The sequence below is a fragment of the Numenius arquata genome, chromosome 11 (genome assembly GCF_964106895.1).
Source record: "Numenius arquata chromosome 11, bNumArq3.hap1.1, whole genome shotgun sequence".
In the NCBI taxonomy this organism is placed as follows: Eukaryota; Metazoa; Chordata; class Aves; order Charadriiformes; family Scolopacidae; genus Numenius; species Numenius arquata.
This window is the reverse complement of record NC_133586.1, coordinates 18176385-18231326: the sequence shown is the minus strand read 5'-3', so window position 1 is coordinate 18231326 and position 54942 is coordinate 18176385. Positions and strand designations below refer to the sequence as shown.

Here is a 54942-nt window from a genome sequence, read left to right as displayed (position 1 = left end):
ATAAAGTAAGGTTTTCCATACTGGATAAGATCACTGATACTAAGTCTGGTTTCTCTGTTCATTGGTGTTTAGTACGAGGTTGAGCTGATAGCTTTGTATCATGCTCAGGCAGTTTGAACTTAGTTTTGGAGGACTAGAGGGGGAATTCTCACCTGGTGTTTGACATTACTGGTTGACATACATGCAAAACCGTGGAACTTTATCAGTACTTTATATTAGCATGAATAACTGCAATGGTTTATAGGCTTCACAACCAGTGAAGCCTAACTTTTCTTCATTTCTGCAGTAATAAGCGTTTTCAAACTTTATTTACACTATGCACGAATTCATCACTTACAAACTGCTTTCATTCCCATATGTGACTGGCTAAACCTTTCCATCTCTCCCCCTTCTCTATTTGACTGCAAAGCCTTTTGGGGATACAATAGGCATTTTCCATGTACAATATGTCGAGAATAGATTTACTATGAGGTTTTTTTTCTGTTTCTTCTAATGTAGCCTGGCAGCTGGAAGCACAGAGAACTGGGACCAAGTGACCAGCCAGCCATTCCTCTGCTGGCAGGTGCGAGCTGCCAACAGCAAGTGACTCTGTCCCAGCCCTGTGCAGTGAAGTTCAGTAGCAGACATTGAGTCATTTGAAGAGGTACTTCTTTTGCTTCTGGTTTGCTTGCCCTGTATTTTAAATAGCAGCCTGTCTCCAAAAGAATGTAAAAATCAGTTCAGATGTGGTCTTTCACAATGTTTAGTGCTGACTGCCATTTCAGCTGCTTTTAGTTCTACTAGTAGAAGGAATTAGAGGATTTTCAGTCTCTCTTCCTGTCTAAGTCCGACTGGATGTGTAACTAGCTCTGAGACGTCACATAACTAAGCTCCTTCTTTCTTAACAAAATGCAGTCTTTGTTAAACGGGTGGGTACAGTACTTCCCAGAAGTACTGTCATTGCTTGATATATTTCTCTGTGCTAAAAGTATGTTTGCTTTTTTTTTACTTGCTGTTCAATTCTGTTTTTCTGCAGAGATTCTTAAATTTTGTTTGCAAGTTCAAATTCCATTACTCTATGCAAAAAATATTACATTCAAATGCTTTCAAAGATACATCGCTGTATTATATATCCCAAATTAAATTTCCTTCTTAATGCCAGAAAACAACTTTAGTGGCCAGGTGACAGTCTATTTAATAAGTACAGAGCATTTGAATTATACCCTACCTAGCTTGTAGGTGGAGGATTATCACTGACAAAAAACTGATCCAAGCCATTCTGAGCCTTATGAAGGTCTTCTGTAGATAATCTCAAGGCTGCTCTTACTGATGGCTCTATCTTGAAGGCAAGTCAGTCCCCATCTGGCTGTAAGACAGAAAAGACACCATTGTCCTGTACCTTGCAGAGGGACTGCTTCGTTGTTATTTTTATGGAACTGCAACAATACACTGCCAATTTCTAAATTGTTTGTAGAATAATTAATGATTATTAAACAGTATCAGTCCTAGCGCAGACTTCAGGGCATTCCTCAGTATCGATACTTACCTCTTCTGTGGGGTAGGATACTTACCAGTGAGCAAAAAAGAAAAAAAAAAAAAAAGATGAGAGCCCCATTCCATTCTTCCACAAGACATCATCATAGTTTTGTATAAAGTGTAACAGTAGAGGTAATACAGAGGAAACAATCTGTCTTTTAATTGTGATTAAAAGATTTCAATAAATTTTAAAAGAACATTGTCACTTTTAATTCAGTATTAGGAAGAAAAATAGTGAATAATAGTAACAGGGGGCAGGGGGGGAGCGGGCTATTACAGAACCCAGTGAAATATTCCCTCATTCTTTGAATGACATATAGCAGCCACGTCATTCTGATTATTCACAGCATGTTTTTACAAGTGTACATTTCCTATTTTTGATTGCCCTATTAGAGGAAAACCGTTTGTTTATTTTTCCAATGGGCAATGTCCTTGTTCAGAAGAGCTAAAAGGAAAAGTATACTAATATTGTTGACCAAAGCTATATAATCCAATCAGCCAAGCCAGCTTCCTTCAGCTTGACAGTGGTAGTTCACATTACAGTTACACAGATATATTTAGAGCAAACTTTTCCAAAAGATGTATGAATACATCTCAGTTTCACTAAAACTCACTCAGAGATACTTAGCTAAACAGTTTTCCACACATGCACAAGATTGCTCTGTTGTAAGGCCGGAATGTGACATTACCTGCCTGTGCCTCAAGAATAAGCGCATGCCCCATCAGTGCCTCTCATTCCTTAGTTGCTGCCAAATGAATACAAGTTGTGAAAAAAGAAAAAGAGCAAGCTCTACCATGCCAGATACTGTTGGAATTTATTTGCACAAAGGTAATGATCCTGACTCTTAAAAATCTAGAGTTTTAAAATAATTGTGAGTTTTAATAAACCTTGACATACTTTAGAGCATGCTTTGAGTATTTCAAGAGTATTTCAAGCCTTTTGATACTCAAAGACATGTGACTTGGATTATATTTTTGAAGTTTTACCTTGAAGTGAGAGCTATAGACTCCCCTTTCATTCTCCACCACTGCTTTTTTCAGGGAATCCTGAATTTTCACATTATTGCAGGCTTTTAGGAACTAATGCCTTCAGAAGAACAGCAAACATGAGACATACCAATAATGTTGTGTAAATGCAGTCAGTCGTTTGCCAGCAATGGCCTGTGTGAGCACCATGAGAATAGTTAGATTTGTATGTGTACATAGAAAAAGAGCTAATGAATTCCTCAACAAAACAACATCAAAGATGATAAAGTGATGCCAAATGAAGACTGATTGTTCCTTATGTATTCCATATGCCCTGAAGGTGTTCCTGGGGAGGTCGCAATGTTGTAACTACCCATCCTCAGCACAAATATAGTCAAAGTTTGGGCATTTCCTTATAAAGATTTTTTTGTGATCTCATTGTAAATTTCCAGAGTATCACAGGTATCTTTCAATGATCAACTGTGAAACATGATCTAGTGCTTTTTCAGACCTGAATCTGAAGTAAAAAGTGGCAAGCTCTGTACATCTGGGCCTAGAATCAGTTGTTGGGAGCAGTTATCCTCAATTAGAGTTTACCTTTCTGTTTCTAGGTTAATTTTCTGACTTGAGGACACATCTGTATACCTGAGAGGTTTTTTTTATACCTGTTTTCCCAAATCCATCTAACAGAAAGTCTTGCTTGTGTCTGTTAATCTTGCCTCCCCTAAGGTTTGCTGCTACCACAGCCACTGCTGTAGTGCATTCATGCCATGGTTTTAAAGGAATGATGCAGCATATCAGGTCTCACTGAGGTACCCTAGCTCTTCTCATGTCAATTCTCCCTTCTCCTATACTTTTAGTGTAGAAAGAAGAACATAAGGATTTTCTGTAAATAAATTTGTAAATACCTGTGTTAATAGTCAGTGTAGCCAAATTCACTCTGAGATCAATGCTTCTAGTGTATTTTTCAGAAACTGTTCCAAAGCATCTATGAATAAAATGAGAATGTTTGTTTAGAACTTCATTTCATCACTGAAAATCGGATTTGGAGTAATGATGCAACCTTGAAAATAATTCAAGTCTGTTCATGGCTCTTACCTTAAACACATTTTGAAGTCTGCATTATCTCATAGTTTAGTGAGCAGCATGAGTGCCACCCTGTGCCAGGCCTGCTGCAGTTGATCTTCCACTACATTCAAAAGCTCCACCTACCAAATTTTTTTGCAAGGGATTGAAAAAATAAAAAACCAGGAAGAATGCAAAAAAATTTCTACCAAAACAAGTCACTCGTCAGTCTGTCTAGTGTGGGCTATACTGCCTGGCAGACAGAGCACTTCAAATATTTTAATAGTCTGGTTAAATTTGAGCTTAAAAAGAGGGGAGGAAGTAGCTGTGAGAACCCCATTGCTTCTTGTCCCCTCTGCTGAGCCTGTCATGTAGCCATGTTAAAAGCTCCCTCAGCAGTCAAAACCCATTTATTTCAGAAGCATGTCGTTAACACACCCAGTGCTGCAGTTGTGCAGTTCTGTTCCCTTGATTGACAGAAGGGTACTAGTCTTGTGCAACTCTCTGGATATTCTTTGTTATTAGCAAGAGTAATAAAATGAAAAGGAGGTATAGTTACTGTATAGCTGCGCGTGCTACTTTGAACAGATTTTGTAGTAATTTCCAAATTAACAAGTGCTCATGTTGCAGTTGACATTCTTTGGCTTCTTTGTGGGTAATTTAAGCAGAATGCACAATAAAATTGATTAGATGAGCTTGTCTAATCCAAAAGCAGCACATTTAGTTTAAGAAACCTGCAGAAAATATTGTACTGACACTGTCATTACCTCTGGAGAAAAAGAAACTTGTGGGTCAATAGACTTGTCACTATAGCCTTTTTTTTCTCTTTTTTTTCCTAAAATACAAGCAGTGAATTTGTATGCAGGTGCATGAATAAATAAGTTTGTTTCCTGCCTTCTCCTGGGAAGATATTTCACATGACATCATATTTATCAAAAGAATGCATTATCTTCCCTTTATAGATTTTCTACCAGCCCAAATAGACAAACTGAGAGATAAAATATTGTACGTGTTTCTTTGGCTTTTACATGTCTGTGGCTTCATGTTACTGAGTGTGTATGCATGTGTGTCGAGGTTTAACTCCAGCTGCCCACTGGGACCATGCAGTCATTCACTCACTCCCCCTGTCGTCCTCCCCCTCAGTAGAGTAGGGAGAAGAGGGAGAAAAAGGAAAAAAATCTCATGAGTTGAGATAAAGGCAGTTTTATGGAACAGTAACGGAAGAGAAAATAATAACAATGGTAAAAGTATACACAAAATAAGTGATGCAGTATAATTGCTCACCACCCGATGATCGATTGCCCAACCCTTCCTGAGCAACAATTGCGGATTCCTGCCCCGTGGCCAAAACCCATTTCTATACTGAGCATGACGTCAATGGTATGGAATATTCCTTTGGCCAGTTTGTCCTGTCTATGCACCCTCTCAGCTTCTATGGGAAGCTGAAAAAGTCCTTGACTTAATATGAGCGTTACTTAATAACTAAAAAAATATGTTTTATCAACATTATTCTCATGCTAAATCCAAAACACAGCAGCTACTAGGAAGAAAATTAACTCTATCCCAGCTGAAAGTAGGACAATGTGTCAGGCTGTGGCTTCAACTTCAAGTTCTAGCCTTCTACACTGGCAAAACCCTCTTCAGGCTTCCTTTGGTACAGCCTCTCTCCACAGGAAGGACAGCAGCTGTCTGTCTCTCCATGTCTGTTCTTGCTCATCAGTCAGCTGTGCTTCCACTCCTTCCCTCTGCTGTTTTGAACTCAGTTATTCTATACATGCTGTGATGGCTGCTCGTTATTGTATTAATGACTTCCTGGATGATAATAGCATTAGAAAAATAAACCTTAGTGTTGAGGACCTGTTTGAAATTATCTGTATTATGCTATCACTAAAACAGCCTTTTTTTTTCATCTCCTTAAAGGTTAGAGAATCTGTTCCTTGTGTGAGCACTAGCTACTAACACACAGGACACCGCAGTGAAAGTTATCCAGCTCAAGTAGAAGTGTTTACTGAAGGCTTATTTGAAAGCAAACATTAATGAAAATGTTAAGAATAGGCTTCTAATATATTTTTCTGATTCGTTAAAGGAAGAGTTCTCCGGTTTTAGAATTCAAATGCGTGCTTCTGACCTGGAAAAACAAGTCTTTGCCTGCCTGGCAGAAACGAATCTCTTCATAACAGCCATTCCCTTTCACTCAATCAACACCTTTTTTGGTGTCAGGTTACTTTGCCTTAAATTTTATCTAAAGCTATAAGATGCCACTTGAAAGAGCAAAAAAAGACATCAGTGTAGACAGTCATATTTAATGAAGTATTTGTGACATTCCTTTGTGTTGCAAGACATCATTTGTTCCCCAGCTAGTACCCCAGCTGAGCCTAATTAGGTAATGAAGTTCAGATCATGTAAGAACTTACTCAAAATCCTAAGTGTTTTATGTTATTTTGTACTAAAACAGGGTTGATATGTTTTAAAACAAACAAAAAACCACAAAAAAACTTTCCTGCTATTTGGCAGAATCATTGATTTTTAATTGAAAATTTTCAGCTATGTTGCAGATTGCTGTAGTTTCATATGCTAATTTCTGTCAGTGAACTTTAATCTGTAAGTGGTTTTTAAATTTATTTTTATGGGCCATTTCAGAGGTGGCATGATGTTAAATAAAAAGGAGAGACTTTTTGCAGTATGCAGTTACCAACCTGCAGATTTGCCATAAGAACCTGTTTAAGGATTTTTAGATTAAGTTTAGGTGGTGCTTAATTAGATTCCTTGAAACTTTCAGAATTATTCCCCAAGACTCTCAGGGACATACTTAAGGTGTGACAGCCTCCCCTGTACTTTGGCAGAGGCCAGAGGATTAATCCAAACCATGGGACTGTTTGCGTTGTGAGTCACTGAAGTGGAAAAAGCACATAACGATGGGAAACAATGAAGCAGAACAGACTTGGGCTTACATGAAACCTTTTAACACTATTCCTAGGAAAAAATCCCTGAGGACTTTTGGCAGCTTCCATCTTTTGTAGCTGTTTCTGTCCTTTGGCAAGTCAGACCAAACTCTGTAGTGATTATTCATGCTGGTCTGTCCAGGATGATGTCAGGGGCTCCTATGTGCACTGGTAATATTTCCTACAACGTTTTCCAGTGTGGTGGCAGTCTGGGGAACATTATGGTAGAGCTGGCAGCTGGGATCGTTTTAAGTACTGTGTCATCTAAATGGGTTCAGTCTCTCTTAATGCTGTAATATATACTGGTAGTCTGTTTGTGCTAGCAGCATTGTGCTGATATTGCTGGGAAAGCTGAACTCGTCATGAGATGTGTCTTTTTGACCTGTTAATGTATAAAGGACCAAAGACAGCATGATATCTGGATTCAGATGGAATTACAACTCTCCAGCTCGAAGTTAATAAAACTGTGCTTGGAGGGATTCATGATAACCTAAGAACAGAAAGTAAAGTTACCTTCTTTAATATCTGACTATGCTTTACAGCCCTTGTTTTATCTCAGATTGCATGATCTTAGGATAAAAAGGCAGCTGGCTGTTAAGCAAGTCATCAGGAAGTCTCCAGTGGATTGAGGAAATTAACTGAAACACAGATACACACGTAGTGATTGTTTGTATATCCTGTGACTATTTCATTCAGTGTGAAGACGCTGAATTTATTCATGTCGCCAATACCAGTAAAAAGAATTTGGCAAGTGTGTTTCACTTCTGTTTATATATGTATCTAGGCAACATCTCCTAGTCCCACACGAGATGATTGCTCCTGTGAGGCATACTGGAAAACCAAAAAGCTAGTGATTCATGTTTTAGTTTGGAAATCGAACTGAACTCCAGACATTTAGTACTTGCGATGAGTGTATGCCAGAGGAGTTACATGTGTACCAAAGAACATAAAAGTTTCTGAATTGCTGGGTTACCATTTCTTCATGATGCCTATTCCTCGCTGAATCTCTGTGTCACTTGAATATATATACCTCTTTGACTTACTCTAATTAGTATGCCAAAGAGAAGGGAAGAAGATGCAATAGCCTGGACTGAGTCATGAGGGAAACAAGCCTGCTGCACCATTGAAATTGCTGACCAGTGTTGTTACCTGTGTCAGCTACATGAAAGTGACAAAGGATCTTGCTTCCTTCTGAGCATCCTGGCAGAGCACAGATGGTTCCATGTTGTTTTCTGTTAACAGTGGACAGCCAGTGCAATGGGATTCCACCACAGTGACTCAAACTTTATGGGTTTTGGCAATTGGTAGTGACTTTAATTATGCTTTATATGTGCCCTGAGACAGCTTTATTTTTTACTAGCTTTTGTGCATAGTCTTAGCTAATATTTTGCTTTGTTGCTCCCTTCTCTTGATTCTGATCCCAAGTCACCCAGGCATCTGGTTCCTTGTGGAGGGAAGCTCTTTGTGCCTATAGGCTTAGAGTGAAAGATCCACTGAGATTGTGAGATAAAAGGATGAGGATGATGGTGTTATTACACTGGTGATGAGGAAAATCTTTGAAAAGAAATTAGAGTTCAAACTAAGGTTATGGTCAGACGTGCATGAAAGTGTCAGAGGAGGGATACTGAACAGCAGACAAATTAATTTGCAAATACAAATACGAGAGCTGAAAACAAATCCAGTGATAAAACAGTATCAGGATATAAGAGGAGACTTCTGGAAGTCACATGCAAGATGCAGCCAACTGGTGGGAGAGAGAAATATTTGCTGCCAGGCTCTATTGTAATGTGTGAAATGCTTCGAGATTCTGCATGGGAAGTAACTGTAGAACATAACACCTGTCACATCTTCGTCACTTAAAATGATTGCTAAAATATATCCTTTAAACAAGGTTACCTCAGTTTTCATGTAACATAGACTCTGTATGAAACAGATGAAGATAAACTGGAAACAATTTGATGAATCTAATTTATACGTGTATGTTGATGAAGTAATTCATATGGTCTAGCATTTTCTTTAGGAGATGCAATACTTAGTCTTTGCCCTGAAGAGTTAACAGTCGAAAGACAGGACCTGATCAGTGAGAAAGCAACAATCTAAGATCACTCAGCAAACTATAGCACTGCAAGGCATACAGTCCAGGTGTCCAGTTTCTAACTGGGATGTCCTATTCATAAGCATACTACCTCTCTGTACCCAGACTGAACTAGCAAATCCCACCTACCTTACCAATTATAATGCATCATTTGGAAAATACACATGTAACAAAATATTGGCGATCTGGCTAACACACAAGATCATTCCAGAGATAAGTCTAGTGCTTTAAAAGGGATTATTTCAAGTAAATGAAATTCCGTGTGGAGAATAACATTTGTGCAGGAATGTGCGTGTTGGGTAGGAACGAGATCGCACAGAATAGAATTGATCTGAGGGCTTAGGTTGTTAGGTGGAGCACCTAACAAGATGTCTGGTTCTCTGGTATTGTATTAAATGAAAGATAGCATTAGTATTCAATCTATTTTTCAAAAACATACATTGGAATTACAGTTCTTTAAGATTTAATCATTATGGATTTTAACGGAAAACATTGCATTTCCACCTCCTCAAGAAAAAAACAAACCCAAACCCAAACCAAACACTTTCCGTGTTTAGATTTTTACTCATGCCGTCTAGGTGTGCTTTCAGGACTCCTTCCTCCTTTCTTCTATAGCCACAAACATAATAACTTGCCAAGTTGTTATCCTGGGAACCCAACTTGCATAACTTTTAAGTTATACTTAACTTTCTCTGTAACCTGGGATTACTCTCTGTGTTAACAACAAATCTATGTGTGTTTGTGTCATGGCAGTTCCCAAATTAGACCAAATAATCAAGGTGCAAAAATAACACCCAGAGGTCTGCCTGATCCGTATGTTAATCAGAATGGAATTTATATTATCCTCTTGCAACATAACAGATTCAGGGAAGCAACACTGTACATAGAGGCTCAGCCACACCTAAACCAGAAAGTCCTTTCTCCTGATCCCTTTTTTTGTTGTTGTTGTAATCAAAAAAAAAGTAGACAACACATAGTGACAGAATTTTGGCCTTCGTGATTCCAGTGTTAATGCGTCTTTGATTCTTTGTAGACAGCATCCTGAAAGAGCGTGAGCAAGATCTGTGTAGCCGAAGGAACCAAACAATCAGGGACAGAAGTGAGAGAAAAACCTATTGAGAGCCAGAGTGACCCCATATGCACTAATGTTACTGCAAAGATAAAATTTGAGTCAGAGGGGAACTTAAATTGAATATTCAAGTTAAGCACATCAAGCCTTTAGTAGTATAACAGAAGAAGAAGATAATGACAAGAAAAATCAAAGGTGTTGGTGAGGTGGAAGACAATGGTATACTGAATTGAAAGAGGGAGGGGGGAAAAAAGATAGAATTAGTGTCAAATATTAAGTGGTAACAAAACAATGGGAGAGTTAGCAATGGTAATGTCACTGAGTCTGAGAGCATGTACATAAAGTATGGGATAAACCACAGTCACAGTGAGCTATCAGAAGGGAAGAATGAGAAGTTAGCACAACTACATTTGTTTTCCCACCCACAGGACTCTGGGGAGCTCCAGTCAACAAAAGTGCTCTCTCTGATTTCTGTGGTCAGCGTGCAGGAAGCCGGAGATCACAAATAGGTAATTGCAGCTGAAGTAGTAGCTGGTTATTTGGAATATGACCCTCTATGCAGATATTTTAAGGGGGTGTGGGGACTAAGTAATGTGAAAACAAATCGAAAACCGTTCTTGGCACTTACTTGGAGGCTTGCTGCAGCGTGTTTCTTCCAGTAAATCATACGTAAGGCAGGCACAGAGAGACACTGGGCTTGTGGTAAGTGCAGTCATTGTCCCAGCATTTTATCCAGCCTAATGCTGGCAGTAGTTACTTTAATGTAGTGCTCAGGAACAGTGGTCATGGACCAGAACCCCTTGTGATAGGTGCTGTACAAACCCTCTAGGCTTTGGGTAACTCCTCAGAAATAAACCATGTGACTTAGAAGCTTATGTCTCATTTTAAGAAGTGATTCAGGCACTTGGCTGCTGTTCTCCCATTGAATTAATTTCCTTTCCCTGTTTGGCAGATAACAGAAGTCTTTCCTATTTGCACAGTCTGACTGCTGCCTTCTTCACTTCACTGGTTTTGCAGAGTTTTTTCTAAAAGGTATGAAGAATATATCATATTTCTATGGGCAGGATCACCAGGCCTTGGTACTGGGGGGTGGTTGGTTGTTCTGCCAAAAGTGTTAATGTGTTTTCTGCTGTTCATACGACTTAGATTCCCCAGCTGGTACAAGTGCCTTTGATGTCAGTTGACCTACATAAGCGGAGAGCAATTGAGGGAATTCGTAATATGTTTGAATTTAATGTTCATATCTTCATGACTCTGAATATGGTTGCTCTTTTTTTTCCCTATTGTCAGTCTTTTTTTCTTTTGAAATCACTTCAACAGTCCCTGAAGCTTGTGTAAGTTCAGAGAGGCTGCTGTCTGTTTTAAACTGAGGTGAATGTGTGATTCTGAGATTGAATAATTGATGATTAAGTTGGATGTTAGAGACAACATCTCTTCCCTTTCTGAAGCTGTTGGAATTGATGGAAAATCATTTTATGCTGCAATTAATGTGGCTATAATGATAATAGTTTGCTTGATATCAAAGCTTTTGCAGACTTCATGCGAAGATCTAGTTAACCAAAATTAATGGTGGTATATGAGCTACTTCAAATTTTAAGAAGTATTAAGTTATTAAAAAGAGAACAATTTTCCAAGGAGATGGGAATAGTAGTGTCATTGCAACAGGCTGCAGTAGAGGACTGAAATGTAAATGGACCTTCAGTTAAGAGAATGAATGAGTTCATCTCTGAATTAATTCATTATTATGTGACTCAGATTTTATACACAAAAGCAACATATATGTTGCATGTTGGCAGTACATTACATCTGTGAAAAGACTTCTTTCAGCTGAGGGCGTTGTGGTTATGCTTTTTTGCTTTTGCTTTAAGAATGTTTGACAAGAGATGGGGGTAAAAAAACCTATCCCTGAGGGACTGTGCATCCATTAGGAGGCAAATTGGCTACCTGGCTTCTGCTGAGCTGCTTAGCCCTATTTAAAGGCTGCAGTACTGTTACTTCTAGGACTGTAGATATTTTTGATCTGTGAATCACCTTCTCAAGTCGCCAGTGATTTTTTTTCTAAGAAACCTGAAAAGCAGGGGGGAATTATCTCTTTAACTGTTAATAACAGACACTGGTGGAAGTGGGATATCCAGGAATTAATTTTTAAAGACAGGTTCATTAATGCACAGAGAAATAACCCCAGTGGCCTTGCCAAAAAGAACGCTAATGTGTCGAACTAATGCAATACTGGCACTGATGTTCTTCTCTGACAAAATGCTGTTCCACGATATGCCTTTTCCTGTGGCTGTCTCCTTCATGTCACTTCTGTTTATTCAGAAAAGGGCTATTAACATTATTTTCACCTTCTGCAATGACCGGTTCACCCATCCACTCTGTTGCCTCCTGTTGTTCGAAGTCGTGTAGTATTTCTTAATATTTCTCCCTTTTTGTATCTCTGATCTTGTTTCATCCCAGCAATTACTATGTCTCTCAGCCCATGTTCTTGTGTCTCTTTTGTGCTTGGCTGCTTTTACCACCACTGTTTTTATGCACCTGGCCAAGCCTAAGACTTTTTTACCCTTTGTCTGCCAGAAGACATCTCTGTCTATGCCTACAAAAAACCTTATACCAGAAGCAAATATCTCTTCGCAGAATCAAAACCACTCTGTGACAACATACTCTTGAAAGGACTACCTAAAGGTATTCAGGTGTAAATCACAGGAATAACTGCATCTGTTGGGAACTGGGGAGTGCTTGCTTTTTTTCTGAGTATTTGAGATTGGTCACCAGTAAATCAGCCACGCTGTTGTGGTGAAACAGTAAGCTAAAGTGATCAACTGAAGATCTTCTTTTGCAAATATTTTTAGCTGTTTCTTGCTTTTGTTACCTGTGTAACATATGAGCTTCAATCATTTATTTTTCACTAGCCAGCCTGGCAGAAGCTTTGATTCCCCCCCTCCGTCTGGGTGTGGTATGCCTGTTGGGGTTATCTGAGCGTGATTCAGCGGGCCTCAGAGCACAGCTCTTCTAGTGCCTCGGTCTTCTAGCATTTATGGCTCATGGCAGACGTCATTTAGACTTCTCACAGCTGAGATACTCCGGGATTTGCACGCTGAACTCTGAGCGCTGATAACGGAGCGCTGTTGGTGGGAAGCAGGCTTGGCTATAGCTGCAAGCCGTAGGGAGCTCGTTTCGCCGTGCGTGAGCCCGGAGCAGGAGGGTGCAGCTCTGTCTCGGTGCCAGCGCCTGCCCAGCTTGGCGGCGTTCGGGGTGCGGCGCGTCCTGTCCGCGTCCCGGAGTGCCTGGGAATGAGCTGCTGTGCCCTGCTCGAGAGCCCCAGCACCATCACAGCCGTACGGCTTTAGGCAACCCAAAGCACAGGCTGCAACGACAACCTGCTGTCCCCGTAACACAGAGGGTCTCGGGGTAGGGCTACAGGGGCCGTGTTCGCCGGGGGGGCCGGGGCAGCGCCGCGGGGGCCGCTTTCCTCGCATCCGAGAGGCGGGCGGCAACCGAGCAGCTTCCGCGGCGCTTCGCGGAGAGTGGGGCTGAGGGAGGAGGGCTGAGCCCGGACCCCTGCACCCCAGGGCCCCCCGGGGACGGGCCCCTGCGGGACACGGACGCGGAGGGAGAGGCCGCTCCTGCCCTACCCGTGCCCACCCCGTCCCTCTCCCCTTCCTGCTGCGGGAGGCGGGCGCGGCCGGGTGAGTCAGCGGCGGGCCGGGGGGGAGCCGGGGCGGGGAGGGCCCGCCTGGCCCTACAAAACCCCGCCCGGGCCGCCGCCGCTCCCAGCCGCTGCCAGAGACATCGCTAGAGGCGCCCTGCCCCGGCCAGGTGAGCCCTCGACGGGCGCCCCGGCCCCGCCAGCGCGGAGGGAAGCGGGGGAAGGCGGCAGCCTCGCGGGGGCGGGTGGGCGTCAGGCCGCGGTAGCCACTTCCCCGGGGGGCGTGGGGCGGGCGCTGCGCGGCCGCGGAGCGGGGCGGTGGTAGGGTGCGGCCGCCGCCCTCCTGCGCCCCGCGCCTTTCTCCGCTTCCTTCGGCGTTACCCGCCCGTTACTTTCCTGTGCCCGGTTGGCGTTGGAGCGGCGGCTCCAGGGGCGAGGCCGCCCCCGGAGAGCTTCGTGCGCCCCGCACCGGCACTGGGTGTGGCGGCGGCGCTCGGGAGCAGGGAACCGGTCGCAAACTTCGTCAAACTTCCCCAAATACTCTTTCCTTCTCCTCGTTAAGGTACACAGGGGCTGAGCTGGGTTAACGATGATACCGTACGTTCACTTTTCATCCCCGGTGCTCGCTCAGCGGCGGCGAGGCTGCCGTGACTCCCGCCGGCGCGGCGGAGCCCTCGGCCGGGGGCTGCGGCCCCTTCCCGGCTCCCCAGGGCGTGGCCGCGGGCGCCGCTGCAGATGCAGGCGCTGGCACGGGCAGAAGAGAAGCCCTTGTGCAGGGAGCGCTGCGGGCAGGCAGTGCTTGCCCGAGGTTTGCCTTGGCTTTCCTCGCCCGCGGCGAGTCAGGGAGCCCTGTGCCGTTCCTTGCTGGCAGAGCCAGGCTTGGGCACGGCTCTCCCACCCTGCTCCAGCCATGAGCAGAGTTGCTGAGCTCTTGCTGCTGCCTTTTTGGATTGTGAGTCAGCTTGGACACCACTTCCTCCTCCTCGAGTGAGGAGGGGAGGTAGGGCAAAGGAACGTTGCCATGTATTTTTAACTGGAAGAGAAGTGAAATGACTTCAGGATAGTCATGCAGAAGCGAGTTGTGTGCTTATGCGTGGCAGCTTTAATTCTGTTTAATGTTAGTTTTTCTTATTTCATATTCAAATGCTGTATCTGCACAGAGATGTGCAGACCCCAACATTTAGGTCAAGAGTGAAAGAATCTTTTGGAACCTCAGTGTCCTTGAGTGATCCATCCCTATGCATGCCTTCTGTTGGTGGAGCTAGTTGTGATCAGCAGTCCTAGTGAGCATAGTTTCCACTAGCTCATGTATGGAATGGTTTGCCTTGATTTTAAAAAAAAAAAAAATAAAATTCCTGTGACAGCTTAGAAGTGAGAATAATTTGAATTCGAAGAAATAATTTTGTATAATATGTTCCTGGAATGGAAAATCTCCTGGGTTATTAGCAGTGTCTGTGGAAGAGAACCCTTAAAGTATATTTGTGGTAGCATGGTTTAATGGGTTTTGAAATCCTTTTCTTTAAAGCTAATTTTTTTTCCAAGTAGCGGCTTTAAATGATTTGCTAAACCTTATCGGGTGATGTGGGGAGATAAAGCCCGGCTCATTTGTACTTGTGGTTAGTACTGTATATAAATGAATGATTTTGAGTCCTTATTTCATTTACAGCAGATGTTGTGGATCTTCTTCGCTCCCTCATCTCCTCTGTTGCCAGGCCTTGCCCTAGTTTTTGGCGACCTGCTACAAATGTGCTCCAAGTGAAAGAGTTTCCATTCTCTCATTCCGGGGATGCCATTTCCTTGGCTCAGATGTCTGGGAACACCCTTTGCTCAATCTCTGTCTACAGGAGTATAATAGGTGTTTCTTAAAATGCTAACTCTGCTTATTGAGCAATGTAGTTGTTTGTGCATACCTGATGCTTTTTTTCCATGGATTACATAGGATTTTTCTCTGTAATGTACATGAGCTGCCCCTGGGAATAGAGATATGGGGCTGCTTTTAGATGCACACTTTTCTGTCACCAAGCAGTTACAGGGTAAGGTACTGAATATAGACTAGACCCAATATAATAACAGATTTTCAAACCAGTGGTTACTGTGGGGGTTGAGGTCAGAACAGGTGCTATCTCTTTTAGTAGACTAACATTATGATTCAGGATTATGTAATGTGGATTTAGGAGGAGAACTGGTTGTAGAGACTTGCCTTAAGGTGTTGAAGTGTTAGTTTACAGCTGGAAGGTAGAAGCTGATTCTTTTCCAGTGGAAGGAAGAACAGGTTAGTGCAAGTATTTTCTATTTACATGTTCAAACTCACCCATTACTTGTCAAAACTACATCAGATAAAATCACTCCATCAGAGAACAGTGGGAGTCTGTTCTCAAATATGAGTGCCTTACAAAGCAGGGTGTGACAAGATATGTGTTTGTTCTCTGAGTAAAGATCTTTCTCTGCAAAGATTCTTGCAAAAACTCCCATTTTTTTTTTTCTTTTGTCAGCTTGCTGCTGATGGGCGGTCTGTTGCTATAGCATTGTTGTGTGCTGATGATACGAACCTCCCAGCTCCAGCTCTATGAGAGGGTGTGTTAGTTCTGTTCCTGGATTCTGTTCAAGTTTTTTTGTTCCAACAAGCCTGATTCAATGTGGTTGTTAATTGATTTAGAAACAGGAGTGTTGAAAAAAGCTGTTCAGTTATTGTTTTATGAAAGATTACACTGCAATTGCTTTGCTTCAGCTTTCACTGGTGTTTTTCAGTTCTTTGTGACAAGCAAGACTTAAGGACTTGGTATTGGTTGTAGTGCTGTCAGAGTACAAAGGTCTTATTGTTAGGTGCTTCATTTTATTGAGAGTAAACATTAAGAATTTCATAACTCGGTAATATATCGTCCCTCTCTAACCAGCATGGTTATTACGGGTGCCAATAGCAGGTAGCAGCTTATTACAACTTCTGTAGCCTGTCTTTAAAGGGCTGGGTTGGATTTTTGCTCTTAAAAGATTTATTTGCAAGTAAGTTGATGCATGACTGACTTTCATTCTCTGTCTTATTTTTCCTCCCCTGGGATCTTAATTTTTCCTTGAAGTAAAGTTGCTTTTGTTACTTATACCTGGGTTGCTTCAGAAGATGAAAGGTTTTCTTTCTGTATTTTGAGCAGAGAAAGTTGTGATTACAGCAGTTACACTACAAAAGCCATGTAATTGTGTTTCTGCATTTTATTCTCGTAACTCTTGCTATATATGCTAAAAGTAAGGATTACCTCTTTTTTCTTGATGTACAGGACGTTTGCAGGAGCTAAAACAAAAAATAAACAGTTTTTCTAGAGTTTTAACCAGATCTCTGTTATTAAGAAACTACCTCATACCTCTTGCTGGTTCTTTGAGCTCTTGGCTTCAGATTGATCACTGAGTGGAGAGGAGTTCGGCCTGTCTGGGAAATTTGCCTGGGCAGCTAATACTGCTTGCCTGAGAAACTCTTCCGATGGTATCGGGGCTGACTGATGGAGGATAAAAAAAAAGAATCTGAAAACCTGTAGAAAGGACGTATCCGGGACTGTCTTGCACAATAGCTGGGAGTTGGCTCGAAGGGCATTGTATCTGGGAGCTGGACTGGGGGAACCAGTGACAGCGTGGAAGTGAATGGCACCCAGTGAGGCTGAAAATAGTGCAGTTTTGGTTCCAGGCTCATAGTGGAATGTCGCTGGTCTTAAGGTGTTGCTTTCCTTTCTTTCCTACCTCTCATCAAGCCAACTCTTTTCCTTGTTTGATAATGCTATCTCTACAGCTTGATTGTAGAATTCCTGAGAAACAAGCTTTAATTTCAACAGGCAAAGTAATGTTTTTTGCAGGTGCCAACCTGGATGACTAGAAGGTAATGTGAGTGGCAATGTTCGTCCTTTCAGTAGAGGAATTTGAGAGCAGAGTTGTGGGAATCCATCAAGCCTCTCAAATATTGCCTCTGGCTTACAGCCTTTGGAAAAAAAATTCCTCCTTAGTTGAGAGACCCTTCCAGTAAAACAGTTACACAGCTCTTGGCAAACTTCCCTGACCAGAAACCAGAGTTGAAAAAAAGGCGGGGTGTTGTAACATAAGCATATCACATCAGTGCTCATTACTGCAATGTGTATAATCTGTCTCAGGGTTGGGTTTTTCCCTGTTTTTCTTTATATATGTTAGCAAGATGTTATGCAGGTTCTAGCAACAGAGCAATGATATTGAATGTCTTGCCTCAATGGCTCTTACTTTTGGAGCTGTCATTTTAAGAGAGTCCTTTAAGAGAGACGATCATGTTACTAACTGGTACTTGTAGCTTGTTCTGTGATTCTTATAACTGGGGAGCCGCTACAAATCTATATTCTATTAGAGGCATTTATGGTCTGCATCCAGGATTAAAGATTGAACAGCATTATGATTTTATGTCTGCGTGAATATAAGTAGTGTCAATGTATTCCATGAGTACTTGAGGAACTGAGTGTCTGATTTAAATGCTACTGCTTGTTGCTGCTTTTTGGCTTTGAGCTGGACCAGGCTCTAATGTTTCTGCACAATTTTTCTGGTACTGAGTTGTAGGGCTTAGTTGATACTGTTTCTAAGGTACAGATTCTCCAGTTCCTAGGTTTAAGTATTTAAAATGCAGAAGAAATGTTATTTTTAAGGACTAAATGCAAATTTTTATTGTACAATAGAATGAAGACCTCTTACTGTTGCAGTGTTAATGGTGGTGTGGCTTGGAAACTCCTCTTAAATCTGGTTTTTTGCTGGGGATTAGCAGATTCATTGAACTGTCACTTTCAGTGCTGCAGTGTTTCAGGGCTATATAACATGCCGATGTAATTGTAAATATATCTAAGTCATCTTGTTTTGTTGTTGGTTTTTTTTCTCTTCCTCCAGCATTCTTTCAAGATGTCTACTGTCCATGAAATTCTAAGCAAGCTCAGCCTTGAAGGAGATGTAAGTATTATCTAAACAAGAAAAGTTTGTTTTACTTAAATGCCACATCTTACTTTTTACAGGACTCTCTACCAACAATTGTACTGAGCTGTACAGTTTACAAGATTACACACATTTCTTCTACTTAAACTTACATTTAAGTAAGCTGACTAAAAACCTAGTCAGCAATGATCAGTTCTCAGCCACAAAGCAGCTGTGAACCGTAGGACAATTACATGAGGTGACTAGATTTAATGACAGTTTGAACTGGCCAGCAGTACGGGCAGCGTTCATGTGCTGGGCCGTATGAAAGATCACAGGACACACTGAATGGCTGTTTCACATCAGTGGTCCCTTTTCTTCCAAAGGAACAAGAGAAGTAAGGATGATAAGAGAAGATGGGAATGTGTTTGGTTTTGCTGATACCTTCCAAGTTTTCTTTTCTCTTTCCCGTTTTTTGTTTTAATTAAAAATGAAGAACACTACTTACTGGGAATTAAAATATTTGGGATCATATTCCTGTAATAGTTGTCACCAAAACCAAGCTACCTCTTGAAAAACCTTATTTTCTCAAACTTATTTTCACATTTTCTGTTTTGAAAAGCGTAAAGAATCTTGGGTTTGGTTGTGTATTTTCCACCACATCTACACTTTCTTGATAGTTTTATTAAAATACTGGAAAGCCACACTCTTTGATTTCTTACGTTGCAACATTAGATGGTAGAGTTACCAGTGTGGAGTCAGGATCTCATGCCGGGAATTTGTGGTTCTGTGATTGTCACTGAAGAGGAAGTGAATCCTATCCATGCATTATTTCACCACATTGCTTACAAACTTGCTATACTTTTAAATTTTGTAGCTGGTAACTCCAGATCTGAGCTCACTACAAGCAAACGTTTTGCCTATTTTTGTTACTTGTTGCGAAATAAATTATACCATATGATCTTTGTGAAGAGCTATTGCAAAGAACTGGCTCGTGCACTTTAGGTAAGTAGCAAAGCTGATTTTGTGCTGCAAAAGCAGTCAACTCTTCAGATTTCTTGGCCGTATTTGTTTCAACGGAGAATTACTTTTGGAATAATATTTGAGCAATCTGTTCTCAAGGGCAGAAACGTTTCTTCCATGATGTTTGTGAGTAGTTGCAAAAGTCAAATTTGAATACTGTTCCATGCCAGCATTTTCATCAGAAATTCTGCCATAGAGTGTAAGAAATACCAGGCAGCTGGTTTGTTCTGTAGATCCTAAATTGGAATCCAGAATTATTGAGTAGCTACTTCACATAAAAGACTTGTCCAGTTTCCCGAAGCAATGACTCAGCAAGTTACACAGTAAACACAGTACTTCAACCATCCATTTTTCCCCCCCAAAAAAAAGGTTTAACCTTGAGGGTATGGTCACAGCTGAACCCAAGCATGGTCACATGAACCACAGCATGGTCACAGCTGAACCCAAGTCCTGTCTTGTGAAATAAGGAATTGGTGCGTTCTGCATCAGTGTTATAGCAATTGGTTTGTTTCAAGACAAAGAAACTGGCCTGCTTGCTTCAGCCTGGTATTATCTTCTCCTTCCTTTAAGGAAGAGGAGGGAGTAGAGCTCAAGTTAATCTATACTTGCAGTCTGCATCTATCCATAAGAAAGTTGTCGTGGTTTGGGCCAGACCAGGACAAAAGTATAGAAAGATTCTGTAACATGCTGTTAAGCTTCATCGTGTACTCCATCGTTGCACTGAGAATTGGAAGCCTGTATTTTAGTCAAGACTTCATAGGTTACTTGCCGGATGATGTCAAGTTACTCAGTTTTCAAACACGACTAATGATTTTCTTGAAGACAGGGAATGCTGAGATGTAGATATCTTGAAAGGGTCCTGGTTTTTGTTGGGTTTTTTTTAAGAAGAAATCAAGCCTTTTCAGCTTTCCTGTTAGTGATATATGCTTCTCCCTCATGTCCTGATCTTCCCAATAGGATTGAATTTGTCAAACTTGGAGGAAGTAAACCAGTTGGAGGGCCTCTCAAGCATGCTAGATATGTGGGGAGGAAAAAAAAAAAAGTCTTTCTCTGCTTTAGTGTGGCCTGGACTGCTTGTGCAGTTACACACTAGCTGGACTTTTACTGCCACATCCTGGAAACTTTTGTATTGCACTAAACGGAATGTCAGTTGGAAAAAGTCTCCTGTCTGAGAACATACGGTACCAGTACTGTGGGACAATAGTGTACCAGAGTAATTTGAGACCATATAGTCTGGAATTCAAATGGCTGTTTCTCATAGGCAGAATAATCACCCTGGTAAGACCTGTGTCTACTTCATGGAAGTACTCAAGACAGTCACCTGAAAGAGTAAAGCGTAGTCTTTATGGATGCTGAATTTGAAGATGGTCATTTACTGGTTGAGTAGCCAGCAGGTTTCTGTCTTTCCTGGGTATACATATGTACGTGGTGCTTCCTGGGTCTTTTGACCAGCGTCAGGGGATCTGAATCCATCTTGTTGGATGCATTGGGTGGAAGGGCAGAGGAAAAGATGGCTCCCACATCACAAATATGCTATGTATTTTCTCAGTATATGATATCATCTTACAGTAAAATACTCTGCTCAAATGTCTCGGAAAATACTTGGAGCTGGGTGGAAGGAGTGGTTCCCTACTCTAAACTCAAGCAAGTGTGACTTGCTTCAGGTTATCCAGTGGTGCTGGTTAATTACATAAGTGCCATGTGATTGTGTATACTAATGGGCTTCAGTTTAGGAATCTTTCAGGCACAGAGAATAGTCTGAGGCTGCATTGCACATCTCAATTTACTGTTTCTATTAGCAATTTGATCTGCTAACAGGAAAGGCTGTGTTTTGTGGTGTGGGCTGTGGGCCAGACTGGGGCCACTTTGCTAGATTGAACTAATGGTAAGAGACAAAAGAAAGAATGGTTCAGTTTATCAGTGCTTTTTTGACTTCCTATCTCTACAGCATAACACAGACTGTCTCAAGAAGGCACAGTGGTTGCTGCCAGAGGAATCTGTTCGGGACAGTGTGACCTCTACAGGATAGAGTCAAATGTAGTAAAAAACCATGGAATTTTTTAGTTAACAGCTTGTCCTTCTTTTAACAATTTGCATGTAAAAAGATCCTCCAGTAACACTAAGATAGCTTAGTCCTGTTTATGAACCCGGGTTTCTGTTGGAGTTAGGGACTGAAATAAAAGTTTCTGGGGATCTTTACCAAGAAAGCTGAGTTGTTCCTTCACTTAGGAAACAGCTATGGCAATTTCAGGTGTCAGTCACTTTGCCTTTCTACCAGAGATTTAGGTCTCTAAACTGAACTCAGCAGAGTGGGTTTGTGAATATTTCTCAGGAATTTATATGAAAATCTGTGGTTTAGCTTACCCTGCCCATGGGAGGTGATACAAGCTAAACTGTTGGCTTACACTGAAGCAACTGAGAAGAGTTGAATTTTCTATTCTGGTGACCTCCTGTTTGAAGCTGTAATCCTCAGGAGAGGACAATAATAAACAGCTGATAAAATCTGGTAACTTCTAAAATGTTGCAGCTGTTTACTAAGTGAGCTTACCTGCAAGTCCTCTTATTCTTTGCAGAGGTAATTTGGAACGTCATTTGGTTTTGTTAGCCTTGTGCTGCTTAAACCAAGTATCTGCAGGCAAAGAGTTTCAAAACGAGACGGTAACAACTTCTTTCTAGAGCTATAGGCTTAAAAACATTTTTTTTTTTTTTGTGTGTGTGTTACCTTTAAAGTCCATGAGAAAGGGCACAAAACTTGTTCTGACATACTCGCTGTTCATCTCCAGCTCTCTCCACTTTTTGTTTTAATTGTAGTTTGTAATCCAAAGTAAAGTATTGGCTTCAAATCTAAAATACTTTCGACTGTCATGGCAGATACTTAAGCTTTCTTTGAATTAGCTTTCTGTTGTCAATTTCCTTCAGATCTAGTCAGAAAACTCCAGATTTTAGAAGACTGAAGTTTAGTGGGTAAACTTGGAATGTGTTAGGTTTTTGCTGCAGTAATATATAATATCTATTTGTATATATTCTTTGTTATACTAAGTATGGCTGTGAGTGGATTTCTGGATGACACACATCAGGAGAGCAGAGTTCGGTGGATCTTAGCAGAATTCCATTTTCACAGATACCCAATGGTAGTTACCGTATTAAAAAATTTGGCTAAATACTAGTTAACCAAGAGGCATGTGTTTTATTAACAGCAGCAAGGACAGGATTACATGATTTAACTTTGGGGTTCTTTTTCTTCTAGCATTCTCTCCCACCAAGCGCATATGCCACAGTTAAGGCCTACTCAAATTTTGATGCTGAACGGGATGCTGCAGCCCTGGAAACAGCCATCAAGACCAAAGGTGAGGAACAGGGGCTGTGGCTTTGATGCTGCTTGTAAGATAGAATGCTGGTATACAAAGTAAAAAAAGGTACCATGTGTGAAGACCAACGTTTTAATATCCTTAGTCTAGAATATCTGTTTTAGGAGGTGTTGGATTTCTCGGACCTCGCTATTGAAAACTTGACAGAGGTAGATTTTGAACTCTGTAAATGCTTGCTTTGAATATGCTTTTGAAGTCCGTAGCCAAGAGTTGGTAAGGTTATCACTGAAGATGTCTACTTTTTTTCTCTTGACTCATCAGTACTTCAAATTCTACTACTTTCTGCCACTGAAAATGAAGGGTCAACTTCTGTGGCAGTGATTTGGGACCAAGCTCTGAATCATGGATTTCTACTGGATTATTGGATAGGACATTTCTTCTTCCTTTCAGCTCTTCAGACAGATGAATAGGGATGGTTTGAACATTTTTCTCCAGGGTTTTGAACTAAATGCTCATGTATCTTCTATTAATTTGGTGTCAAAGTAAGTCCCAGAAACAACAGAATCTAGTTTCTGAAATGATGTTACAGTATTTCAGGAGCAGGGCAAAAATGAGAGTCCTGTTTCTCTGATTCAGCCTCTCAGGTAGGTTTCCATCTCCTTATATCGGTGCCAGGATCCACCACTTCCACTGACTGGCGGGAGACTGTGATGGAGCAGGGGAGAGATGCAGCTGTGTGGAAAAGCCTGGTACACTGAAACAATCAGGAGCACAGGGAGTGTAAGCTACAGCTCTAGAGTAATATCTTGGTGGTATTCCCAGGGCAGTGATCCTCTCTCCTTGTCCTGCTCTGTAACAAAGAAAGGGTGTGTCACGCTTTCCAGACTTCTTCGAGGCCCTAGAAGCAACAGCTGGGCGTAGCTGGAACTGCCAAGTCTTTGCCTACACGTCAGGAGAGGGAGAAATTTAAAATCCAACCAGTTTCTCATCGGAAAGAAATGCAGTCTTCTATCAGTGCCAGCAAAGCACATGTTTGACTTGCTATAAAATGTAAAATATTGTCCCTCCCTAATAAGCATGAGGCTTCCTTTCGCAAGATTTCTTAATTTAACTGGAGAAATCCCTTGTCTGCTCAGTAAAGTAGGTTCAATTCATTTAATGTTTGGGGTTTTTTTAATTTAAAAAAAAAAATCCTCTTGCAAGAGAGCAGTAAATGCCATTGTGTTTGTCGGGAGTTTTGTCTAGACTTAAAAATTTTTACGACTGATTATAGGGCAAATCTAAACGTGTCAAATACACTGTCAGACTTTCAGGATGGGTACAAATTTACACATTTTAACACTCAAGCTGTTAATTAATGCAAAAGGAAATTGCAATATCCTAGGCAGTACAAAAGCTCTTCCGGTCAGGTAACTCAACCTCCTGTCATTTTTTCCCTTTCTTCCGGTAAAGATAAGCAGTTTGCTGAGTTTAACGAAATGTTTCCGTGTATCTTAAAACCAGAGAGATGATTCCCAACCCTTTGAACAAATAATAGAGAAACTTATTCATGGACCTGCATGTTTGTAGGACTGAGCTTATCTCTGCTTATTATCTTGTTATCTAGGAGATTTTTGAGGAAGGAGGCTTTAAATTGGAGAATCTCTTTGATTTTAATACTCAATCTTCCACCATAAAAACTCTCTCAAAGCAAGTATTCCTGGGGAAATAAAGAACGAGAGTGTTAGGACCCTTCTTCCAGTTACTGTTTCCTTGCACTTCAAATGCTTGCTTACAGGATATTTTCATCTGCTAATTCAGAAAATTAGCTAAAATATAAACTCTTGAAAATATAAATATTTTTTTTTTCCAAATGAAACTTCTGAATCATCCAGACAAGAATTAGTTTTCTATGAACAGCAATGTAAATGGCTACACAGCATAATTCTTCAAGAAAACATTTTAAAATATTTCTGGGAGATATCTTCATAATTTTTGAGCTAAAAATATAACACTCATAATGAACAAACAGTACATACCCACAGCAGCTACCTTTTTCCTAGGAAAAAGGAAATTTCTCTAGCAATTTTATGCAGAAGGTAGAAATAAGCAATGTAAGTTACCACAGAGTTGTAAGGAGTAAATGACTTGTAAATACATTCAGAAGCTCTTTTGGTAGTTGAGGTGGTCAGTTTCAAAAAACATGGACATAAGACCCAGGTATTTTGGGGGCTTTATACAGGATAAAGGACTGCTGGTATCTGAAACCCATGCCTTTTCTTTGTTTCAAAAATCTAGGTCTGTACATGCTCTAATGGGCCTGTATTTCACAATCATCGAAGTAGCCTTTCAAATTGTATCCTTTATAGCAGTACTATGGAAGTTATATCCTATGGAGCCTTATCTTTGGGAAAAATCATTTTGGTATGGGTATACCGAATTTGGGTATATCTTCTGCATTTTTATATAAACAATATGCAAGTACAGTATTTGTGGTCAGGACAGGCCAGTTTTGAAAAGTTACTATCTAATTAATTATCCAGCTGTGTCCCAATAATGCAAACTCCCTGAATCAGAATCATGGCTCTCTGTATTGGTGACTGTGTGTGTAAAATGGGTAAAACTTATTTTACTGGCCAAACAACAGCCATGTATTTGTTTTAGGGCAGAGATCTGGGGCAGAGTGTCTGACTGTTCTGCTCTAAATAATATCTAAATAGTCCAGCATTCATTCACACTCTTCAGATTAATTCCTCAGTGGTTAGCCATCTATTTATCTATTGTGAGATCTGTGGGAAATACTGTTTACTGGGGCTTAGATCTATCTGGAAAAACTATACTGCACAGATATATTGCCCAGCCCTTTGGGGTTTGAGTGGAGTTGAATTAAATACAGGGGTTTTATATTTATCCAACAGCCCAGAAAGGGAGATGTGCAAAAATGGCTCTAGATGGTATGAAACCAGTCTCTAGTTAGCAATAGTTCCATGTAGGGGTTGCATAATGGAAATACCTTGTTATAGTTCTGTCTTTGTCCTTTTTTAATTGTCATTTCTGTGCTAGTTTCATTTTTAGGCCATTTAGTTTTTCTGTAGTGAATTAACCTAGTGCCGGAGCATGTCCTTTATAAATGTTGGCTTTTTACTGTATAGGGCAAGAGGCTTTTTAATTTCTGTATAATGTTCCATTGTGGCCTGTGTAGATTTGCCCAAATATATGAGCCTCAATAGAAGAAACTAACTAGAAGAGTACTAAACAGAGCATATGTTAGTCTGCCTTTAATTCTTTGTAGGAAAGGAGACTGCCGAAGTGTCTCTTTTCTGTTTCAGAGTTACTCCCTAGCATTGTGACTTTGTGTGTCTCAAATACTTTGTTAAATAATTTTATTGTCAGATTAATTACTTGTAACCTAAACCACAACCTTTTACTGAGGTCCCATGGTATACTTTTTTTTATTCCATCACTGGCACAATTCAAACACAGGTTTGTTGTAGGAAAGTGCTTAGAACATACATCTATAATAAATTCATTATATCCAGAAATTGGTAAAACAATGATGAGGTGTAAACCATAACAGGGGTCTTGTGTAAGTCTGAATTCATGACAACAGTGTATCCAACATGCCCATACCTTTTAACACAATCTTTGATGGTGGGAAGCAAAAGTTTAGAGGAAAACTGCTGGCGTGCTGGGAGGGGGAGGATAGTGTCTGAAATCCACCGAGCTGCATCAGTCACATATTCAGAATATTAATAGTATCAGTAAAGAAATATCTCATTGCAACACGGTTTGGGTCTGTTGAAATCTTACTAAGATAAATAGCAGAGCTGAAATCATGGTCTTATTTTATCTAAAATTTACCTTTTGACTCCAGTGGGATCAGAGTTTTATGCAAGGAAAATAAGACACTGCAGATCATGAGCTCAGTCAAATACTCCCAGGACCATGTTGTTACCAGGTACACAATGGTGCTGAGGTCTCACAAGTGCTAATCACATACATCTCCCACTAATAATTTGAGGCCTGCAATCCCATTTCATTCATTTGTGTAGACTGATTATCTCTGTAGTACTTAGATGCTGTTAGGACAGAAATATCTTCTGATATTCTGTCCATGGTGTCTTTGAAAATGAAATTTAGGAGAACAGACTTCTAGTAAATGAGCTGCATGAATGTATGCCAGCTCTTGCAAAATGAAAGTATATTAGCTCTGGTCTCACCTTATCCTAGAAAGTTAGTGACTGTCCATATTGTCTGTTTTGTGCAGGACAATGCTAGTGCTGGTGGTTTGGCCCATGGAACAGTATCTTTTAAACCAAAAAATTAAAAACTCTAACTGATCGTTTTGGTCATGTTAATTTCCTCTTTTTTTGCTGATTTGCTGATTGAGCCATAACACTGTGGTCTTACCAATGCAACAGATTTGCCTCTTTTAGAAGGAAAGTTGTTATTAATCAGAGGGTTGTGGAGTTTGGGGGTTTTTTTGGTTTTTTTTTTTTTTAAAGGTCTACTTCCCCTCCCCCCCCAGTAGATTTCCATCTGCAAGGAATTTTCTTGTTTTAAAAAAAAATTGTGAGCCACAATGTTTAATTTTCAGTTGCCCATTGATAGAAAAGCGCTGATAAAACCTGCCCAGCCAGAATAAATTTGGAAATAAACTTTTGTTTCATTATCCTGAAACTTCCAGAGATTTTAGTGAACAGCAAAGAAAAATGAACTGCTCTCCTGCTCCACCCCACCTCAGCAGATGTGAGTCAGCATCCTGGCCATGCAGCACCATTCCCAAGTGTGAAGAACAAGCACTTATTTTCCATTAAATGCCAGAGCAATGAGTTAACTTCGTATTTCCATCCACAAAGCATAGGAATAAGAAACTTGGATGAAGTCATTTGTGGGCTTCTAATCTATCACAATTGTGATAAAACTTGAAAATACGATTTGCCACTTTTGAATTCCAAGAGTGGTTTAAATTTAGAATTTATTAAAAAGCTTAAGACATTGGCTAGGGCTGAGGTCCTGCAACAGCTGAAAAGCCCAATGTCTGTCTGTCTGTGGCTGTTTCCACACTGAGAAAACTTGTTTGGCTTTTTGTTGTGGGGTTTGTTTTGTTTTTTTTTATAAAATGGGAACACTTCAAAATGTGCAGGAGTAGATCATGGCTGAAATGTGCAGTCAGCATATTTTCAAACCAAAATTTATAACTAAGACATATGATGCTTTCCAGGGCCTTTTGACTTTTGCAGGCCAAGCTTGTGTGAATCAGAGCACTGATGTAGGTCTGTCTCAGCGTGAGCTAAGGACATGGGACTATCGAGTACAGTATTTCATTATGAAAAATGTGGTGAAGAGGGAGAAAGGAATTTTGGATTTGAGTCATTTTAGATTCTGTAGCTAGGGGCTAAAATGTCTTTCGCAACATTCACACTTGATATGATTAATTTTATAATATCTGTTGCAGTCCTTTGTTTCAAGTTGCTGTAAAGTTGCTTTGGGCAATAAGGAAAATAAATGTAGATGGATTCTGGCAGGGATCTGAGTCCTGCTGGTAGCTGCTGATCCAGTTCTTGCTTTCTGTTTCTTTCTTTTAATCCAAAAATTGTCATTTACACTGATGTGAGTCCAAATGTGAAAGAAGCTATTCATAATACTTGTAGTAGTGGAGAGACCCGAGTCGAAACTCTGGGCTTGTGCTGTCATCTAGGTTAGAGCCACCTATTTGCTTCCAAACCTGGCATGCAACTCACGAGAAAAAAGAACTAGTTAAACATTATCTTTCTGTTGCAGAAGAATATGCACTGTATTAGACGTGCAATATGTAGAAATAGTTTTGCCTCTTCTAAGCTTCATCTGGTCAGTCTGGAAATAGTCCAGAACAAGCAGTTACACAGCATAGGTGTAGGTTAGCTTGATATGTGAGCTGTACTGGCTGGCTCCTCTTCCATCCATTTATAAGCTATGCTGGCTCTTCTGTTTGGAAGACTTTATTATCTGGACATTACTTCCACCTGTTTGAATGGCATGTCCAGACAGCTTTGGTTAACCAATAACGTACATGAAACAACCAGACATTTTACCTAGGGGCTGAATTCAGTGATAGAGACACAAATGTGCATTAGAGAATTGGGAAGGGGACTCAAATTCTTTCACTTACATCTTCTTACAAAGCATTCTAATAAAAAGATTATAATTATCCTACAAAAATATAATTGTGTTTGGTATTTTAAAGAGAGTAAGAAAATTAAATTCAAAATGAAATTTTACTTGAGCAAACTACTGTGTCCTCACCCAGGCCTTTGGAAATTTCAACCACCTACCATTTAATTAAGTATACCTTAGGCTGACCTTTTCAGTTCTGTTCAGATGTGTTCAGTGTGGAAGTGTGGCACACTGTTTTTCTTATTTATTCTCCAACTCTTTTTTTTTTTTTTTTTCCTCCCTTCCCTCCCCTCCCCCCAGCTGCTCTGTATCTGTTGCTAACAATTTTTTTGTTTTACCTTGGGGCAGAGGGTCTTGCATTTCTAAACATTTTCCTTTGAGTAATGGAGACTGGCTTCTTGCAAGGGCAGTTTCTATAAGCTTTCATAGCAAGAGAGCAAGTACTGAATATAACTTTAATGCTTAGTTATGGGAATATAAATACAGCTTGTTTGGCTTTCTTCTGTTGAGTGAATAAACAAAAGGTAGCTGTCCTTGCAGCGAGCTCTTTGAGAGACATGGATGTTTGCAGGGTGTGCTAATTGTGTCTGCATTGGGTTAGAACCCTATCACAGGATACAGTCAGATGCTCCAGGTTCATCTCAAGAAGCTCAAGAGCCTCCAGTCCAACTGGGCTCTGGGATATCTTTTGAGTTGCCAAGACCACGCTGCAGATGAGAATTGTGATCAGAGGAAGAACTGTGCCAGTCTGAAGAATGGGACTTCAAGACAATCCAGTTTGAAAGCAGCAAGTGAAGGGGGGGAAACGAAAGGGAATCTGAAGTGCAAGGTAGTGGCAGTAGGCAGGAGCAAGTGGAAACGTCACAAGATGCTGCCTGCATTGGAAAGAGCATAGAGTAGCAAGTAGCTGTATCTAGGAAATAACATCTGGAAATCCCACTTCCTGTACACCATAAAAGCTTTTTCTCTGTATGCATTGACCTGCACTGATGACCCCTACAGGAGCTAAAGATGTAGTGTGCGTTAGATTCTAGCCAGAGTATCTAATCCGAGATGCTCGCTTTGGCTTTTAACTTATAATAAATCTTAATGATCTCGTTGCATTCAGCCTGCAGTTGCATTTTAGTGCATGGATTTGGAAAACTTCACTTAAAACTAAACCTTTGCTGATACGTAATTCACTTACTTAAAAGATAGGTTGGGAGCTTAAGCATCCAAGTCCTCTAGGCATGCTAGTTAAAACTCGGCATGGATCTTCGAGTGATTATTTCAAAAAAAGCAGCACAAACGTAGTTCTTCCATTGTCAAAAACTGCTTCTGTCTTTTGAGCCTCTGAGCTGCTGAGAGAATGAAATATAGTGGGTTTTTTTCCCATTTTTATGTTTGGAGTGATAGTTAAGTGACTATGGGTTAAGTAGGAAATATAACTACTTTACTAAGAATCTTTAATTGAAAACACTCTACCGAAATGCCAAGGCAGGCTTTAGTAAGTACAAGTTCATGTCAGTTGAAAGCCTGTGTTCTTGAGCAAGTTTTTGCAGAATACTGAGTGACTGAACACTTAAGTACACAGACACATAAGTGAAGCAGAGAACAGAAATAGCAGAGCTGGTCACAAACTAGACTTTATTGAGGTGTGCACATGCCTGTGTACACAAAGATCTGTGGCACATCAAAAACTTGGGCTGTAATTGGTTGCCCTTTCTCCAAGGCCAGGGCATGACATATACTAACTAATGAGAGCTGTTGAGCGGTGCTCCCAACAGCATGTGCTATGTTTGAGTGTCAAATACCATACGAATACAAAGAGAACAGCAGCAAGAAAGCTTCTTTAACTCTTTGTCTTATGTCTTTGTAGGTGTGGATGAGGTCACCATCATCAACATCCTGACAAACCGCAGCAATGAGCAGAGGCAGGATATTGCTTTTGCCTATCAGAGGAGAACCAAAAAGGTAGTGAAATATGAAGAAATACCAACTGAATATTTTTCTTGTGGCCAGTTAGATTTTTCAGGGCTTGTGTGTTTCATGGTTAACTGGGTGTAAACTAGAGATAAGTATTATTTGATTTATCTTTTCACTGAAATTAAAGATGCATCTACTTTGTCCAGGCTGTCACACTTTAGGACTGGTGGGACTTCCAAATTTGTTGAGTGTGCACAACTGGGACTGAAATCCGTTGGAGATAGTGGTTTCCTATTACCTTCAGAGATCACAATGGGTGACATATCAGCCAGCCAGCAACAGGATCCCCTTGTGAAATATGCTAAACAATAGTGAAAAACCATTTCCTTCAGTTTGAAGGAAAAGATGAAAGGGAGATGGTTTAGGAGATTGATTTTGTTTGTTTGTTAAGACAACTCAGCCTAAGGAAAATACTCTGTTTCTGTTCACAAAGCTAGCTCGTGAGAGAAGACTGCAGTCAGTTGTGCTATGGACACTGCAGATGTGGAACAAAGTGGTATAATGAGTTGAACTGTCACTAGATATTATCCTGTCAGAAATACCTTAGGTACTCATCTATTGACGGAGAGAAATCTGTAAAATGTGTGCAGAATTCTGCATAATGAGACTTGCTATCTGGAAGGCAAGAGCTGTTCTCTTGACTTTTGAAGTTTTGAGAATCTTACCATAATTGAAGTTTTATGCCCACTAAAAAGAGGAAACTTGTAGAGAGTAAGGATTATGATGAATGTATCTCTTTCAGGTTTGCCAGACCCCAAATGGCAGTCCTCCAGTAGCAGCCCAGAATGCTCATCTGAAACCAAATGTAAATCTAGAGTTAAATTTGGGAAATTCACCAACTTTTGTGCATGGCTGATACAGGTACATGCAGAAGCACGCACAGGTTGGACACATGCATGTGTGCACACATCTGCACCCTGGCGGTCACATCCTGTGGGCACTGGGAGAATCGTGCATATAAGTGGACTCTAGTAGTGAAAAGTGCCACTTAAAGCTTTGTTAAATGTTTTGCATGACCACAAAAATGCACAGTCAAGAAAACCTGCAACTTTTTTCATCTAAATGTATCTCTCACCCTTTTTGCTTGCTGCCACCCAAGAGCAAACAGAATTTATCACATTTAACAAGTGCCAAAGAATAAAACAGTCTGTAGAAACAACAGAAATTTGCAGTAGAAAGCACTCAGTGAAATAAACAAGTGAATGGCAAGAGAGGATGAAGTGGGATATGAAAAGACCTGAAGGTATATCTTGTAGGGACAGTATCTCATGATTTTCTTTGGGAACAGGTTGTGCAGGTTTCTTTGGCAATGTGTCATGTTGTACTAGGCTGCTCATGTTGCAGGGTTTCTTATAAGATCATTATAATTTTAAAAAGTCACAGACCTACCTCTGTTTTCAGTCCTTTAAACTGAGCTGTGTCTAATGGAAACTATTGGTAATCTTGAGGAACAGTGTCTGGTCTGTGCAATCTTTCCCCATCGCCAGCGTTAGTGGTGAACAGTGGGGGTTCTGCATGTGTGTCTTCCTGTGTGTCTGGTCAATCCTGACTGCCACAAATAATTTGACTTTGAAATAGACTGCTAATATCCAGATGCTCATTTGGAACACTTAGTGAAACCTTTTCTCTTTGCTATTTATAAATCAATGATGTCCATCAGTTATCTGCTTCCTGTTTCTCTCTTGGAGCGCTCCCAGCCGTGGCAGAGAGTGCTGGAGTGGAGACCCTGCTTTCCTGGCAGGGGGGGTAAGACCTTATTTCTCCAGAAGCCAGCTAATATGAGGGCAGGTGCTTGGTTCAGTTTGAGATGTTTTGTTGCTGTTATTTTTGTAAATCCTACATGTAGTGATCTGTATGTTCTTCAGCATTCACACTAAAGTGCAAAGATAACAAAAACTTCACTCAGCTAATTGGAATTCATGGCATTGTCCTAAAACTTATTATAAAGATATGCAGTATCTTTGCTGTTTCAACCAATGTCTGAAGAATCTGTTTTCACACGAATAAATGATGGAACATTTCATCCAAAATTGAGTTACTGTACTAAAATGTTTCTTAGACTAAAGCAGTTAGATGTCCCCATTCACTGTCTTGGTCAATCCATGCAGTAAGTGCATACAGTATTAGCATATATTAGTGCCCTGGATTAAATGGGTGACTCTGGAAACAAGCAAAGTGCCTTGGCTCTTTATGGCTCTGGTACAAACTTCTCTGCAATTTTGCTGAGGACGCTTTCTCTACCTCCTTCTCCCCAGCTCCTCAAGTTCACAAATTGTTAGTCTTCAATTCAAATGCAGCAGTTCTCTTCTGAATGCTACAGACTTAATTTCAGTTTACGGAATACATTGATCTGTGTGAATCCCAGTCATGATCTGAGGGATTTCAACCCTGTAACTACACTAAAATGAAGCTGATAATAGCATTATTCAAGTTGCATATGAAACCCATAAAAGAGGACATACCTCTTACTTTATTTCCATGCATGCTGTGAAGTTACTGTTACTTTCTCTCTGACTTACAATTAACAATAGAGACTTTGGCTACATGCTTCTGATAATTTCCCTGAAGACAGGGATAATTTTTCTGTGCTCAAGGATGATTTTTTTCTCTTCAGCTAGATGTTTGGGAACTGGACCTGTACAATGGAATAACTGTGCAGTCAGTTTTCTGATGTCTCATCTGGTAAAGGGCTGGGATAATAGGAAAAAAACAAATAATATAGTGCTACTGGGAAAACTGTGGGAGTATGATGGAGAAGCACTGACCGCAGGGAGTCGAACTCGGATCCATCTGTGCTTATTAGCTCCAACAAAGTGTCAGTGCTTTAAGACTGGAACTGAGCTGTTCAGATGCGTCTGCACCATGCTTCCCAGCACTTTGTCAGCCACCAGTGGATTTCTTATTTTCAAAGGATGACAAAAAATTCCTTTGCCCTAATTTCTTTCTTAGGCTTTCACAAAAGAAAAGCTCTTTATGTTCTGTTTCCTTGTCAGTTGTGTAAGAAACACTGTTGCAGGCTTGGAGACTTAAAGTACTACAGGCTAAATTCTCTGGAGATCAAAAGTGAGTGTTAATTTTTTTCTTCCATCATCCCTCCTTTTTTACAGGAACTTTCTGCAGCACTGAAGTCTGCTCTGTCAGGTCATTTGGAGGCGGTGATCTTGGGCTTGCTGAAGACACCAGCACAGTATGATGCCTCTGAATTGAAAGCTGCCATGAAGGTAAATGAGCTTTGAAATTTAAGTTAAATTTAATTAATCACTTAGTCTGATGTCGTTGTCTCAAGAATGAGTATGGACTTCATATCCAAGGTAACAGTTTTCAAACATGTCCACTTTTTTTTTTTTTTTTTTTTTAGTACTACAGTTTAAGTATCCAGCTGCAAGGCATCTAAAATGAGAGAAATTCTGGAACCATGTGATTTTAAACTGTTAATTAAATCCTCTTTTTAAGGAAAAAAAATCATTTTCATCAAATCAGGAATAACCGATAGGCTGCTCTGGCTGATTGCTGCCTTGCTGACTGCTCTTAAAAATGATATATAGGTTCATAGTAAAAAAAACAAAAAACAAAACCAACATTAAGAGAGCAGCTGTTAGCTGGAGCCATTAAATCCTCTGCTGGCATTTATAAGCTTAAACAGTAGTTTCCAGTTACTGGGTCATATCACTGATCTTGAAAGAACATCCTGTACCAGACCTGCCTCTGTGTAGAACACAAGGAGGAAGAGGATGGGGTATCAAAACCAGTCTTTGGAGAAACAGCGCAGCAGGGAGTCACTGTGTTCAGTCCCCTGCAATCACAGGCAAGCCTGGAATAGATTGCTAGTTTAGAAATATCCGCTCTGCAGGCCACTGAAACAAGACTTTGAGAGCTCCTCATACCACTGCATTCACCTTTCTAAGCAAACTAAGGTTTGGGAATTTGTATTTACAGTCATCACTTAAATTCTGAATGTTCTCGGTCAGGTTTTTTTGGTTGTGTGTTTTTTTAGTAATTAAAACCCAAGTATTAAAATATGTCTGTTGAAATTCATAACAAGATAAAAAAAACCCAATTAATTAATTTCTCCAGACTATGAAAAAGGAGTTAAAAAACAGAGAAGCAAACAAAACTACGCCCCCCCCCCCAAAAAAAAAAACCCAAACCCCACAAGCCAACCCAGTACAGAGATGGTAACTCTTTAATGATGGGCCAAATCCGTTCTTTGAGTAATCAGATGCTGCCCTCTTCTGGTTTAGGTAGAGGCTATCTCTACCTAATTTTTAGGTACCTATCTACCTATAGGTAATAAATCTACCTATTATTAATCTGTAATTTACTGTAAATCAGATAAATTTGGGTTTGGTTTTTTTGTTGTGAGTTTGTTGGGTTTTTTTAAATGTCTTACATCCGGTATTTTATGTTTAGGATGACCATATACTTATATAGCAATTATGCTGTATTTACAGCCCAAAGACCAAGCTGTTGCCTCAGAGTAGCCACAAATGTAGAACATTCTGTTCTGTCCATAGCTATTCCCAACACCCAAGCACCTAATCTGATGTTCTGAATTTGCCTGAGCTTAAGTTTGACTTGATAGATACGTAGAGCATAATAAGCTATGACATGGGCATCAAAGTTGGGTAAAGCAAAGTTATCATTGAAGAGTTAATTATTTTTCTGGTACACATTCTTAAAAAACACTTTAAAAGTATTTAGAAAATCTTATATTTTGTTAGCCTTCATTTCTTCCCCAGATACCTATTAGAACCACTCAGTGGAAAGCTTTCCTAATTCTCTTAGCTGTGAGCCATTTTTATAAAATTGCTTGGTTTTAGTCCTCTCTTTTTTTTTTTTTTTTTTTTTTTTCTTCAGTAGAGACACTTTTTCCAAGAGGGTAGTTTTCCACATAATTTCCTCCATTTTCCACATGTGTAAGACTGAGAGGTTTTCCCAAGATGTTACCCAGCAGACTTCTTTGGTAGCCCTATGCAAACCATGCCCATTTTTGCCACATACCAAATGACATTGTTACAGATGGGCATAACAAACAGCATGGTAACAGGAAGCAGAAGAGTGTTTTTTCTGTCTGCTGGTGATGCTGGGAGATGATGCTAACGGGATTAGCATGAACAGAGTTCTTTGGTAGGTAGGAAACAAAACAGAATGAAAAAAATTGCCAGTGAAGTCTATTTTTTTTAAAAAAGTTTCTTTTCAAAATACTGAGGCGTCTGCTGCCAGATTGCTTTACCAGCTACTAACCCAGGCATCCCCAGTGGTTACTGGGGAGGGGAGCATCTTCAGGTGACCCAAGTTAGTCTTCTGTTCTGAGCCTGTCCTGCAGAGTTTCCTGTCTTTCTCCGGGAACAAGAATATTACAATGTTGTTAACAATTTTAAATTTTTTAATTTTGTCTTTAAAATTGGCTGTTTATCTATATAAAATAATTGACAGGATTTAGAACACATTGGTCAAGCCACATTAATTTAGAGTGTCTGAGTTACTATAAGGTTTAATTGGTAGATGATACATTTTGATGTGATTTATAATTCTGTTATAGTGCAAATACCTGTATTATTTTAAACAGTAGTAATGCAGCTTAGTTCAAAGTAGTGATTCTTCATTGACCTTAGTCACAAAAGTGGCTTTGAAATATTATATAAGCCCTCTCAATTCATTCAGCTTGTTCAAAAAATATAAAATCTGCGTATTTATAGTTTATCATACTAAATAGATTTTTCTTTCTTAATATAGCTAATAGTAATGTTTCATCTGTATTTGCATCATGAAGTACATGGAAAAAATGGACAATTCAAGAGGGTCTAGTTATTATCTAGGAATTCAGAACATAATTAAATCTTTGTTGACTCGGAGACAAGGCCGAGACTAATGATGGTGTCATCCTTGGCTTTGCATTTATAGTGGAGGAGTTATATGGAGGGAGGTGGGGAAGAAAAGCAGGGAAGAACAAGTTGATTGCTGCCCATTTGCATGCTAAGAATTGGATTTTCTTCCTGTGCTCCCAATGGACAGAAAACAATCACATGTGGACCATGATAAGTTGACCTCATCCAGTTACGCTGGCGGGGAGGCCACTGAGTGTCAGACACTCACAGCAAATGCACGTTGCCCAGACATAATACCCACAGGATCTCAAAGCTATTGGAGTAGTATTTGGCAACTAAAAATATTCCATCTGGGGTTTCTCAGGTGCAGTTGGCAAAAAATATCCCTGAATGGTTGTGAAACTGTTAGAGTGGGAGAAGGTGATGTCTGTAGAATATCTTTTTAAACCATTCAAGCATGGCTGCTCATTTCTAGCACCCAACTGAATCATGTATGTGTTGCAGGGTCTGGGAACTGATGAAGACACGCTTATTGAAATCATCTGCTCACGAACAAATCAGGAGCTTAGTGAAATTAACAGAGTCTACAGGGAAAGTAAGTTTACTTTGAAAGTTTCAATGCAGTATGTTTTTACACTTAGTTATTTGGATAATTCCCCTCAGTGTGAATTTGATTATTAGAGTCTCTTACACAACATCTGCTTTGATTCTCTGGCAGTTGGAGGTAAGATGCTATTTTGTACTGGTGTCCTGGATATCTGTGTGCGTTTATATAGTTTCATCTTGTTGCTTGGTAGCAAACAAATTGGAGAGAATTTACTATTCGTATAAGCTGTGTCTAAACAGGTTGGGTTTTTTTTGTAAGCAAGAGGCATTCTGTGCATAGCGACAGAATGAATCATGTTAGATTATGGATTCTAGGATCAGTTATGTGACAAGTAGGTGAATCTGAAATCTAATGAGGTGTGCTTGTACACTTATTTGGTAGAGCTGCCAGAAAAGACATGAAATCAAACTTCATAAAAGCTTATATTCTGTTTTTTAACTTTTCTAAAGCATGTTATCTGATTGAAGCTATAATTCTTAGTTGGTTACAAGTAGATGTAAGAGTGATCTAGAATCCATCCTCAAAATCCATTACTTTTCCTTTAATATTCCTTATATTTTTATTGGCCGTTCTGGTTGGATTTATCGCAATTCAGTAGTGCAGCTGTCTAGTGCTTCTGTGTTTTGTTGAGCTTCACCACAAATAGACTGAAATGTAGAAAACTGCTGTGTGCTAACGCTTAATAGTTGTCAAACAGTTCTGGTAAGGTGCTGGCTAAGTCAAAAAGCACAAGGAAAACCAATGTAGTCTTAATGGCTGGTATCGGAAAAAAATATGTATCGGCAAAGAGAACATTGCTGCTGTAGATCAGGTTGTTGAAAAGAAGAGAGAATGTGATTTTGTAGCAATATAGAGTATTACCACTTGGAAAGCAATGAAAACGTTTAGACACCAGACCAGAATTGCATACAGCATTCCTTTGGTTTCTCCTACCAGCTCTTGTCTTTTGCGTTAAACTTGTAATTGCAGTTGTCCAGCCATAAATCCATGGAGAAGGCCTAAACATTCATTGGTAGCTAAGAATGATCTAACAGGATATTGAGCTTAAAACAATATTCCTTTCCTTGTAATGGTCTTAGGCTTTCCTGTTACCTTTCCATGACAGACTTGGATTGCAGAGGAACTCTCATGACTAACTGGTAGCAGTGTTGGGTTTGTTGTATGCGAGCACGTATTTGTTTTCATTGTCTTCCACACGTGACTTAGATTGTAGCTGTTTGGTTATGTGCATAAAACACAGTCATTAGCAGTTGTTCTTCTAAAGAAGTATTGAAAAGAATTTTTTATTTTCTAGTGTACAAGACAGAGCTGGAAAAGGACATTATATCAGACACGTCTGGTGACTTCCGCAAGCTAATGGTTGCCCTGGCCAAGGTAGGCCTGTTCGTATTTTTCCACTTTTCCTATGTGCCTGCCCTTTGGTAACTGACTGGCTGCCAGTAAAACAATTTGACTTCTGATTAATTTTTAAATTCCCTTGTATTTTCATTCTCTTTTGGGGGAAAGAAAATACTCAAATGTTGAAGGGTAAAGTATTTTGGCAGAAATGCAGCATTCATAGTAGCAGTTTCATAATGGGGATGGAACATAGTGTTACTTATCTAGCAAATTCAGATTAAAAACATCAAAGAGAAAAGAATATGCATATAACAAACTGCTTTCTGTCTATTAAACGTCTTCTAAATACTGCTATCCTTGTTTGAAGGGCAAAAGGTGCGAAGATACCTCTGTGATTGATTATGAGCTGATTGACCTAGATGCTAGGGTAAGTGCTGGTAATGACCATTAAATGTCTTAAGTTGATCAAGCTTTAGAGGATATGGAAAGTACAAACTCTATGCGAGTGAGAAGCATTTATGAAAGTAGATGTGTCTATTTCAGATTGTCTTGTGCAGTAATGTTTACATGCTGTCAAGTTACCTGCCACTTGCAATCTTGATACCTTCTGTTACCAGTTTTCACGGGCTACCTACCTACTAGTACCTATTGAGACGCTCTCTGGCATTTCCCTGGGGTGTATTCAGAAAGAGAGCCTTTAATAAAAGGAAACACATACATTGTGAAGACTGATTGCAACCAAGTATTTGTGTAAGATTGAGGCAAGTATCATTGAACTTAGTGACTGGTGATGCTTCATTACATCTGTATCTGTCTTACTACATCTGTATCTATCAAAAGCAGTTCTGCTGAGATAAACAGAGCTAAATACAGAGTAAAACCTGCAGATAAAGGTAAATACAAAGTAATTAGTTTTAGTTTCAAATGAGATCCATAGATCTTGTCCTTGGTGGTCTGCCCAACCACGTGTCCTTTTGTGTTTCTCCCACTGACACAGTTCCAGTAGTGCTTGTTTCCCAGTAAGGAAATTGTATACATTTACATTGCTGAGTTTCATGATTTTGCTTTTCATTCTAACCCCAGGAGCTCTATGATGCTGGTGTGAAGAGAAAGGGAACTGATGTCCCCAAGTGGATCAACATTATGACTGAAAGAAGTGTCCCCCACTTGCAGAAAGGTACTAATCAAGAGATGGATTTTTTTTTTTTCCCTGTGAGAGAAAATTGTACCAAAGTGGTAACTATTTTGTCCCATATTTGATTGAAATGAATGTGAAAAGCACTCATAAAACACAGGAGATCTCATAAATCTTAATTCATGTCCAAGCTGTTGATTTTTTTCAAAAAATATAGCTATTTCTGTGGATGTGTTAATCTCACATTTTGAATGTGCATAGAGCTCTTTTTTACACAGGTATAACAATGCTCAATTATAGGTCACATACACTGAGAACAAAAATCTTGCAAATCTAGAAAACACAGCTGCAAGAGACCTTGAGGAGTCCTTCAGCTTTTCCCTCTGTCCTAGGGTAGCTTAGCTATATCATGTGTTTAAATCTGACAGTGAAGGCTCTCAAAAGCAGCTCTGATGTTGCTGTACAAAGCACATGGGAAAGCCATTTGAAGACTTTTCTTTTCGGGGCGTAAATCACTGTTGTTTCAAAAAATATTAGTACAGGATTAAGATGGTATTTTACCAGGTTATGGAGGTGTTCAGGGAAAAAAAAACAAACAAAAAGGCCATAGCACTTTACTATCAGCTGACAAACGTTGGCTGTACAAGTTCTCAGAAGGACTTGGACAGATATTTTTTAATCGTATGTTTCTGCTTTGCTCTCTCTGTGCTTTTGAATTGGGTGGTTACTTTCATCAGTTCTTGGTCTGGTTTTGATTTCACCTGTTTTCTTTCTTGTGACAGTGTTTGAGAGGTACAAGAGCTACAGCCCATATGATATGTTGGAGAGCATCAAGAAGGAGGTTAAGGGAGATTTGGAGAATGCTTTCCTTAATCTTGGTGAGTTTCCTTGAAGCAAAGAGTACCTTTAGATAGGATTTTTTCAGTGCTTTTGCAGTGTATTGTGATAAGGATAGGGCCCAGTTTCTTCTGTGTTGCTGGAAGAGAAAGAAACTGGAAGTGTTGGCGTTATTTGATCTACTAGTATACTTTGGGATATTACAGGTATTGAGAAGTAACATACTTTTGCTCTCAGCAAAATATAAGCCTTGCTTTCAGATGAAAACGAAAATGCATGTGTTTTGTGATCTATTGTTAATTCCCCTTTTGTCGAATGCAGAGAGGGGAAACAAACATGTTTTCCCAAACAAATAAAAAGGTTGGAACTATAGCTGAACACATTAATATTCAGTATAGACATAGGTTCTATAGGTATTCAATATAGACATAGGTTGGAGAGAGAACAGCGTGTGTTTGTGAGAGAAGACGGGCAGTGGAGAATGCCAGAGGCTAATAAAAGAGCTGATTTGGCACTGAATTCTCTGAAATGGGGAGGCAGGTTGTAAGGCTGGTACTGTGGCATGAGAAGAAGATGACAAGGATGTCGTCAAGTTTAAGAGGAAATTCTTCAAGAGCAAAATCCATTTCAGACTAAGGATGAAGTGAGAGCTCAGTAATGCAAATGGAGAATAAACAGAGCTCAACCTTGAAAGGGAGACTTCTTGCGGATTATCATACAATGAGTGTTTTCAGAAAAGAGGTTTCTTATAGAAGTGGAAGAGTGAATTGTCGTGTGTGGAGGAGGGCTAGCAGTCTGAAATGTTATTAGCAATGGAGGGAAATGCTTTCTCAGGTAAGTGTTTTTGTTCATTCACAAGCTTAGCCAAACAAGTAACAACTCAGGTAAAAATGATTTCTCTGTGTCCCCTTTTGGAGAAACCTTTGCTGAAAACCTGGTTTTGGTTACTTACCATGTCTTTAAAAATGGCTCCAAGATTCTGTGTTCTGCTGTTCCATGTATGGGCAGGATGTTTAGCTGCTGTTCTCTCTCTCTTTTCAGTCCAGTGCATTCAGAACAAGCAGCTGTATTTTGCGGACAGACTGTACGATTCCATGAAGGTAGGGAAGACTGTTCTTTCTTTCTAATCATTTTTTTCTTGCCATTGTTTCATCAAATTTTGATTCCTTAGGCACTTCTAATCATATATGTGACTGGCATGTGAATAAATTAACAGTGACTTTTTGTTCAAAAGCATTCTTTAACAGTTACAAGCCCAGACCGTCTATTCAGATGCATCTGGCATACAGAAACATAGGGAAAGTTCTCATTGTAATGATCTGTATTAGATCAGTTGATTAGAATTAGCAGTTAGACACATCTTTTGCAGGTGACCAAGAGCTGATAGCAGAAAATGCTATTTATTCAAGTGCCAAAATAGGACACTAAATTTTCCTCAAAATGTTTTCTCAAGAAACGGGATGGAAGAGAAACGCCTGGTGATGGGCATTAGGCAATACCAGGAAGACCTCCTGGTGAACCAGAACTGCTGCTTGCAGTCTAAATAGCTAGATTTGTGACTGGAAGTTGGTCAAACACTGCTGATGAGAAAAGCTTGTTCATGCTCAAATTCCTGGATCACAATAATGACCTTAATTAGAAGATTGAATTCATTGTATTTTTTATCGCGACATCTGAGTTGCTTGAGGTGTATCTTACCATTAGGTATCGTGGCCTCTTACTCATTTCAGCTGTTATAGTTCTGAATGTGTATCTGCTTGTAGGGCAAGGGAACCCGCGACAAGGTTCTGATCAGGATTATGGTCTCCCGCTGCGAGGTTGACATGCTGAAAATTAAGAGTGAATTCAAGAGAAAATACGGAAAATCTCTCTATTATTTCATCCAGGTAAGTTTTTTCAGCTTTCTTTTTATATCAATTGTATAGACTTTGGCAGCAGTCTTCATTGGATTACTCATACCATTAGAATTCATGGGAGGTGTTTTAGAGGCTGCAATAAGAAAAATACATTATTATCTATGCACTTCACAGTCTACAGCTGGTCCAACTCCTGGCAGCCACTTGGCAGTGCATGTAGGCTTTGTGCAAGCAGCTGATATGTTACGAAGGAGAATTCTGTTCACCTGTCCTTATCAAAAAAAAAAAAAAAGAAAAACAGATTTTCTTTGTGATTGCTGAATGAAAATAGAGCATCTAAATTGCTTCTCCCTTTCATTTTGGTGCCCATTTTAGCTAGAGTGATTTTTGTCCCTTTCTGCGATTGGGCAGGATCTATAGGTACTAGGTTTTATTTAACTTGGGGCATAGGTAAAGAGCTTTTGCATCAGTTCAAAAATATTGATGTATATTTTTTGCAGTGATCAGTGAGAAGGAACAGAACCAAGTCCTTCAGCTTTCCTTTGTTGTGCTGCTCTTTAATACCAAAATTCCTCTCTCTTCATGGCCTTGCATTTGTATTGCAAGAATGATAAATAATTTCAATTCGTATACAAGTAAAACTCAGTCTGTATAGTCTCTTCCAGGCTGACAGGGCTTCAACTGCGAAACACAGTCTGTCCCACAGGTTTAGAATATAGCGCATATACTTTCATATTTTGTGACTGTTTCCTGATATGTATTTTGTATTTTTTTCTTCCCTTGCTTTACAGCAAGACACAAAAGGGGATTACCAGAGGGCGCTGCTGAACCTGTGTGGTGGAGAGGACTGAAAACTGGTGGAAGAAACCCAAACCCAGAGACATGCCTTTTTTGCTCTTCATTTTACTGTAATCCCAGAAAAATTTGACTTGCCTAGCTAACCTTGGCTTGCCTTTATATCTGCAAGGCCGCTGATGTAGTACGCTTTCTGGTGCTGCATGCACTCCTCCTGGCAGCCGTGCTCTGCTTGGCTCTGCCAAAGGTCCCTAACAGCATATAGCCAGAGAAACTAACCTTCCAAAGATAAACAAGGTTACAAGTGCTTGTGAAAGACTCTGCCTCTCTGTGCGATGTTTCTAATAAAACATAAATAAAACTTAAGTTTTACTTGAAGACAGGTCTCTTTCAGACCTTTGATTTGAAAACTGTGGACAATTGGTATATATTTAACCTTCGCCGTCCCCTTTCTGTGCTGTTTTATTTCCTCCTAGGGTTCACTACTTGTGGCTGAAACCTTATCTTCCTCCCTCAAAGTCCTTCCCTTGTTTGATGATTTAATTTTTCAGCATAAGCAAAACCATTATCTTCCCCCCCCACCCCCCCCCCCCAACTAAAACCTTTTTCTGCCTGTGTGTGAGGGGCAAACACTTTTGAATCCCTCTTAAACATTTAAACATTTTTCTGTGCCTGTGTGTAAGGGGCAAATAGTTTTGAACCCTTCTTAGACATGTGAAACAGCCGGTCTGTAATGTAATGTGGGTGTTTAGGCCTGCCTGAAATGGAGGACGGATGCTCTCCCCCACCTCTCCAGTAAAGGAGAGGCAAAAGAGAAAGACCCTTGTGATTTCAGAAAAAGCTAATCTAATGAAATATTATTAATAAAATAAAAATGGAATAATGAAATAGATACAACATGTACAAAATCCTATGGAGGTCCCAGGATCAAGTCACTGGCAGGCACTGAGGAAGTCCCAGACTGGATTCAGCGATGGACAGGAACTGGATTCAGGAACACAGGGATCAGGATTGAAGGCAGATGAACACAGTCCTCCTCAGACACCAGCCATTGAAGGAAGGGTCTGACCCTTTGATCTTTCAGCTTTTATCCTGAGTGTGATGCAGATAGGATGCCGTAGTCAGTTTTGGGTCACTTCTCCTGTCTGCTGCTCCCTGCGGGTGTGACCCCTCTGTGCCTTTCCGCTTCCCACCCTGCAAGGGGGCAAATAAGGAACTTATCTCACCTTGGTGGTTATAGCAGTAAGTATGAGCAAGAGCTTCTCTGCAGACCATTCCTTGGTGAACATTAGGAACAGTCAGGTCTTACCTGTGAGCAAACAGTGCTGTTGGTTTCAGAGAGTTCAGTTTGTTAGAAGAGGCTTAGCTGCAAAGAAAAATGGTTCTGTTTTACCCTAAACCAGGCCACATAAGTGTTTCCTTCAGAAGACCCGGTGCGTGGGTGTCTCCGACCTGGCCGGGAAGGGAGGAGGCACCAAGAGAGGGAGTTTCCCACCTCTCCCCGCCCCGGGAGCGGGTCTGGGCGAGGAGGGACGTGGAGGGGTTGCCCTACCCTCCCCGAGGCGCTGCCCGGCCTCGGGCTCCTTCGGACAGACCCCGCGCCGCTCGAGCAGGGAGCGGGCCGGGCTCCGGCCGTGAGGGGACTGCGGACGGTCCTCAACTCGTCGAAGAGCCGCGTTTCCCCGTGTAGTGGCAGCTGTTTCAGTCTTCCGTTATGGCGGCGGTGAAGTAAGCTCGCCCGGTAGAATGCACTTTTCTTGTCACATTGTAACATTATCTACTACTGCTGTGTGAATGTCATATCTAAATGTTGGGAAACAGGTGTAAAGAGCAAAGTTTTCCCTCCAGCTGTGAGCGTTGCGCTTGGGCCCTCAGGCGCGAGGGCTGAGGGGAGCAGCCATCTTGTGCCGGGGCCAAGCCTGCCTCAGGCTCTTTGGGTGCTTCTGGATCCACACGCAGCCTAGCACAGAGGCCTTGGGTACAACTGTAATATAAATATGAATTGTCATAAGACAAAATAATTTCCTCCTTTTCCAGCTGTTGTTCCTTAGCAAATAAAAAAACTGCCTGCAAGTGTCAGCTGTTTTCCCTCCAGCATTACCTGGTTTGTAGCCCTCTTTCAAAGGCTGATAGACGCCTCAGAGATAATTTTGAGACTTGTTAAATCAACCTTTCAGAAAAGACACGAGAAGCAAACAGTAGCCTGTTTCTTGCTGCTATTAAAAGGGTGAGAGATCTTGCTGAAATACCATTGGCTGTACATCACAAGGAATATTTGGTGTAAAAACACTGCAGTTGATAAAATACTGGTAACTTAAATGCACAAATGATACAATTTTTCAGGAGCAGCTCTAATTTAATGCCTGATGGAGCAGTGTCATTCACACCTGTTTACCAAATGCTTCTGTCTAGATTTGTACATTTAAAAACTATTGCTGAGATAGCAAATCATTCTTTGAATCTAATTAGGTAAGTCATTTCTATAAAGTTTGCTTGCTCAAATGTGGCCCTATAAAAGAAATCAAAAGGCAGGCATTTTTCCAGTCAGTGGAATGAACAACTAGAATTTGATGGCTGGTGTGCTCTGCCTCACTGCTGCAGGATGTTCAAAATTGCAGGCAGCCTTTCCTTGGGAGCAAGCGTTGTTAAATAAACCGGCATGATTTCAAAGGGCAGGACCGTTTTTGCTGACTGTAGACTAGAAAGCAAATTAGTCTCCTGTGAGATCTAGAAACTTTCTAGAATGTAATTGAAGTTGTTTGTTGGTGTTGTTGATGATTTTTTTTTTTTTTTTTTTTTTTTTTTTTAATTACTGGCTTACTGATGTTCCAGACAGGAACAAATTTGCAAGCTCCGGTGTAGATCCTGGCATTTGGTTGCAGGCTCACAAATATGCAAGATAGGTCCCTGTCCATGGAGATGTATTGCAAAAATCAGGTCTCCAGGACTTTGAAAGTCAGGAATACTTTGAAGAATAGTGCTTGGCAGTGTTGCAGTGTTTTACTAATAATTCCCCACCGGGCAAACTGAACACATGGACCCCACCTGTTCCATGATAAAAAAAAAAAAATCTCAAACTTTCAGTTGCTGATTATATAATTTAGACTTTTACTCTGTCTAAGATCTATTTATCTTCAGAAAGAAAAAAAAAAAAGAAAAAGTATTTGAAATTTGCTTCTCCAGATCTCCGCTGTCCCAAAAATGTGTGAAAAAGGGTCCAATTTCAGTTTTTTCCAGGCCAGATCTTAATTTAGTTTATTGTGTTTGCTCTTTGGAGTTTCCATTCCAATAACACTCCAACTAGAAAAAGTTTCCCTTTGATATTTTGCACGTCATTGGCACTGTTTCTTTGACTATCCCAGATTACACAACAAATAGCAGTAGTAGGATTTAATTGGATTTGTTCTAGTCTCTTACCAGACCTGCTGTATAAGATAGCCATTGGAATATGAGGCCAAAGAAGTGTACCTTTGGGCAAGTATCGACTTAATCACCTAAGAAAGTAATGATGTTTCTAGCATGGCTGTAGGTGGTTTCCATGGTGCGGTTTCCAGTTGTATGCATAAGGGTGACTTTTACTGTTCCTTATACAGAATTCCCCTCCTCAGATTTCAGAGGAATTTGTCTAAGAGTCTAAACAGAATAATTCAGAGTACAATAAAGTCACTAAATGCTTGCAAATCTGCAATAGCTGTCAGGCCTGTGCTAGACTGCTAGTTCCTTGGTGCAAAATTCCTTATTTCTGCGATTTGTAACTCCATTTGCACCTAAACATCTTACAAAAGCAAGAAGTTTCTTGCTTCAGTACATTGAGACAGAGTAATGCAAGATGTTTTACAAGTGAGAAGCAGATTTAGAATGGATTAATTAAAATAAATTGTAGTTCAGTCAAAACTTAAGCCAATGGTTACATTCTGGTAAAAGAAAAGGTCCTTGCAAGATGGAAATTTTCTTCAAGTGCTTGCTTTTAAAATACCTTTTTCATTAATATTAGAAAGGTATGTATCATTTTACTTTTGAAATGGGTAATGCTTGCTCTCTGAACACCGTTTATAAAGATTGTTCCTCAAGTGTAATTTTTTCTCACTGCAGTGGGGGATTGTGAGCTCTTCAGAAGCATCAGAGAAGCAGAATTTGGGTTTTGGTTGGGGGAGTAGGATGTCTTTCTATTTATATCTTGTTCAATCTAGGGGAAGATAACTGTATATGGATAATATCTTTGGAACCAAACATTTCTATGAGCGAGGCCCTTTGGGGCATGGTGCATTAAGAAACATTGAATTCAATATGAAATTGCAACTCATCCGTTCGAGTCCTGCTGTTGGATGGTTTTAGTGCACTGTCAGCAGCTGCTCACGAGGGGGAGCTCCGAGAAAGCGTCAAGTGTTCCTGCGGTCAAAACACAACAAAACAAAAAATCCTAATGTATCTCCCTATATATTATGAACCCTGCTCTCTCCAAACATTTACATTCCCAGACTCTAAACCTTCATGTCAAAAATTCAGTTTCATCTTCCAGTATTTTTTCTGTATGTAGAAATTGGCTGTGTTCTCTGGAATACTTAACCAAGTTTTATAATTGCTCTTCTTTTAGGCGTAGGAAACCCAAATGATTTCTTATATTCTAATTGTGTTAAGATTTTCAAAACTGTAACGTATTCTATGAATAATCAAAGAGTGGATTAATAACGACAATAACTGTAAAGGAATTTTCTCCCCTTTCTTTAACAGGAAGTGGTTCTGATCTTGAAATTAGCTGCTGCTTCCTGATTTAAAACAGGTACTAATTCTTATTTTCTCTGTAGAAAATTAAATACATCACCATGTCTTTTGCTACATTCATATTAGCACTTTAGAATTTAACTGCTAGGAATTGCACACTCTTTGTATTTTCACTGTCTTTACTAATAATAAAATACATGTGCTATTAAAGTAGCTTTTCTAAAGGAGATATTTCCATTTATTCATGTGTATTACTCTTCCTTTCCTTCTTACTCTGACTAATGTGATCACACCAGGGAATGTTTTTAAAATTTTAATACAGAAAGTATTTGTTCAATTATGTGAGGTGACTTTGTTTATGTACAGCTTATGCATTTTTAGTGTCTTAAGAAAATAATATATTAATTGAACTTTTTGTAGTATAGCTTGTTTAAGGTCCTGTTTAATGCTTAATAGAAAAAAAAATCATATTTTGCTATTTAAGAAGGTTGATTGGAAAGAATATATGCAGGTATGTTAATTATGGAACAGAGTATATTGCTTGTGAATTCCTGATTGAATAGTAACTAAGTAATTTGGGCAATATTCTTCTTTCCTCTGCTACGTGTCTTTTTTTCTGGCTGGTTTATACCTACTTATTTTCAGGCAAAGGTTTACTTGTAAAGTGAAAACAAGCTATAGGACTTGTGGCTATTTCTAAGTACACACAGAACTTATCTGAAAAATTTGCTTTTATTATTATTATTGAAATAATAGGATAAATTATCTGATTCAAAACAGTCATCTTATGAAATGCTGATTTATTAAATGTTTTGAAATTGTTCCATGAAAAAGAAAAGTTTATTTAAAGCGGCTTTACTACTATTTGATTTTCAATTAAATGCAACAAAAAAAAATCTTTCTAAAATCTTTTAGATTTATGAAGCAGTAAAGATGGGTAAATATTTTTGAAAAATATTTTTAAAAAGATTTTGTAATAAAAACATTAAATTAGTATTACTTTGTAGGCTTTCTATGATTATATAATAAATTAAATTTTGTTTCTGAGACTACTGCAATCAGCTTATTATAAATATATTAACAATGATGTACTGAAATACATCAATAAAGCAACAGTTGGCATTGTACAATAAATACGTTAATAATAGGGGATCTAAATTCTTTTCTGCTTCTATTTTTTTCCTTCCCGTTCAAAAAAAAATGGTGTTAGGAGCACTTTAGATGTGTTTAAGTTTTACTGTGAACTCTTAATTCTGAATTTCCTTCCTCATTGTAGGAAGGGTTTTCCCTGTTACGTACAGGAAAGCAGAAAAAAAGATTGTACTGTATAGTGGTTCTGGACTGTGACTACACCATAATGCTATTATTACAAATGATGGATTACAGGAGAATTTTTTTCTAGTCTCTTGCAAATTTGTGTATTGCAAATGCACTCAATATTACAAGGTTTTAATAGTTTGTTTTTAACCCCTTTATATTAAAGGATTTTATATAGTAAATCTTTGGGGTAAATCAAGGTGAAAAGAGGCTGATGGAAGTTATAATTACATCTAGGACAGTGGCAGACTTTTTTTGCCCTTTTTTTTAATTGAGAAAATCTTACTAAAGCAACTGCTTTTTATTTCCTGGTTATGTTCAGGTCTCATGCTACGTTTGATGCAGTGAATGGGACAGTTTTCCTCCTTTTTCTGTTCGCCTTCTCTAGGCCTAATGTATTTTAGTTTGAGAGAACAGGGTTGGCCTGTCAGTTCAAAACCTGCCTGGATATGTATAAGTTTATGTGTGTCATGTAGAAGAAAATAAAAAACTAATAAGGTGGGATTTGACTTTTTCAGTTATTTCCTCCCTCTACCATTTATTGCCGTACACAGAAGACAGGATTGGGGAGAGAAATCAGAAGTGCAGTTATTTCAGAAATAAGCAGCTGTATCTGTCATCGGTGATGATGCTAATGCACTGTTTTAAAACAAGTATTTGGAACTGGGTAGGAGCCAAAAAGCTCAAAATAATGAACTCCAGTAAGGTAACTGGTGGGCTGACAAAATATCCAGAGTTGAGCTCAGACTCAGCAGCACAGAACCTGGGAAGAGAAGCTGCAATCTAATTTTCTCTATTTTGTTTTAAAGCATTATGTTGCTGATATTTTGGATTAGTGTAGGTCGTAGCTCAGAAAGCACCTTATTATTAGATGAATAAGCTGCAGAGATGCCTCTCTTGATTCTGTGGTAAGAAATATATTTTAAAAGGATATGAAGTTGGGTAAGTAGCAGATGATTCACATATACAGATTTATTTGCTCTGACTAAATATTAGAAAGGAAAGAAGGGAATGTTGCGCGTTGTTTATCAAACAAAACCCGTGAGATGGGAAAGTAATGCTGTGATCCCTGGTGTGATGTGTTTGTTAAGCTGTAAGAGCCTGCCTGAGCTGTCCAAGTAAGTGAAATGCTCAGCCTGAGTCTTGAGTCCAATGTCTTTGAAGATCTAGACCTGTCATTTTTAGCAATGGGAATTAGGGGTCTACACACCTTTCACTGTCTGAGTCTCATAATGTATGACTGCTCCTTCATAGTAGGTATTGACCAGGTTTTGAAGTGTTGCAGGCCCTTCAGCCAGGACAGTGCTCCATTGACCTTGTTCAGAGTTTTCCTTAAACAGGTCAGATGTTGGACTTGCAAACGTCCTGGCTGTTTGATCCCAGATTTTCTTCGTCTCCTAGGTTAATCCTCATCATCACATATTCTTATGCCACTAGAAAAATTTCATTGTTTTAGAAAACAGTCCTGAGAGGATCATCTGAGTCAACACCAATTATAAATAGACGTGAATTAGATTGTGAAAACGCTCTTGATTCAGGATTAATACAGTAGTTAATATATAAGTATAGTTCTTGTCTTCTCCCTCCCAAAAAAGATGCTAGCTAACATTTTCTACATTTTTCCAGTCTAGCCATGACTGCATGCTTTAAAACAATCTTACTAAGGTATACTGTTCTCTATTTAATTAGCCTGGCAGCAGTTTGGACTCGTTGATAAAATTAAAAAAGAATCACTGTGTGGGACAGAATTCTCTGGTTGCAGTTCCCCTGTTGTTCTTCATCTATTGCATGACATTATCCAAGTAATTTAGCTTATCTGTGCCTCAGTTTCCCTTTTAAATAAGAGATTCATTTCTTCTTTTTGAATTAAAAAAAATATTCTTAAGTAATTCCTCATACAGCAAACTTACTACAACAGGTGATGAGCTATTTTCATTAATATTTTCAGTTCCCAAGTTAAGTTCTTTAGGACTGATGGCCATTAATGATTGTATTTCAGCTCACATGCTACCTGAGAAATGTGTTTTGAAGCTTTGATCCAATTTTCATAGGCTATGTATCTGAGCTTATTTTTCCAGGTGGGCAAGTACTTTCACAGTTGTCTGAGGTGCAGGTCTTAGTCTTACAGTGCACTAGGACAATACTGAATCTCTGAAAACTTGGGACCAGGCATCTGATGAGAATGCACAGTTCAAAACACAATGCTTCGTGGAACAAACAGAACAGCTGGTGATTGAGTGAACCCTTTAAACTGAAACATTTGGGGAAAGTATGTGTTGTGACAGGAGAATTGTGCTGTCTGTCCTGCGATGTCTGTCCTGCCAGTCCTCTTTGTCCTGTCTTCAGTCTTTTCGGAGTCTGCTGACCAGTGGTTCCAAATGTTTTTTTTCTGTATCCAGTTCAAAACGATTGCATGCTTTGCCATTCTCTCCAAAATTGATGGACCATAAAATGTGCATAGTTATTCAGACCCATTTTCCACTCTACCTGTCTTTCGTACACGTATAGTCCGGCTAACTGGAGTAGTTACCCATGCAGCAGATATTAAAGATTTAGTCTACTCCCTGCCTGATCCTTCTGAAGTCCCTTCATCTCTCTTCTTTTTTTTTTTTTCCCCTACAATTCTTTTAATTTTCCCCTCTTAACTCGTATGGAATGAGAAAGAGGACAACTCTAGAGCCTTGATCTAAAGCTCAGGGAGATCAGCTAAGAAGGCTGATACTGATTTTGGTATTTGGAGCTGTTCAAAAAGGCAGGGTGAGGGAAGGAATTTAACTGGTTTAGTAAATACTATACCAGGTCATTGGAAAGGAGCTCAGCTTTGTATTAATGTATAGATTTGCCATTAAATCATTAAGAGGGTCATTAGACTGATTCAAATTCAGTGTCGGATTTTCCAGATGGGCTTTCTTGCTTGGTATTAGTGGTGCTAGTGTATTCAGAGTGAATTGCAGGAAGAGTGTCAAACAGCTGTCAGGATGGCTGCTGCTGAAACCTCTGCTTGGCTCAACTTGGAATTTATTGTCATTTAGTGAAAATATTGGTGAGAACATAACCTTTTGTAATGTTTAATGTTTTATTGGCTATAAAAGATAAAATATAGAGTAAAGGGAAGTAAAATAGTATTTTGTTAGGTCAGGAGCTGGATTTATGCTTCTACTTACTGATAGAATAATCAGTGGGTCATAAAGATCAGACCGCCTGCCTCCTATCTCTTCCTTTTTTTTTTTATGTGTGTATTCAACAATCCCTTCTTTGTGATAGTTAGGCCTATGGGAGCTTACCAAAACACCAGGCCCCTTTTGTCCAAGGGTATTAAATTAGCTGTTTAGATCAAGAAGAATGTAGTAGATGTTTCTGTTTCAGACATTAAGCAGTTGGGATAGGACTAAATAGACTAGGATCCTTGACATGCAAATGGAGCACTTGCTCACAAGGGACACTCAGCTGCCTTGTGAGCTAATTCAGCACACAAAAACTAGGCATTAAATAAATTGTACATTAACATTTGGTGGGGAGTATTTAGCAAAGAGATCTCAACTCTTCAACTTAAAAGGAGCGATAGTGCATATTTCACACTGTTTCATGATATATCTAGTGTGCTCTTATTCAAATAGATTAATAGTGGAAGTAGCGTTTGAAGGCTTCTCTGAAAAATGGCAACACATTGAGATTTTTCATTAGCTTGATGATCCCTATGCTATGATGAAACTGGTAAAACCTCATGATCAGTTTCAGAGGAAGCAAAGACTGACTGGCACCATGAAGGAATTCTCTTTGGTAAAGCAGGTTGCGGTGGCAGAGTAGTGCGAGGGCAGCATCTTTTTCACAGTTTAATTGTCCAGTAGAGGTACAGAGAATTTAAGACTCTATCGAAATGACAGGTCTTTTTTTTTTACCCCGGTAAAAAAAAAGCAGACTGAGGTGGGCTTGCAGATGTGAGTTACTGTAAAAACTTTGGTAATTCCCTTAGTGTCTTTTGGAAGGAGCTGCTCAGGACACGTGGTGTTTTGTTGGATTAAGATTCACTCCCAATTGTCCTGCGAAACCAACTTTCTCAGGGTAGAATTAATCCCAAGGATTTAATCCAAATAACTTAATTTGGAAAAGCCTGCAAGAAAATGCCACTCTCAGTAATGCCTAGTGTAGACAGTGCTTGGTATCAGTGCTATGCATTTTGTATTGCTAATTATATGAAGGTTGCATGAACCAATAACCTGGTTTTCCTCTTGAAACAAGGGGTTCGGTTTTGCGTCTGATCACTCTTTCCCTCTTCCTTTTTCTACTTAGCCCCTTCTTTCTACACCTCAGTGGGAGAAAAAAACAAATCCCAAACCTCTTTTTTTTTTGCCCCTACAAAATGCCTAGTGTTGTGCAATTCAAAATTTGAAGTGAGAAAACCCAGAACTTGTGTGTCATTCTTTCCATATGTGTATGGCAGTGCATTCTTACATTTCTAGGAATGCAGAAAAAGATTTTTTTTCATTCAAGTCTTGCACTCTTGCTTACCTGCAGTGAAACAATCCCTTCAAGGAAAAACATACTGGTTATGCACCTTTCACTAAATCCATTATGCTCCGAAGGAAAGTCTCGCTGAATTCTCAGCTGCTGGTCTGGACAGTGACACAGATTCAGGATCACGTTTGATCTGGGCTGTGAAATGTGACTGTTCTTGAAGGCTTTCCTTTAAAATCAAGGAATGCCCTGTGTGCATAGCTCACAAGACTGGCAGTGTGGGGAAAAATATATGAAGAACAATACTTTACACATTTCTATTCTGGCTTTATCCCAAGAGATCCCAGAGAGCTTCAATAACTACTGTGGAACCTTCCTTTAATGAAGACGAGTGACAGGCCTCAATTGTTTCAGCACATTTCCATGAGGATTTTTTCCCCTCATACAGTGATACATTCTTCTGTCTCTGATGGCTTGGTGGGGGGAAGACAGCTGTGTTTGGGGAGGTTTATATCTTTGCAAATCTGCTGGTAACCCCATGAGACAGAAGTAAAGGATTTTTTTGTCTGTAGCTTCAGGAGAGTAGCACACAAGAAGCATACTCACTGTGGCTGAGCTGTTCTGAAAGGACTTTATCTCTGCAAAACTTCCTTACTTCTGCAGGAGTGATGTGACCTGCTGCTGCTCTTAGGGTGAAGTGAACTGGTTAAATGAGAACCTGGGTCACAGGAAAGAAAAGAGACCTTAGAACTGAACCAGCCAAGTGCTGCTCTGTTTGACTCTCAACACTTCCAGTTGCTGCTAAGGAGCACAAGATCCTTTTTAAAGCCCAGTTCTACTAATTAAATATGACACTTTTATTAAATATGTAAAACCACCCAATTGTCAAGTACATACAATGTACAGCAAGGACAGCTGAGCAGTACTGCTTGGCTGCAGGCAGGGATTTGCAAAGTCTGCAAAAAAATCCCTCAAGGAATAGTGACAGACCTGCATTGCAATACACCAACTCCTGCAGAAATGTACTGTACTTTTCATCTTCCTTCATTGTACCTACATGAAAGGATCATCTGGAGGGGCAGATGTTGGCCTCACACCAATTCTAAATAATGGATGGTACCAGCATTTGTATTCTTCTTTTGTGGAGCCAGTTTACATGTTGTTTTACTGGCTCCTAGAGCCCAAGGAAATATGATTTGGAGCCAACTCTGGTTCCATGGCTCTGGTTTGCCTAGCTCAGGAAAAAGCCAGTGCTGTTTCAGCTGGGCCATCTGGCTCTCTTGAATGGGCTTATTAGTAATAGTGGAGGTGGGTCTATTAGCTTGGGACAGGAACTCAGAAACAGATGCTTTGTTTATGTGTAAAATATGGCTTCAAGCCAAAGCGCTAATCATGATTGCCTCTGAAGTGGTTCTAATCATCTG

At 39.8% G+C, this 54942-nt stretch overlaps 1 protein-coding gene across 4 annotated transcripts; it reads left to right on the top strand.

Moving 5' to 3' along the window:
* The first annotated feature begins 10077 nt into the window (after positions 1-10077).
* ANXA2 (annexin A2) lies at positions 10078-43430 on the top strand. Of its 4 annotated transcripts, XM_074155428.1 has the most exons (14): positions 10078-10161; positions 10605-10684; positions 18177-18236; positions 22468-22567; positions 30522-30616; positions 33736-33849; positions 36961-37051; positions 38358-38437; positions 38769-38828; positions 39485-39578; positions 40319-40414; positions 41415-41473; positions 42137-42259; positions 43021-43430. In XM_074155428.1, exons 3-14 carry the CDS (start codon positions 18189-18191, stop codon positions 43078-43080), a joined length of 1020 nt encoding a protein of 339 aa, XP_074011529.1. In that variant the 5' UTR covers positions 10078-10161; positions 10605-10684; positions 18177-18188; the 3' UTR covers positions 43081-43430. The 4 variants fall into 4 exon arrangements, with proteins under 4 accessions (XP_074011529.1, XP_074011530.1, XP_074011531.1 ...); XM_074155429.1 differs by lacking the exon at positions 10078-10161 and having other exon boundaries at positions 10499-10684; XM_074155430.1 differs by lacking the exons at positions 10078-10161; positions 10605-10684 and adding an exon at positions 13431-13468.
* Positions 43431-54942: the final 11512 nt, after the last annotated feature.

Bases quoted from the DNA above. Each gene is read 5' to 3' on its own strand.
- ANXA2 (XM_074155428.1), top strand. From the start codon at position 18,189: ATGTCTACTGTCCATGAAATTCTAAGCAAGCTCAGCCTTGAAGGAGAT. The intron at 30,617-33,735 runs GTAGTGAAATAT...CCTTTTTTACAG, and splicing joins ATCAGAGGAGAACCAAAAAG to GAACTTTCTGCAGCACTGAA. The intron at 38,829-39,484 runs GTAAGTGCTGGT...TTCTAACCCCAG, and splicing joins TGATTGACCTAGATGCTAGG to GAGCTCTATGATGCTGGTGT.